The 72,089-nt window shown below is 40.5% G+C and overlaps 1 pseudogene; it reads right to left on the bottom strand.

Annotated features, from left to right (window-relative positions):
* Window positions 1-42,344: 42,344 nt before the first annotated feature.
* On the bottom strand, window positions 42,345-56,193 carry LOC127205498 (heterogeneous nuclear ribonucleoprotein A1-like; annotated as a pseudogene).
* Window positions 56,194-72,089: the final 15,896 nt, after the last annotated feature.

Here is a 72,089-nt window from a genome sequence, read left to right as displayed (position 1 = left end):
CGCTGGCGCCTTCTGGGAGCACTGGCTAGTCCACATGTATATCTAGAGAATTGTTTCTCATTGACATCACTTGTATAGAAGGAGGGCTTTGAGAAGTCTTGGTTTTGCCATTACTCATTTCCATAGCTTTGAACAAATCACACTTAACAAAACAAAACAAAACAAAAAAAGATTGGAAGCTTTATATAATGGCTCCTATAAAATAATTTCCATAAAATAGAAAAGCAAAGCCATGATTTAGCATCCAGTATCAAATAATAAAATTATGCAAGTTTTAAACTAACCTACTACCCAGTATCAGAAAATATAAAAAGATATGTTTGCAGAAAATGTCATCATAATAAAATAGTTATTTATAACCCATCTCATATGGAAAATTGCATTATGTTATTATGTTGTTCAGTTAAAATTATAATCTCCAAGAGTTGGTAATCATACTTTAAAATCCTGGGAAAGAGAAAAGGCAAGTTATAAAATATAATTGCAACTACATAAAATTATATATATTTCTTCAAAAAGGTAGAAAATATGTATAAATCTACTGTGTTCTAGAGTCAGACAATTGGATACAGGTGACTGTTTCAGTGATAAGTTGTTTATTTCTCTCAAGTAAAGTTAATATTATGGAAAGAGAACAAAGATTACCAGTGATCATCATGAGACTCGAAAGGGTAGTGTAAGTCACGGTCTGGCTCTGAAGTCCATAGAATAGATGGACAACTGCTGACCCTGCACTCAGTGCTAAGGCCTTCACAGCATTGCTCACTAGATTCTCTGAGGTCAGTAATCTCCTCCCATTTACAGATGAGGAAACTAGAGCCTCCAGCATTCATCCTTCCTGACATAATTTGCATCTTCTTGGTTTCTTATCTTGGTTCCTTAGGCCAAATATTGAGTTTCACATCTATATGGTTCTTCATACAGTTTACAAAGGAAGACAGAATCCATCCAGAGGAGTGGGGACAGGGGTCCTCTCCACTTCCTTATCAAAATAGGGAAATAAATGGGTCCCCAAAAGTGACAGTTCTTCCAGACTGGCACCCCACAAGGCTGCTTACCTTTTAGAAGAGCACATGTGTGGCATCTTCAAGCGCTGTTGAGGCAATCTCATTTTGGGTGCATACACAGCAAGCAACAAAATTTTTTTTTGTATTTTAAACTGTGATAGCTCCGCAGGCAATGCATGGCCAGGTATCAAGAGACAGGGGACAGGGACTACTGTCATCCCTCAGTTTTCAACTACCTTATACACAGTGAGGGGGGTGGTGGTGGGTTTTGCTTTAGTAAGTTAAATTTCAAGAAAAAGTTTTCTGGAAGAAATTAAACACAGATGAAACCTTACTGGAAAGTGGCTTTTTAAAAATCTAGGACTTAGATTAGCCATAGTTTAGACTTGTTTGTTCTCAGATTCTCCATCTCTGTAATGAAGGGTATAAGGAAGCACATATCCCCCCACCACCATCCGCTGACCTCCAAGACAATGAGGATGAGAATGAGGTAGTCTATAGAGATGAGAGGTGATGCAGTGCCGCTTGTGTGCAGCCTTTGTGTCAGTGTCCATAGGTAAGGCCCTGACACGCCCAGATGTGCCACCCTCTCCACCACAGTCTTCTTTCTCTGGACCCCTCTGCTTCTGCTTGCTCACAATAATTGTCAAGCAGAGTCATGCAAGTCACGTAGTCCACGTGCCCTCTCTCCGCAGGGCGTTTGCCTTTAAGTCTTTCCCCTTCATGTGGTGGAAGTTGGATCATGACTCCTGCCCCCCCCCAAAAAAAAACAGAGTTGCAGGAGTTAGCATGCCATGGGAGGTGATGCTCACAGAACGAGGGCTCTCCTGGCCAGGAGCAGCAGCTTCCTGTGCAGTAGGACAAACAAGTGAGAAAAGCTGCAACTCAGATGCTACCTGCTCACATGTCTTCCAGCAGCCCTTGTGGGCAAGCACACAACTAAAGTCTTGTAAAAATTGATACACCAAATAGTTAGCAAGTATTTAAATTTCAAATGTCATTATGAATAATAAAATTAGAGTTTTGATGTGTAATTTACTAAAAAAAAAAAAAAAAAGCATGTGCACTTTCAAGTATTTATATGTAAGGATTTTGTCAGACACCACATTCAGAAAAGCATGAAACAGGTTTGAGTTAACACAACTGTATTAATTTAAAAATTCTTCAATCTTCTTGACAAATAGATTAACCATTGATTATTATTTACTTTCATATAGTACATTACATGGTACAGGTAATAAATCTATCACAGCATACAGTATCATAAATATGCTTTCAGCATTTGGGACAATTGTCAAATTGGTGAAAATATCTATTACTATTTCAAAAATAAATAAGAATTAAAAATTGGCATAAGTCTACAAAAAACATCTATTTCTGAATCTCTATTATTTTATAATTCTGCATTTATAGAGATGTTCTCTAATGTTCTGAATTATTTGTACTAAAATGTACTACATTTAAGAATGTTTAAAATCAAGAATTATTTATTACAGATGCAAAAGCCTGTAATACAATCAGGTAAAATTGCACTGCAACCAACAGGCACACTTGTGACACCTTTAGGGGAAAGAAATGTCCTTTTTATCTCCTCTAGTGTCTACGCTGTCACCACACAGGAGTGGCATGAACAATACCACACTTGACTTAATTGAGTTTATGATGATTAAGCCTGTTGCATTTTTAGAATTGACTTTGCTAGTGAGAAAGAAAATACGCTTCCAATTAAGATTTCTTCTATGAATCATTTAACTCATCAGACTCTTCTCCATCTTTTGAAAAGAAGCTCTGTTTGTGTGCATGTTAAGAAATACCTTTGCAAATCACTCCTTTTCAGCTGCAGACTATTTGCACACAATAATATGCAATTTTATTACTCAGCGATATTAGGTAGATTGTGACTTACTTAACCTTAACCTACCCTTCTGCCTATATATCATTAAGAAAAACTAACCAATTCAGTTCACTCAAATTTATGAGATTTCCAGAGTGGATTTTTTTTTTTTTTTTACCTCAACATGCATGTGACAGAGCTCACGAGTTTCACTGTAGTTAGTGACTCTGTTCGTTCGGTGCTCTTGTTAGCATCTTACGGTAAAGGCGTGGACAAGGAGGAGGAATAAAGCATTGACAGATGGTACTCAGCGTTTGACTCCTGCTGAGCTCAGCAGGGCCTGTGGTTTCCAAGGTTAGGGCTGTCAACATGGCTGTCTATCAATTGAATAACCAAGTATAGACGGCCTGTCTGTTTCCTATACAAAACTTAGACCTCATGTGCCATTATTGTCCCTCTTTCTGCTGATCTAGTAACCTCCCAGCAGGAGGAGTGAGAGCTCTGACGAGGTCTCGCTACTTAAGGAACTACTTGGGAAGGGGCTGAAAGAAGTAGGCTGTGGTTGTCTTTCTCTCTTCACTTTCTCCCGAAGGCTTCATGACTTGAAAAGAATGCAAAAGCCACCACAGGTTTATTTTTAGTGCGCAGCTGCTTGTAGAGCTGCTGAGAGTTCACTTAATAATCTCTACTTCTCAAAGTGGTAGGCCAGTTTGGTTAAGAACCCTCAGGGTGGTGGATGCTGACTCCTCTAGGAAGACTGAAAGTGAAAAGGGGGAAGCTCTGTTCAGCGCACTGGTGTGCTTAGATGCGTTGGCAGAGACTGTTACGTACCTTTCCTAACTCTAAGCAGTAACGCACACGCCCTTTTTCTTTCACGTGTGTCTAAAACCCTCAAACGCTCACTGGAAAAAAAAGACCCGGAAAACTGGACACCGTCACGAAAATGTTCCTCTCGTTGTACACGCTTAGCAACTGTATTCTTGGTAAGTTCCTGCTTTTATCTGTTCTTTATGATTTCAAGATTGTTGTTGTTCTTCAGAGATTATATTTTAAAAGACTGCTGATGGATTTATAAGCCCAGGCTTTTTAATGCAGAATTTAAAGGTGACGTAGCAATCTTGCGTAAATTGATTATTACATTTCAATGTTTGTCTTATGTTTATGCTAGTAGCAATTAAAGCCAAGCACATGACTACTATTTCAAAAGGGAAAAGGAAATTTTAAAAACATATTGAAGTAGAATTTTAAAAATGACCAAGCATCATTCCATGCCACACCACTGGGAAGCTTTTCGGTTGCTTCTTTTGGTAGCTAGCAGAGGGCGGTGCTGCCCACCCTTTGGATGCTGCCTGAGCAGCTCCACCTGCTGCTACTCTAAATGCTCCCAGGCAGCATGTCTGTCTGTAGAGCCAGCATTTCCTCAACAAATACTTAGCCCGTGATTTCAAAGGTGTTATTTAGGGGAAATGATTAGATATTATGACTCTCTTGGTGTACTTAATTACCTTGAGCACAAAATAGAAACATTTTTTTTATTTTTTAAATACTTATCTTTTTCAAATATATTTTTAAAAGTGAATTCTTGAAATGTTTAATTGAAAAAACAAAGGAAAAACTTTTAAAAAGCCAAATCCAGTGTTTCCCTATATAGTATGTGGTCATCACCGGATGGCAGATACTCAGTAAGTGTTATTTTACTGAAATAAAGGAGATATTGGATATTAAGTAAAGATAAAATTACTTCTGGAATTGAAGTAAGTCTGCTTTTAGCTGGGTCTATTTACAATAAATTATCAGATTTGTAATTTAGGATGAGCTATTCTCTAGCTGTTCATAACCTTTGACCTGCTCATGTAAAATGTCTTTGAAGACTGCAGTTGACAGAAGCTATAATTAAGCAGAAATTGGAATGAAAAAAAAAAAAAAAAACCCACTACACTCCCCACAGTTTTCTTCTCTGCTTCCTTAGTTGCTTTGTTCAATGGAGCCTTTGCTAAGCTTTGTTGTCTCCACCTCCTCCCCTGTCTCCAGCACCTCCACCTCCTCTACCTCCTCCCTGCCTCCACTCCAATCCCAGCACCACCCCCATTCCCAGCACCACCCCCATTCCCAGCACCACCCCCAATCCCAGCACCACCCCCATTCCCAGCACCACTCCCAAGGAGGTGAACCAAACTTTGCTTTTCGTGTACCTGTGCTTTTTGAGGAGTGCCTTTTTAGAGGGTTTCTTAATTGTGGCTATGAAAATGTTCTTCTGAAATCCCATCAAAGTCCATAAACTATCAGGCCCCGAGAATGAAGCCCATGGCCGGCAGGAAAGCAGCAATCTGAAGGGAAGAACAAATACCACACTTGAGCAGTACAAGTGTGTAGTTAGCATACAGCAGGACATTCTTGCTTCTCACCCAGAACTCTGGAACTTGTGAGCCAAAATGCCCAAGGCCAATTGATATAACAAATATGCTGTAAATTCACCAGGCCTTTTAGTTTTGGAGGTTGCTGTAACTTGAACAGCACACGCGTAGAACTCATCCTTACCATCACAGTTGTGCCCCCCTCCCATTGTGCATCCAACCTTGGAAGTCTCTTCAGCTTGCGTAACTGAAACTATATACCTATTGAACAGTCCCTCCCTTCCTAGAGCCTCCCAAACCCTGGAAGGCAGTGTTCTTTCTGTCTCTGTGCATTTGGCTATTCTAGGGAGGCCTAGAAATGGACCATTGGGTAGATCAGAGTAGGGGTTTGATGTTTACTACTTGTGTTGTCCTTGCTTAGTGCAATAGTTTGAGCAGACCCCCTGGGCCCTGCTCCATCCGTCAAGATGCTCTTCTTGTAGGTTTCTAGGACCATCTGGGTCCTTCTATTTCCCCATCTCCTATATTTCTCTTACCTAGAGTCTCAGTCAGATGTCCTCACATCTATCCCAATTTCCTGGTAAGTGAAGACTTTTGTGGGACATGTCTTTGGGGCTAGTGCCCAACAAGTCAGGTTAGAGAGAGGACAAACTGTGGGGTCCTTTGGATGCGCTGCAGATCACATGACAACAGATATCTGATGTGAGTCCAGCTGCTTCAAACAGAGCCCAGACAGGTGACTGATCGGGCCTGCACATTTTCACGTATGTGTGCAGGTAAAATTCAATATTAAAATGATGTTTTGTTTTATTTGCCACCATTTACATCAGGATAGGTGATTTTATTTTAACCTAGATTATTACATGGTTGCATCCTTGCTTCCTCGATGCTCCAATTTACAGATTTGCTCTTCTGCAAAAAAAAAAAAAGCAACTCTATTCAGCTTCCGCCTAGAAAATTTAGTGACAAACTGTGCATCTGCCTACTGGGCTTTCAAAAAACCAAATTCTGCAAACCTAACAGAAGAGGGAGCTATCCATCTGGAAATTAAGCAGCCCTTCAAGAAAAACCAAAGAAACATTGGAGGAAATTCTTGTAATTGAGTTTTATTTAGTCATTTTGTTTATAGCAACATTGTAAATTTTCTAGAACATTCTAAATGAGTGCAGAAACTAGCAGTAAAGAAATCACAGGTCAATGAAGAGGCAAATTATACATCCTTTTATATGTCCTAGTAAAAATTATACTGATGTCTTATGGGTTTTCTCACATGTCATGGCAAAGTAATACTCAGAACTGCCCCCCCCCCCGCCAAAAAAAGTAATATCCCCAGATCATAACAGGCGACTAATATTACCTTCCTATAGGTCGTGATCTTAAAATGAAACTCTGGCTTAAAAATTGATAACATCTGGAAAATAATGGGGAAAAAACCCTTTTGGGCTGCATTCGTCTTGAAAATGCTATGTAATAAAATTTACTTACTATATTTGAAAAGGAAAAAAATGTTTTGTTCCCCAATTTGTTGCAACATCTGAAAGTTCATGAGGTTATGACCCTGTTTTAAGAAAGCATCTCCCACCACCTGCAAATACCCTAGGAAAAGCAGTTGGAAACAATAAAACACGTGCTAGTTAACGGTTACCAGGGAAACGGTTCTGGTTCACCAATCAGAAAGCCTACTCTTCCCAGTGGCTTTGTCCTAGGGAGACATGCGCCAGCTGTTAGTGAATAACCATTGTTATAGGTCATCAGGAAATCGCAGTCAGCAGGCGACCCAGCCCCACTGGAAGTTTATTTCTCATATTTGTTCATCACCAGGGCAATTCTCCACCTTTAAAACATCCCCTTAGGCAGGGTTAGCGAAATACACCCACCCTGCCTGTGCAGAATCATTTAAAGGAGACAAGTTGGAAAATGGTCCTTTTTGCTCAGCAAACAGGTTTCTTCCTGATTTCGGTTGCATAATCCTCCTACCCAGTGTCAGCTGCAAGGCAAATATCTAAAGCCCCTGCCAGACTGAGAGCTTTTCTTCCTTCCTGTGATTGGCCTCTAAGAGATCTTCTCACTCTTCAGACACCAAGAGGTTTTTCATACTACCCCGAAAAAGATATTAAAATCACTGATGATTCCCAGTGTAGGAAAGACCAGTGTGGCTGACAAATGAAAGGCGCTACAGACCCAGGTTGGGGCCACCAATAAGGAGAGGAATTGAGCAGAAATGTCCTGGGTCATGTACTGTTTTTACCTACACAGCTGGCTTGTAAAACCCAGATTCCAGTGGCCATGGCACCAGAGCGAGCAAATGTGAGAGTTCAAAACTCCAGAGACACCCAAGTCACAGTGGGGTCCCACACCTTACCTACAGAACAGCGAAAGTAACAAGAGACAGAAGCCATCCGCCTAGAATTGTCCTACAGAACTAAGCTTTCCAACGTGAAGGAGAACTAAAGGCTTTCTCAAAAACTGAATTTCTTACCTGGCAAGAAAGAAACAGAGTTATTCAGAGAGGAAGAATGTGATGTGATGCGGGCTAGAAACTCATATCTGTTCAAAAATAGAAAGAGCAATTAATATGTGATTTAAATTTTTTAATTTTTCTATTAAGTTTGTTCAAAATATTAGCAACAATGTATTCAATATGCGCATATAAGTGTTTCACGTACATAAACATACATTTGTGTGTAAATTTAGCTATGTGAAATGAATAAAGCAATAATATAAATGGTACAATAGAGGAAATTAGGAATCTTTTGCTATCATAGAGTTTTACATAACCTAGGAATCAGTATATTATGAAGTGAACTTGGATCAGTTATAATTGTATATATGTACAATGCAAGTCTAGGCAATTACCAAACATAGCATTTAAAAAGAAGGAAAGTTGACATGCTAAGAAAGAAGAGAATACTGAGCCAAATAAAATGACCAACTTAAAATATAAAAGAAAAATAACAGTGAATCGCTGGTACCACAGGAAAGAAATGTGATAGCTCGAGTTCAGCTGTAAGGATTACTGTAACCGCCAGTGATCGGTGCACAATCATATGGCAACAATTGTCGAGGGTGGATAGAGATGGCCCTACTATTTGTTAGGGTGGATAGAGATGGCCCTACTATTTCTTTTTTTTTTTTTTTTTTTTTTTTTTTTTTGTCTATAATTACCTTCTTTACATATCAAGATTACAGATAAAAAGTGAAGTTATGGCAAGAGACGTGCCATGCTTACACCAATCAAGGAAAACACAAATGGTTACAAAAAGCGCGGCCTTCCGGGGCAGGGCGGGGGGGGGGGGGGGGGGGGGGGGGGCAGTACGGGGAGAACTGTATCAGAAGGCGTGTTATGTAAGGACCCGCAGTATGTATCCAACAACGAGGACCATTACACAAGGTCTAAGCTGATAAGCCTGCACGGGGAAGTAGATTAATCAACTCTTACAGAAATGAGCCAGCATGCAGAAAAGCATAAGGCAGAGTTGAATTTAATTATATCATCAATAGTGGACATGAGTAGAAACCTCACTCAAAAACAACAGACTGAACATATTTCTCAGCCTCACATATAGCATTTCTCAATATAACACTTTCTGGGCAATAAAGCACATCTTGAAATTTGCAGATGTATAGATTGCATATTTTGCTATAGAGAATCTAACTAAAACTCACTCACTAACAGCTATTTTCATTAAGCTTTGATATTATCACAATTTTAATTAACCCATGGCTCATTAAATAAATGTCACAAGAAGTTTAAAAGGTTTGAAATAAAACTGAAATAAATAAAAATAAAATATAAACATATAAATAAAAAGATGACCTGTGAAGTTTATCAGGATAAATTAAAGTAGTAGATAGGAAATTCGCCTGAAAAAAAAAGAAAACTACAAATAGAAAAACTAGATCTAAGGTGAGAATAAAATAATTTTAAAAATAGGGCAGAGATCAATTAAATTGAAAAATGAAAATCAGCATGGAAATTTGATAAAAACCAAAAGCTGGTTCTTTGAAAGGATCAATAAATTTGATCAATCTCTCACACTAAGAAGTGAAAGTATAAGATATAAAAGATGAAACATCAGTACAAATAGCATAGACATTAAAGGGTGGTAAACGGATATGGATCACTATATTCCCACAAATTTCATAATCTAGATCAGCTCTCAAACTGTGGGTCATGACTCCTCTGGTAGACTTCTATCTCCAAAGGCATTTACATTAAAATTCAAAACAATAGCAAAATTACAGTTATAAGGCAGCAACAAAAAATACTTGTTTTGTTTTGCTTGCTTGCTTGGTTGGCTGGCTGGTTTTTTTTTTTTTTTTTTTTTTTTTTTTTTTTTCCAAGACAGGGTTTCTCTGTGTAGCCTTGGCTGTCCTGGACTCACTTTTTAGACCAGGCTGGCCTCGAACTCACAGAGATCCACTTGCCTTTGCTTCGCCAAGTGCTGGGATTATAGGCATGCACCACCGCATGTGGCTTAACAAAAATAATTTTATGCTTGAGGTTCACCACAACATGAGCAAACTGTATTAAAGGGTTGTAGCGTAAGGAAGGGTGAGAACCTCTGATCTAGATGAAACAGGACAAGTCCTTGAAAGATAAAAACTGCCAAAGCTCACACGGATGAAGCAGACTATCAAAATATCTTAAGCCAATCAATGAAATTGAAGTGATAACTAAAATGCCTAACAAACAGACAGCCCAAATGGCAGATAGATTTGCTGGCAACTTCTACTGTGCACTTTTCATAATATTTTTATTAATTTATTCTCTCATATATTATATCCTACCATCAGCTTCCCGTCCTCCCTCTGCCCTTCACCCCCTCCATCCCAGTTTCCCATCCTGCCCCGTCTATTCCCAGAAAAGGGCAGCCCCTTGACCCCCACAGAGATAGCAAACAAACATGCCATACCAACTTGCAATAAGACTAGGCACCTCCCCTTGTATCAAGGCTGGACTAGGCAACCCAGTAGAAGGACAAGGGACTCAAAAGTAAGCAAAATAGTCAGACAGCCCCTATTCCCTCTGTGAGGAGTCCCACAAAGCTACACAACTCTAACATATGTGCAGAGGGCTAGGTTAGATTTATGCATGCTCCCTGATTGTTGTCTACCAAACATTTAAGAAAGAAATTGTATCTATTCTCTGTAATATCTTGCAGAAAATAAAGACAGAGGGAATATTCTCTCACTCCACAAAGCTAACAGTATCCTAAAACCAAAACTAGATAAAGGGTTGCCAAAAAGAAAACTAATGGAGCAGTACTGCAGATGAGTAGATGCACAAAAAAATTGTCAACAAAATTTTATTATACTATATTAATCATCTATGCAAAGAACTGCACTTTATGGTCAACTGCAATTTGTCACAGGTATGTGTGGCTCATTCAACATTTGAAAGATCATTAGTGTGACAAATTGATGAGGAAAAAAAATCATGATTATATCAGGAGATACAAAAAAATCATTTAACACTAGCCAGGTAAACTGTCTGGACTAGAAAGAGCAGGATTTTCTTAACTTTATAAGGAACATCTACAAGATACTTAAAATTAGCATCATCACTAGTGAGGAAAGGCTGAAGCATGACTACTTCAAAAAATAAGACAAGAATGTCCCATCGGTGCGGCTTTCCAACATTGTATTTAAAAACATAGCAATGTAATAAAGCAAGAAAGGGAGAAAAAAGGTATACACATTTTCAAGAAAGAAGTAAAATTGCTAACTTTGTGGGTAACAAGAACATCCAGTAGATAGTCTGAAAGAGCCAAAGAAAGTTCTATTGGTAATAAGCAACTACTGAAAAGTCGCAGAGAATAAGGTTAATCATCAATTGAGAACGGAATTTGTCATTAAGAACACATTACCATTTACGTAAGGACTCTTCCAATGAAATGTTTAGCTATACATTCAACAAAAGGTTGCAAGATCTGTATGAAAAAAATATATAAATTGTGATAAAAATAACAACCAATAAAATTAAGGGAGGCTTTGTGTTCATGAAAATATGATTTCATATTTTCAATGTGTCAGCTCTTCCTTATTTGGCCTATATAGTCAAAACTTTTTGAGTGATGACAAGTTAATCCTTAAGTATTTACAAGAGACAAACTAGCCAAAATAACACTTCAGTGCTAAAGGAGAACCAAGCCTAATGGCTGACACCAGGCAACTTAAAGGCAGTTACACTAAGCAAGACAAAGCTCCGTTGGTGAGCGAACAGACAGATCAATAACATAGAACAGAAATGCATGTAAACATAGCAAATCCAACTTTGACAAATCAGTAAATGTTATACACTGTAGAAATGATTATCTTTTCAAAAATGGTGCTGAAAAAATTGGACATCTATGTTTAAAAGTAAGACCCTGGATATAGATCTTTCGATCTTCATGAGAATTAAGAATTAACTCAAAATACCTTATAGACCTAGTATATAATGCAAAACTGTAAAAAATTTTTAAAGGATAACATAAACCTAGATGACATTTTTAGATCTAATGCCAAAAGCATGACCCCTGAAAGAAGTGATAAACAGGACTTCATTAAAACACTCTGCTCTTCAAAATGTAATGGCAAGAGACTAAGAAGGCAAGACCCAGACCAGAAGAAAAAAAATTAAAGATACATATGATAGAACACTATTACCCCAAATACACAAAGAACTCTTAAAATTCAGTAGGACAATAACCTTTTATATATAAGCTATTACCACATATGTAAAAAAAGAAGAAAATCATGAATCGGTATGTTATTAAAGAAGATGTGTAAGCAGGTAGTGGGAATGTATGCCTTTCATCCCAGTATTCTGTAGCAGAGTAGAGGCAGGCAGATCTCTTGAATTCAAGGCAAGTCTGTCTATGGAGTGAGTTCCAGGACAGCCAGGACTACATAGAAAATCTCTGTCTCAAAAAACCCAAAAAGGAAGGAAAGAAGGAAGGAAGGAAGGAAGGATGTGTGAAGCAACATATGAAAAATATGCACCATCATATGTCCTCATTAAGTAAAACAATGGAACACCACTGTACTTCTACTGGAATAGCCAAAATTCAAAACACTGACCACACAAAATGCTGGCAAGGACTTGGAACAATGGGATATCCCATTCATTGCTGGTAGAAAAGCAAAATTACAACACCACTTATAAGAGAATATACCAAGGTCTTTGGATGTTACACATATGGAAAGTATCTAACTTATACATCAGACTCCAATGCTTACCCTGAAGAGGTAGCAATATGTCCGCACAAAGACTCAAACTCAAATGTTCACCGTACCTCTATAATCACAAAACTGGCAATCAGTCAAGATGACTTCCAGGAAATGAATGAATAAAGTCTGGCACATCCATACAAAAGAATGATCTTTGGTGAGGTATCAACCCATACAGACATGGAAGAAACTAAGTATATAATTTTATTAAGAAAGGCAGCCCATCTGAAAAGACTATATGCTACTATATGATTCCAACAATAAGAACCAGGAAAGGCAAGAACTCTGGAGATAGTAAAAAGATCAGTGGGGGCCAGGGGAAGGAGTGGGCAGAACACACATGACCTTTAGAGCAGTGGGAGAATTCTGTATATTCTGTATGGTACTACACTATTAGACATGTGCCATAATATAAGACCCCTCCACAAAGCACGAAGGATGACCTCTAGTGAAAACTATGGCTTTGAAGTAACAACCACATGTCCATATAGGCTCATTTATTGTAAGGAATGCACCACATGGATGGGGGATGTCAAAGTGGAGCATGCTGTGTGTAGGGGGAGGAAGCACACAGGAACTCTTTGTACTTTCTGCTCAGTTTTGCTCCTGACTTAAAACTGTTGTAATAGATAATTTTTAAGAGAATTCTCAAACCCACAGCTTAGAAATTTGGGTTCAGGATATCATGGTTGGAGCTTTGAAATCTGTTTCATAATCCAACACATTTCTGATTCTTGGCCAAGCTTGAGAATTACTGGGTGGGTCTTGCTGTGAGTTTTCAAAATGCACATTAAATTATTCCCCTTCTCAGACTCTCAATCTGTGCTTGTAACAGTCTTGTGATTGCATCTGTACTGATACATTAATGGCAGATAATGCTTATATAAGCAAACACATGCATTTAGAGAGGGGCATTTCTAAGAGGTACAGGAATATAGGCTCTGCTCATCCATGCCTTCACATGAACTCACAAAACCAGATGGCTGCAAAAAAACCAAAGCTGGGCAGAAGATAACAGGCAAGATAGCAACAAGCAGAAATATGACAACTATGATTCCAAATTCAGTTTTCCTTCAAGATTACAAGTATGTCTAAAACCATGCCCCACAAGCGCATATAAGACAAAACTGCAAGCTTTGAGAGCACAAATTCCTGCAGAAGAAGCATCATCTTTCTTCCATAACAGGTTTCCTGGGCCTCGTCATTAAAGATTAAAGAAACAAACTTTGTTTTTGGTAATTTTTGTCTTACTGTTTATTTAAAAAGAGAGAGGACATGAAGTTGGGTGGAGAGGGAAAGATTCTGGGAGGAAATGAGGGAGAGTAATGTGATAAAAATATATTGTATGAAAATAAATGTTTTTAGATTTTAAAAAATTATTAATTATAATCTTTTTCAAAAAAAAAAAAAAGAAAGAAAGAAACTTTTCACAGCATTTGAAGCAGAAGCTCCTCTGCCACACTTCCCTACACAGCCCAAAAGGATGTAACACTTACACATGCTCTCTGTGTCTCTCTCCATTTGTCCCCCTCCATCTCTGTCTCTGTCTTGTGTCTCTCTGTCTCTGTCTTCTGTGTGTCTCTGTGTCTCTCAGTATGTCTCTCCCTCCCTTCTGTGTGTCTGTCTCTATCTTTCTCTGTCTCTCTGCCTCCCTCCCTCCCCCTCCCTCTCTGATAGAATGGTTTTCCCTTAAAGCCCAGATGTTTTCTATCTTTCCAGGCTGCAATTATTTCAACACATGATTTCAGCTGCACTCACATCAGATCAGGGCCACCTGTTACATCCTCTGTACACTTCTGGGAGATTTGATCTTAAGTCTGTATTTATGGTTTATTTGGAAAAGCCAGAATACAATTAAGGGAATGCTCTTAAAATCGCCCTGAGGTCCAAGGATGTGTACAGAGTAGGTTGGTAGATAATGAAGAATACTGTGTTGTGTAAACACAATCAAATCCAATTTTGTGAATCATTATTACATAAATTTGGATATAACCCAGAAGCTAAAAAAAATCTAAAATACAATTATATGCTTGGAAGGCATAATATCCCTGGACCTTTAAAAGATTATTAATTTTGCCTCTAAACCAAATATTACCCAAATTCTCCATTATAAAATATCTTAATATATGACTAAATATGTAAAACATGTATTTTTGTATACTTCAACTTTCTCTTATTTTATCGTGTCTGAAATTAAATATGTTCACTCCTATATCAATAAAATGTAACATATATATATAGATATATATATCTCCATAAATATGTCCCTCTTAAATAGCAAACATTTGAAATAAAGTCCTCCAGTGATTCAATGAACACTTGGTAGTAAATGCTTATTTAATACTTTATATAAGCCTGGAATTATTCTATATGCAAGGATACATCAGGGAACAAAATATTCCAAATTTCTCTTCTAATAAAATAATGAAATAGTGGTATAGTTAACAGTTAAAAATTGTTCTATACTTCTCTCACCTAGAGTCCCTGTTCATGAGAGAAGTATGGGAGAATGGGGAAATAGAAGGATCCAGAGGGTTCTAGAAACCTACAAGAAGAACATCATGATGGTCAGATCTGGACCCAGGGGGGGTCTGCTCAAGCTACTGCACCAACCAAAGACAATACATGCAGTAAATATTGAACCCCTACTCAGCTCTAGCCAAGGGTCAGGACATTCCCCACAGTCATGTGGAAAGCGAGGACTGACTCTGACATGAACCCTGGTGCCCCATATTTGACCACCTCCCCTTGGTGGGGAAGCCTAGTGGTACTCAGAGAAAGAGTAGGAAGGCTACCAAGATGAGACTTGATAGGCTGTGAACATATGGTGGGGGGAGGAGGTCCCCTTCTGTCACAGACCTAGGGAAGGGGAACAGGGTGAAAGGAGGGTGGGAGAGAGGAACAGGAAGAGACAAGCAAGGGGATAAAAATTTAGATGTAATCTGAATAAATTAATTTTAAAAATTGTCCCATGAGCAAAAACTGTCAGCATTGCAGAGTTAATACTGTGAAATTCACAAATTGGGCTGTACTCTTAGAGCGGATACTGCACATTGCACAATGTTTCAAGATGTTAAAATCACAGGTAATGTGACTTATGAGGCAATAACTAAGTAAAAGAGAGACCAGGAAAGTAAAGGTGACTAACACATCTCCTACAGCACTCTCTCCTGTGGATTCTTATGTATATCTATAAATTTGAAAAGACATGAAGCTTCACAAGAAGCCCAACAGAGGCAACTAGTCAGGACCCTGAGGAACTTGCTGAGACCAAAGCACCAACCAAGGACTGCATGGACTGGACCTAGGCTCACTACATGGATGATGGGCAGCTCAGGCTTCATGTGGGTCCTCTAGTAAGGGGAGCAGGGCCTGTCTTTGACACGAACTCTGTTGTCAGCTTTTTTTTTTTTACCACTTCCCCCTGTTGGGACTGTCTTGCCAGGGCACAGGGGAAGAGAACATGCTCAGTCCTGATGCAACGTGATGAGCTGGGATGGATGGGAATGGGACCTCCCCTTTTCTGAGAAATAGGGGAGGGGGAGGGGAGAAAAAGAAAGGAGGGGGGACTGGGAGGTGAAGAGGCTACAACCAGGGGGTAAAGTGAATAGATAGATAGATGATAGATAAATGATAGATAGAGATAGATAGATAGATAGATACATAGATAGATACATAGATAGATAGATAGATAGATAGATAGATACATACATACATACATAGATAGATACATAGATAGATAGATTGATTGATAGACTGATGATAGATAGATAGATATGAAAAAGTCCAAATGCAAGTTCTAACATACAGGTTGCCTGACATTTAAGAAACTCAAGGGCTCTGAGGTTTGCAGTGCAGCTGAGCATCAATGCAGGTGAGACTGCATTTTAGCCTTCTCTGCGCAGGTCCGAGGCAGAGGCAGGCAATGCCTTCTCTCTTGCAAGCCATCCACAGCCCTTACATCCTATTTAATGTTACTCGTTCGTATATAATTTTAGAGTCTAGCAGGACTAGACAGACCATTGTAGAATGAATAATGGTCTTACACCTTAGATGTAATTGCACAGTGGCAGACTGGGAAATCTCTGCAGGCAAATGTGATGTCACTGAGGAAATCACACACTTACCCGTAGAGATTCCTCAGTCTGACAACATCAAGCATCAAGCTGCATTACCAATGCGTGGTTTTTCTATATACACTGCTTTGACTTGGTTTAAGCCTACTGAACTAGTGGATGAAGCTTTCATTAAACTTTGGCTTCACCTGAGAGCACTGCTTGCACCTCATGACGGCTCAGTCAGCATATTAAACTGTAAGGTTAGTTTGTAACACAGCTTTGAGCAGCACTAATCAAGGTGTGATCACCTGGGAACAAGTCAGAAATGCAAGTTCTCACACTCGTGCCAAGAACTCGCTCCTCAATCAGGACCTCCAAACAAGCCCAGCCAAGTCCACACGGGCAACGCCGGCTGATGTTCCTACCTAATAACCACCGGCTAAAATAAAATGAAAGCTCATAGCCAGAAAACTGGACTCAGAAAGTCATCTCACACTAACATGCAAATTCCTAATTAGGTTTCTGTTGCTGTAATAAAGCACTGACGAAACCAGATTGGGAAAGGAGACGGTTGATTTGTCTTACAGGTCCTGCTCACAGTCCACCACTGAGGGAACTCAAGCAGCAGTGGAGGCAGGACCCATAGAGGAAGCTGATCTGTGGCTTGTTCTGAAGCACACAATTGGCCACCTTTCTTATACTACCTATGACTGCTTCCCTGCAGGAGAGACTGAGCACAGAGCACTGGGTCCTCCCACATCAAACATCAATCAAGAAAATGCCCAAGACATGCCTATAATATGCCAGTGAAGTGAGGGTGACTCCTCAATGGTGACTCCCTCTCCCTAGATATGTCTAGGTTTGTGTCAAGGACAGAACACACACACACACACACACACACAGAGAGAGAGAGAGAGAGAGAGAGAGAGAGAGAGAGAGAGAGAGAGAGAGAGAGAGAGAGAGAGAGAGAGAGAGAGAGAGAGAGAGAGAGAGAGAGAGAGAATAATATGCATTCCTAAAATACTGCCTAGAATCCATAGCCTTTAAAAATGATTGTCTTAATAATGTACATGAGCATTAATAAAGGAACGTTTTCTCTTCCTTAACTCTTTCTTTGCCAATGAGATTTCAAACTCCTCCTTATTTCCTTTGAAGAGTTAAGAAATCTATTTAAAAGGAGAAGAAAACGTTTTAGTCTGGGAGGATTAAAAGGATACTGACATCATTCAAGTTGCGAGCCATAATTCTTATTAGATTGAGTTGCCACATTCTTCACACAGCTTTGGAAAGTTATTCCTTAGGTCACAAAATATGCACTTAGACTGCACACAGAAAAGAAAAATACTTTTACAATGAAATTATTTCAGCCTGGCCCAATGATACTTGAAAGACTAATTCTCTATGTAACATATCTTGGCAAAACAAAGGATGACTTTATATGGCTGCCTTTTTTCAACATTCTCTGTAGTTTTGCCCCATGAACAGTTAAATTTGGCAATAAGTGATATACTAAGAAAACTTTGCATATTAAGAAATTTTCCTTTGTTTTTTGATAATATAAAATTGCATGGCTGAAGGGTAAATTATAATTGAACTTGACCTCTGACAATGAGTAAATTACATAATTTGTATATTACACATCAGAATGTAGCATCTAAAAGATTGGTATGCCTGTTAACCAGTAACCCCTGGTAGTTTGTTAGTAATTCATCTTCCATTTCATTCTTAACCAATTTATTTTGATTATTTGTGGACCACACCAATTTCCCATGATGTGATGGAAAGAATGTAACAACCAAAAATTGAATTAGATCACACACAAAGCATCATCTTACTCAGATCACAATAACGAGGTTTGGCTCATTCACTAAAAAGTGAGAGTTCAGCTATTCCCGGGGACCACAAACAGTGCTAGGTGGCAAGATGTTTTAGACAACACTGAGTCACCTCAGGGAGAACCTTCCCTTTGAGGAAAATAGAGTGGCTAGATCCCAGACCTTCTCGATTCAAATGCCAGACACTGGAATCAAACCAACTCAACTTTCCTGCACTTGCTGCAGTTGCAGCTGGTATTTGATAATGCTGTTTTAAAAGATTAACCAATGTATGCAATTGATATGCACAACTTTCAAAACATGGGATTCTACTGGGAAAAGCAACAATAGAGCAATACTGGGAGTCTACTAGTGTTGCAACTACTGACAGGAACATCCAATACATACTACTGCATGGAACATGCCATCCACGTACTCTGCCTCCATTTTCTCACAAACACATTAAAAGTACTACTAAGAGCTTTACTTTAGGGGTTGGAGAGGTTAAGAACGCACTGGCTGCTCTTCTGGATGACCCAAGTTCGATTCCTAGCACAGGTGTGGTGGTTCACAACCATCAGTAGCTCCAGGCCCAGGCTTTACAACACTCTTTTCTCGTATCCATGGACACCAGACACGCATGTGGTGCACAGACAAAACAACCTGGAAACAAATGAAATCGTTTCCAAAAGAGCTCTGTTTGATGAAGAAAATGGGGATCAGAAAGGTTCTCAATGGAAAGGAAGAAATCATGTAAGTTATAGATCTCAGCATTTGTACACAACACAGTATAGAACAAGCATGGAATTATGGCTCAGAAAATCTGATTTAAGTATCAGATACCCCTGTTTAATTCCCTTGCTTCTAAATGTCTTCATCTTTAAAATCTTTTAAATGTTTGCATCCTATTTCTGGAGAAAACTCTTGTCAAAAATGTAGAATGTTGTTTTTGACTTTGAGGTGAACTGCACAGGCTTTGGGGATTGCCTAGACTCTAGCTAGTCCCAGGCACTCCAGTGACTGCACAAGAAAGGATGCCTGCGGGAGGGTGAGCTAGTCCCCTCAGCGCCTCCTAACCACGCTTTTCTCTTTCCTCACCACCTTTCCCAGGTCTTGCTTCTCATCTCAGCCCTGGTGATCCCAAGAACACCTTGGGACACACAGCTTCTCTTGAAGAACTGTGCCAGGTAAGTCCATCAGGGCTTTCCGCCTCTTCTTCCAAGGGGACCCAGGAGCTTTTAATAAACGTGTAACTGAAGAATGTCTCAGAACCATACCATTCAGATGTGTAAAGGACTAGAATGGCTACTTTCCTCTGTGAAGTTATTCATAGGGAAGTGATTATGCTGTGTTTTATGTTCACAGCCCTTTGGTCCTTGCAATAACCTTATTTGAAGTTCAACTACTAAAGGTTTCATTTTGCAAATGAGAAAACTGAAGTTTCTAGAGGTTAAATGAATCCCCCCATATCTTCATTGTGATTTGACTGTAAAGCTCAAAGGTAACATAACCCCAGGTTTTCTTTGTGCCATTAGACATGTTCCTATAAGTACTTGAACTGCCGATATTTGTTCTAAAAGTGCAACAAATATTCAACTTGTCATAGCTAAATAGTTCATTCAAAAGCAAAGCTATTAAGTTATAATCCACTGACTGATGTGGACAACTAGAAGGTCTAATAAATTCTAGATCTATGTATATTTAACCCTAATACTAAAATTGTAAAATTGGCTTTCTCCTAAGAACATAGCAAAACATAAAAATAATACATTTTTATGAAAGAAATCCTCCTCCCTTCCTAATGTTGCTGACAAATTAAAATCAAGTTTAAACAAATCATTAATATATTCAAAACATTCTGGGGATCATTTGGAGTGTTCATAAAACAAGATTGCTTTAACATTCATAAACAGAAATGTGTCAGATCACTATTTATCATCAAGCTTACATATCACATGTACTCTGTCTTCTGTAAAGCTTCAAAGGAAGTATCCATCACCCTTCTCATTTGGCAAATGGCTGGCATTCCTGTGTTAGTGGCCACCCACCACTGCCATAGAGAAGCTCACAAATTCAGCTGACCAAAATATAATTACACAGACGATGAAATCTACTCTGTTAATTGTGTGGCTAAATCACTAGGCTGGGTTTTCAGTAGTGACGTCCCCAGCAAAAGAAGGCATGGCTCTTTTCCACTTTCACAGAAGGCACGGCCCTTTTTTATGTTCTTTAGCTCAATATTTGTTTCTCCTCTTACTTCTGTTTTTCATAATTTTCCTCTTACTCCTCCCTTCTTCTACATCTGTGAAACCCTGGGCTGTGTGGTTGGGCACGATGAGGGAAAGAGCAAAATAACTTCAGGGATGCATAAAGTGTTATCACTAACTCCCATCAAATGTTCTCTCAGGAGGCTCCAGCCAGGAACTTCAGAAGAATTGGAAGATGTGTTTCTTGTACAAGTTATTGCTTTAGAAAGATCATGATGAATAATATTAAAAGACTACGTATCACTGTTATCATTATTGACAAATACTTGCTGAGGACACGATGTACTTAGGACAGTGCCAAGAGCAGCATATATGCTTAAAAGGCTTAAGAAACATGTTCCTCTGTAAAACTGGGAACTCCTCTTTGGAGCTTACTATTCTATTCTGATGGATTTGAGAAGTGTATAAAATTATCTCTTGTTTTGTATGTTAATTATGCATTATATAGACTTTATAGAATTTTATGGGTTTGAAGTGTTTACTCTGACTCGTTTTTTTCAAATATACCCTCTTCTCACTTTATGTATAAACTATCTTAACTGGAAATTCTATGTTTAAATGTGTGTATGGAAAGGACATAAATTCATTTAGGAAACTCCGCCTATGAGAACTATGGATAGTAAATAAGGTAGTAATGTCCTCTCCCTTGACCTGGGTGGTGGTTAAAAGGGTGTGTTCATTTTGGGATAATTCATCAAACTGTGTACTAACAATTTTTTTGTGTTTTCAGTTATCTTTACCTCAACAAGATAATTTTAAAATATGTATTTCTGAAAAATCTTGGAATCCCTTCCTCTAAACACACACAATCCAAAAAAAAAAAAAAAAAGCCTGGGAGTTTATTATGTTTCCTAAGGCCTTTTATGCATTTTCTACTGCCTTTAACTTTTCAAGTCCCAGCCTAAGAGACTGTTTTCAAGGAACAACTTCTGGGCTCCAGATCTCCTTATATCAGTAACCATAGGACAATGCTTCCCTCCTGTCTCCCTCACAGCACCATGACCAAATCCTTCCTACTGCCCACAAAGGCCCCAGTGTTCTTTGACAGTGCTGGGCTGGGTGCATTTCTCAGGATCTTCTTCACAAAGATCTTTATAATAACAAAAGCGGCTATGCCACCTAACCCTTATTCATAGTCGCCTCGGAACACACGTGCGCTTCAATAAAACAAGTCCCATGTGCTTTTGTAACTCCGTAGAAGTATACTACTATCAAAAAAGGTCCCCCACTTGCATTTTATTTCTTCAATATTGAGTTGTGAAAAATCAAATAAGATCATCCACATAGAATTTAGTGAAAAGTTAAGTCCACAGTCCTCACTGAAGCATTTTTGAGTGCAACAGTTGTTTAGTTCAATACCAGACATTGTTAGATACTTCATATAAATAGTCTTTTTTTTAAGTAATTCAATTTATTTTCATACCAAGATGTGGATTTTTGCCCTGGATATACTCAGTGATAGATAATGGGTACAATTTCTTTCTTTTTCCATTCTTTACACTCAATGCAATTTTTAAAAAATTTTTATTAATTTATTCTTGTTACATCTCAATGGTTATCCCATCCCTTATATCCTCCCATTCTTTCCTCCCTCCCATTTTCCCCTTATTCCCTCCCCTATGACTGTTCCTTAGGGGGACCTCCTCCCCCTGTATATGCTCATAGGGTATCAAGTCTCTTCTTGGTAACCTGCTATCCTTCCTCTGAGTGCCACCAGGTCTCCCCCTCCAGGGGACATGGTTAAATATGAGGCACCAGAGTTCATGTGAAAGTCATACCCCACTCTCCACTCAACTGTGGAGAATGTTCTGACCATTGGCTAGATCTGGGTAGGGGTTTAAAGTTTACAGCCTGTATTGTCCTTGGCTGGTGCCTTAGTTTGAGTGGGACCCCTGGGCCCAAATCTGCCTATCATAATGTTCTTCTTGTAGGTTTCTAGGACCCTCTGGGTCTTTCTACCTTGCTGTTCTCCCATGCTTCTCTCATCTAGAGTCCCAATAGGATGTCCTCCCCCCTGTCCCAGTTTCCTAGTAAGTGAAGGCTTTCATGGGACATGCCCCAAATCTCTAGCAACTCTATGATACAGATTTTGTTATTTACTTACTTACTTACTTACTTACTTACTTACTTACTTACTTACTTATTCACTTTACATCCTAAGTAGCCTCCTCCCTCCTTGCTTCCTGGTCCTTCCCTCTTTCCCCTACTTGCTCCTATACCCCTCAGAAAAGGACCCTCACACCAACCTACCCCAACATGTCAGGACTGAGTATGTCCTCTTCCAGGGTGGCTTGGTGAGGAAGCCCCCCCAGTGGGGAATGATCAAAAACCATACAACAGCGTCCCTCTCAGACACAGCCCCTGCTCCCCTTCCTCATCAGTGCATGTTCCTTAGTTGGTGCTTCAGTCTTCACAAGCTCTTCCCCTCAGGGCACAGGTTAGTTGGCTCTGTTGGTCTTATCATAGAGTTCCTGTTCCCTGCCGGTCTTTCTATTCTCCCCTTCCCACTTCTGCAAAGCTCCCTGCACTCTGTTCAATGTTTGGATGTGAGTCTCAGCATCTGTTTCCATCCTCTGCTCAGCGGAGCCTCTCAGAGAACAGCTATGCTAGGTTCTGGTCTGTAAGCATAGCAGAGTGAATATTGTTAATAGTGTTAGGGTTTGGCTCTGACCCATGGGGTAGGTCTCAGGTTGAGTCAGGCATTGGTTGGACATTCCCTCAATCTCTGCTCTATCTTTATCCCTGCACATCTTGTAGGTAGGGTAAATTTTGGATCGAAGTTTTTATGGGTGGGTTGAAGTTTTCTCCTCTCCACTAGGAGTCCTGTCTAGTTAAAGTATGGCCTCTTCAGTCTCCTGACCCTTACTACTAGGGGTCTCAACTAAAGTCACCTCCATATCCTCCCAGGAGGCTATCATGTTGTAGGTCTCCAGCTTATCTCAGAGATGCCCCTGCCCATGGTTTCTCATCTTTCTGCAAGCCCTCTGCCCTCCTGCACCCAACTGTCCTCACATCTGATCCTCACCCTTGAAATCCTGTCTTAAAATGAGAGAGCTGAGAATTTGTGGTAGCCACACCTTTTTTTCTGGGATACTAACCAGTTAAATTGATTCAGGAAAGCATTTGCTTCTAAATAAACACCTTCCTGCAGGATCCGAATCTTTCTCAGACTGTACACTGACACTCATCCCCTCAATGAGGAGGCATTGAGCCTCAGTTGGATACTTTGAGAATTCCAAAGAAAACTCAAACCTGGCCTTTGCTCCAAGGGGCTGACAAGGGGCCAGTCATCTTTTTTGAACCACGCCCAACATGGTGCTATTTGCAGCTTTCAAGTACCTAACCACCTTCCACTCTTTATATTTGTTGATTTAGACTCTCTTTTATCCTCCCGAACTATGTATCCTCTTAGAAAATTGAGACTGCAGTTCCTTTTTTATTGAAACAATCACCAGAAGGCTGAATTCTAAACACTCTATTCTAAAAATTTCCAGGGTTAACTTCCTTTTGGTGTGTGTTACTGTGGGTAAAGTCTACCAAAGAAAGTAGGTCTAAGCTGATTCAACCACTCAGGAATTACAAACTCTTGAGACAGCAGAACAGTTCATGTCACTGCAGTTGCCTGTCGCTATGCCTCTGGTCTCTAAAAACCTTCAAAATATTCTAAGAAAGAGATGCCAAGGATCCAAGATGGTGGTGCCTAACACTCACCTTGGTTCATCAGCAGGACAGCAATGAGTATTCAGCAACCTAAGGAAGGATCTGAGAGCTACAAAACACCAACACTGGTGACCCACAGATGAGATGGGTCTAAATTGTGTGGAGCATGGTTGGGTCTGGCTTCTGGCTGCCCAGCAAAACCACAAAATCCCCAGTCTCCCACAGAAACGGGTCCCCACAGAAACAGGCATGCAGCCTCTGAAGGCTAGTGCTACATGCCTGGTTGGCGGGCAGCTCTTAAGCTCCCTGGGGCATAGAGCTAGCAGGGGACTGCAAAATCACCAGTCTGTGTGTTCTAGCGCCAAGCAGACACCACAGTCATCGGGATCACAAGTGGATTTGACCTCAGGTCATCCAGAAAAGCCATAGAGGGCTCCTGGGTTTCTGAGCAGTCACTATGTGCTTACACGACTGCCACATGCCCAGCTGACAGCCAGCTCTTGGACTCCCTTAGATACAGAGCTGGGGTGGGGGGAACTGCGAAAGCACCAGCCTCTGTGAGTTTTAGCACCTAGAAGACACCACAGTTGGAAACACTAGTGGATCTGAACTCAGGTCACTCAGCAAATCCACAGAAAGTTCCGAGATCCAAGCACATACTGGGTGTAAATTCCAACCAGAGACATCACAATGGGAAGAGATCAGCATAAGAACATAAGCAACAATTCCCAGGACCATCTGATACCACTAGAAACCAGCAGTCCCCTTACCACAACAAGCCCTGGAGATACTATCACAGCCAACACACAAGAGAAGGATTTTAAATCAGAGGTTATGAAAATAATAAAAACCTTACATGGGGGGAAAATAAGTCCCTTAAACTAGAACAGGAATACACAAAGAAAGAGATGAAAGAACTGAGCAAATCACTTAAAGAAACTACAATCAAACAAGAGAAGGAAATGAATAAAGGGCTTCAGGACCTAAACATGGAGATAGATGCTTTGAAGAAAACACAATCTGAGGTAATCCTGGAAGTGGAAACCTGAGAGAAGAGGAAAGGATCTACAGACACAAGCATGACCAAGAAAGAGATGTCAAGTGGTAAGAGCTTTAGACCAGCTTACATAGGCAATGTGTAATAACTGTTCTAATAATTTCTCTCTCTTCAATCACACATGCCATTTTCATTATAGAGCTTGCTAATTGCTGTTCTTAAAATGGTTATGTATTCAACTGCTTAGCTTCTAGTTGAGAGAATGCAAACAATCCCTTCAACTAGAGATGACCATTTTAGAGCTTTGTAGAAGCTTACACTAGATAAAGATAAAGCTCATTAAAGGGAACCATCCTTTATATCAGCAACACTTCTCTGTTGTTAATTATGACCTACTGTAGAATGTCTTCACCATGCAGGATGTGGAAAACATGCCAAAAGGAAGCTCAGCTCAATAGCAGTTCCCGCTTTGGCCTTGGGCTGGACACCCAGTTATGCACACTATGACTCAACTCCCTTCTCGTAATGCCTTATCTCTAACCACCATGCTCCATGAGTCCTTCCTCTAGGCACACTCACTGTAACCCTTATGCTCCCCTGTCTGACCTTCCCTTCCACAAAAATCCAGAAACTATGCACTTGATAAACAAACTCATTGATGAAGACAGATGTATTTAAGACAGCATTACCAAAATTCAGCTTCAAGCTTCTATCTCACAAAACTCCAGCCAAAATGCTCATTTGTAGCTCTAGCTAAATATTTTATTCAATTCAGTTGGAAGCCAAACATTTTCTGAATGCCTACAAGGTTACAAAAACAATAAATAATATGTGGATTTCTCTCAAACCTTGAGGAATCTAGAGTTTGAATCACGGGGGGGGGGGGAGCATGGGGGGGAGGACAAGGTAAGAAGGAGGCGGGCCTGGAAATGACTGGCTGCTGCTTACACACTCAATCCCTGCAGGAGGGCATAAGGGAGAGACTGCGGGGTCACAGCAGTTTCCAGGAATGTAGGATAGCACCCACAGGGACGCTGGCCACCTGCTGGGGCCGCTTAGTCACCTGCACTGTTTTTGCATTGCTTTTTCTATATTTTCTACTTTATTTTAATTTCCAGAGGAGTTATGCAACAGGCAACTAAAAATGCCAAAGCAAGCAGGACCCTAGCATTCGCATGTGCTCACATATCCGAGGGCCTGTGATATTTCAGAACTCACACCTGCAACCTAAGAACAGACTAGATTTCTAAACATGTCTCAGAAGATAAGTGCGCAAATCCAAAAAGTAGTAAAAAAGGAATTGTAAATACAGCTTGGAGCAGCCTCGTACTTGTGATAAACCATGAGAATCAAGCAAAGCCAGAGTCTCAAAATCTGAAGACAGAAAACACCTTGTTCTGTATGGTCATTTACCTTGATGCCTCAGAAATAGCCTAAGAACTCCAGCAAAATACAGAAGCTGGTCTGAAAGCTTTCTACAAGAAGGAAAGTAATATAAGAGACAGACACCTACAGATGCACGTGGAATGAATATATATTATTTTTTCTTAAATCTGGATGTTAAAAAAGTGAAGACACAAGAGAAAAAATAACTGAGTTACCCAATGCATAGTAGCAAAATTAAAACCAAGTAAATTTAATGTTTACTGAGGGTAAATGTATGATAGCCCCTTCCAGTTAAACTTTTTTTCACAAGATCACATTGGTTCTTTCTTTTTTTTTTTTTTTAAGATTTATTTATTTATTATGTATACAATGTTATACCTGCATTTGTGTCTGCCCACCAGAAGAGGGCACCAGACCTCATTATAGATGGTTGTGAACCACTATGCGGGTGCTGGGAATTGAACTCAGGACCTCTGGAAGAGCAGCCAGTGCTCTTAACCACTGAGCCATCTCTCCAGCCCCCACATTTGTTCTTTCACAGCCTCATACAGAAGTATTAACACAGAACCTGAGGTATCAATAAATCAAATAATTTCCCTTAAAGCTATAGTTAATAAGTGGCAAAACTAGAAATCACAACCATGGTCCACCTTAGACCAAAGCCCATGTGTTTTACAACACATGACCTTGAGGTCTCCATTCCTTAGGCAAATAGCTAGGGGAATTCATTCTAACTTTGAAAAGAAATGGCAGCATCTTCATGAAAATTATTACATCTGACAGACCCAGTAACTGAATGGAAATGTCTTTTTTATCCTAAAACACAAGTCTATAGAAACTCTACTAGAACTAAGATTGTAAATGCTCATCTTGCAGTGACCCTAAGACATGTATAACAGCATCTTTCTATAATTTGGTACCTTTTCAAAATACTTTATCCTCTACTCTATTTCTATTAGTTGTCATTCATCTGGTCTAGGTCTATCTGTCCACATTAGTATAGCTTTGTTAGCAAAGCTTTGCATCATTAGAACCCATAAAAATATCCCAGTGTGGTGGGCAGGGCAGCACAGCCTTGTGCCTACGCTTCACTCTGGAAGCTTTCCCTCAGCACGAGCCTGATGTAGGCTTGGATGGATTCCCAGCCATCTCACCTCCCTCACCAGCACACAACGCAATATTTTCATCTGTCATTTTTCTTGTACGGTCCCCAGTAGAAGAAGGCACATCTTAATTTGTACAACCTCCTCACAGTCATTCTTCAATGTCCCTAATCACTCCAGTGTCTATAAAAGAAGCCGGCATCTAATCTAAGGGTAAGAGAAAGTCTGAGCCATAATTCATGTTGCTTTGAACTTGTTTCTGATTCATTTTACTTCTCTTTAGAGAAGAAAGCATGAAAAATGACAGGTTTTGTGGGGACCAGGAACCAGGGGGACAGGGAGATGAGTGACTAAGGAGCTCACACAGAAGCCTGGGAATCAGACTCCAGAAACCAGACTCAGCAGTGCAGATCTAATTTTATTGTGCAGAACATAAGCCCTTAAAAGGCTGAAGGGCCAATAGCAATCAATCAGGTTGGTGTAGCTGTAAGGAAATGTGAAGGTGGGGGCCAAGGTCACCTCAGGAGACTTCCATGAAAGGGGAAGCACTTCAGATCCATCTTGAGACTAGGAGTCCCTCCTACATCAATCATGATCTCTCTCAGAGTCTTAGGAGTCACTGATGCTTCATGTTCCAAAAGACTTGATACTTCCCACATTGTTTTTTTTTATTAAGTGGAGCAGAATCTGCTTATTTTTGAGCCTACTAATTTGATCAGTAAAAATAAACTTAAAGTTACATTTTATTTATGAACTTAAAATTGTTTTTAAGGTTAAAAAAAAAAAGCAAAACTATGTTTTAATCCTTCACAATGGTCTCTGTGTGCTATTTTGCGCGAGTTCACATGAAACACATGTGTGTATGTGTGTATACACACACACACACATATATATAGATATATAGATATAGATATAGATACAGACACAGATACATATATAGATATATGCCCACAGAGGCCAGAAAATGCCCTGGAGCTGGAATTTCATGTGACTGTGAGTCTCCAAATATGGACTCTGGGAACTAAAGCATGGCCATCTGCAAGAGCAACTACTGAGTCATCTCCCCTGCCTGTTTATTTTTTAAGACAAGGTTTCTCTCTGGACTTGAATGCCGCTAACTGACTAGACTAGCTGCTGATAAGCCTCAAAGATCCTCCTGCACCTTCCTCCTCAGAACCAGAGCACATGACTTTCATATGGGTGTTGAAGATAAATTTCAGGCCCTCATGCTTGTGTGCAAGAACTTTACCAGTCCAACTGCCTTCCTAACCTCCCACGAAGGACTTTGTAGATTATATCCACTGGTCATTTCTCAATTGTCTGTTATACTTACCTGACCATTTTTCTACTCAAAGTCATTTTTTCTAACTCAGCAACTTATCCTACTTGTATCAATTTTCAGTTATTCAATGACAAATTATAAACTGGAATTTTACAGGATTTTACAGAATCAGTAATGCTTTGGTTCAACAGATTATTTATTTACTTCATCAATTTTTTATTTAATGTTCATTAAAGTCAGGTATATTAATGCTGAGAATTTGAACATATAAAAAGGAATGTGCATAGCTTCCCTATTAGAAGTTCTCAGCCCAATAAAAGAGATAATTTATAAATTAAAAATATCACTGTGTATAACAAATGCAGAAACTGAGATCAGGAATTCAAAGGGATTGCAAGCAAAAGAGACCAGAGAGAAATCAGTGTCTGGTATTTTTCACTGTATGCCCTTCCCACAAGTGTACAACAAGTGTAGGCTAAAGCAAGGAGAGAGGCTGAGGAAAACATTCCAAGTATGGGGTATGGGCAGAATACACACCATCAGATTCTTGGCACTTTGAGGAGTTTGTTTTGGCTGGAGTCACCGCGTAGGAGGGGGAAACCACCTCGTTTGAAAGAACGCTAGTGAGAAAGGCAGGCGGAATTCCCACCAAAGTGAAAATCTTAGCCCCCGGCCAGAAGCACTGAGTCAAAACCTCCAAGTGGGTCTCATTTGTACTGTTCTTCTCTTGTGCTACCTGGAACAGACTGTGGAGAGTCTGTGACGCTGATCACCTTCCTTCCTTTTTTGATCATTATTTCTACCACTGACCAGCCTCATCCACTGAGCTGAAGGAATGGTGGCTCATGGCCCAATCTCAATGAGACATAATAAGATAGCTTAGTCCAACATGGAGACACAGAAACCACCACCCACAAAGCAGATGTCCCTTGTCATACCTGCCCATCTGTGTGGTCATCCTTTGTTTTCACTTTTGTAGTTGCTAGTTCTCTTGTCTGAGGGAGCATTCTAGAGTTTTTGCTTTTGGCGTTTCCAAATTCTTTTTTTTTCTTTTTTTTTAATTTTATTTTATTAATTTATTCGTATTACATCTCAATGGTTATCCCATCCCTTGTAGCCTCCCATTCCTTCCTCCCCCCGCCCCCATTTTCCCCCTTACTCCCCTCCCCTATGACTGTTACTGAGGGAGACTTTCTTGCCCTGTATATGCTCATAGGGATCAAATCTCTTCTTGGTAGCCTGCTATCCTTCCTCTAAGTGCCACCAGGTCTCCCCATCCAGGGGGCGTGGTCAAATACGAGGCACCAGAGTTCGTGTGAAAGTCAGTCCCCACTCTCCACTCAACTGTGGAGAATGTCCTGTCCATTGGCTAGATCTAGGTAGGGGTTTGAAGTTTACGGCCTGTATTGTCCTTGGCTGGTGCCATAGTTTGAGCAGGACCCCTGGGCCTAAATCTGCCTATCATAATGTTCTTCTTGTAGGTTTCTAGGACCCTCTGGATCCTTCTACTTTGCCGTTCTTAATAGAGCTTGTTTTAACATGTCTGCCGGGTGAGCTGCCATCAGCATCTACTCATGCCTGGTAGTGTTTGGATATGGATTAAATCATGGAGATCATTTCTTAACACAAAGATGCTTTATGATATAAGATGCAAGAATAACTACACCAGAGATCTGTGAAAATAAAGTTTAGGTCAGCAGTAGTTTGTTCACCTTCACCGAGAACAGTGGAGCAGTCATGCACCTCTGCTCCCAAGATTTTTCTTGCAGATCCAACCTGGATGGCTATGCATTGGCTTAATCTCAGCTGGCAACTGTGAGCTGTCCCTAATCATCCCTCACGGTGGCCTCTGGGATTCTGCTAAACACAGCAATTTCCTTGACCTCCTGGACCCAAAGACGATCGTGGCAACTGAGTCAGAACTTCAAACCTGAATTTCATGCAGACTTCCGATATTTACTGTCTGTGCTCAACTTCTTCCAAATCTTCGAAGCCTTTCTAAACTGCTTCAGTGACTGGAAGAGAAACTAGCTGGGATTCACTTCTATTATGTTGCACTTTTGATGTTATTTGCTGTCTTGTACTTTTGATTTGAATTCAGCAGCAGGGTTGGGGTTTCAGAAGCTGAACCCAAAGTATTTTCTCTGTGAAAGCTGCTTTTTTTTCTTCTTCTTCTTCTTCTTCTTCTCCTTCTTCTTCTTCTTTTCTTCTTCTTCTTCTTTTTTCTTCTTTCTTCTTCTTCTTTTTCTTCTTCTTCTTCTTCTTCTTCTTCTTCTTCTTCTTTCTTCTTTCTTCTTCTTCTTCTTCTTCTTCTTCTTCTTCTTCTTCTTCTTCTTCTTTTGTGGATATTTGTCCATCAAATTGCATGCAATCAACCTAAGCATTCCACAAATCCCTCCTCAGACCTCAGCTGCCCAGAATACCACATTTAATCACTCTTCCTTGTTCCTCTGTATGTGCCTTATATTCAACTACCTTAATGAATACTAATTTGGGACTGCAGAGCAAGCTGAGGTTGTCATGACATGCTTGAGCCTCTATCAAACTCTAATCCTTGTTGGGCCTCAAAACATATATTAAACCCCCTTCCCTGAGACTAGTGAGACTAGGGCGATTACTCAGGCAGGTGGAGACAAAAGCAGTAGGCCTCACTTGGCCAGCCAGCTTAGCTGAATTCGTGAGCTTCAGTTCAATGACTGAGCCTATCTCAAAAAAAAAAAAAAAAAGTGAATGAGAAAGACACTTAACTTTGACTTCTACACACAAAATTACATGTGCATGAATAACTGCATATTCATGCTCAAACACAAACATACATATACATAGACAACTATGTAAATGAATACACTTTAATAAAAAAGAAGTGAAAAAACTGATTTCTCAAGGGTGAGACTCAAGGCCAGCTTTCTTACTTATTCATACATTGACATCAAACCAATCAGATGAAACAAATTTATACTTGTTTGATGAACTTTTGCTGCAAAAGTTATTAAGGGTGGTATTTCAATGTTTGAATGGCATGTGTTTTTCTTGGATTCCTCCCCCCTCCAAAAAAAAAAAAACAGATCTGTGTGTCTAAGTCTGATTAAGTCATGTTTATGTATTAATATGGCCTATTGATTTTTGCTACATATTAAGTTAAATATAAGGTAGTCAGTAGAACCATTTATTTCCAGGCTAATAGAGTGAACTCTGAATTCTATGTGATAATGTAACTTGCCTGTGCTATAAAGAGTCTTCATATTAATAATCTGCAGGGATATTAGACTTCTGTAAGGTGCCTAAAATTTCCAAATAATATGTAATCATACTAGTTAAAATAACCTTTCCCCCACCAAAAAAAAAAATTTAACAATTTCCAATTACTGTTCATGGAGACAATTTTCACAAAGAAAAGAAAGTAAGTGCAGTTCAATGGGATAATAACTTTTCAAAATGGTTGACACAGGTTGTGTGTAAACATCAACATTTCTTTTTTTCTTTTTAAGATTTATTTATTTATTATTATGTATACAGTGTTCTGCCTCATGCACACCCACAGGCCAGAAGAGGGCATCACATCATGTTACGTTACAGATGGTTGTGAACCACCATGTGGTGGCTGGAAATTGAACTCAGGACCTTTGGAAGAGCAGGCGGTGCTCTTAGCCACTGAGCCATCTCTCCAGCCCCAGCATTAACATTTCTACTGCGTGTCTACAACAGGGGTGCATCACAGTCTGCACACAGAGATCTACTACATATACCTTTGACCAGAGTGTCAGGAGCTAGGGTCTACATTCCACTATTTAAGGGCAACCCAAGGGATTCAAATGTGCAGTTTGAAATAAGAATCACTGTGTCTGAGAGCAACAAAGTTAGGATCTAGTGAGCTGAATTGAAAAAAAAAAAAAAAGAAGTCAAGAAACGAAACTTAAGGAGACAGGTGGAAGTGTAAGTAACAAGGACTTTGGGTCTTGCAGTGAGTGACTTGAAAAGCATTCAGAAGCTGTCATTTAAAGAGTAGCATATTTGTAATATAATTTAATTAAAGAGGCTTTTCTTGGCATCAGTCATTTGTAAACTCTAAAGAAACACATTTATGGTGAATTTCATTGACTTCCTTGCAATTTAACTTTATGAATATAGAGCAAAAAGGAAACAGACTCAAGAATCAAGAGCCCTGACTTGTTTAGATTGACTAATCAGAGACTCCTCGTTCAAAAAACCAAAACAAAACAAAACACAAAAAGAAAAAACAAGTAACAATGATTCCAAACTTTTTTAAGTTTTATAATTCTGGAACTGCATTCTGGAAGTAATTAACATCAAAGCAAGTGAGAGATTTGGCGTTTTTCTCGGTAAAGCTCCCAAAACATTTTAAGGTTTGGTTCATTCAAGCTAGTCCTCAGCTCAGTTGAAGGACAATGGGTCCCGGGAATGAGGGTCTGTATTGCTCACTGCCTGAGAACTTGTTAGGGCCCCTGAGAATAATCCCTCAGCCATTCTAGCTCATCATTCACCAACGGCATAGCATGAGTCTCTCCCTCTCCATCCACAATGTGGACATCACACCAGACAAGGTGGAAATAGCTATCTCTTAATCAGGGCACAGAGGAGAAAGTACTAACACTCTGCAGGCCAGGGCCTTACATGCTGAATACTATCTGTGATCTTGACTTGTTGGAATAAACCTACTTTCTCTTTCTACCCAGAATAGCCTGTTGTATCCTACTCATTCTTCAGCCTCCTGGTTCCTGCCTAACCATGGCCTCTATCCCACTGAGGCCCTTACAGTCCACAGTAGTCATGTGCTTCTCGCCACCCTTGCCTATTTGGTGTTCTGTACAAAGGCTATCCAAGACAATTCCTTTAGATGCTGCCTGTGCACTGACTTGTGTCCAGCACAGAAGCCCGTATCTTGCTCTTATTGGTCTCTAAATATTCCTATCTTCCTCTGTAGTTAGACATGTACACCACAGTGACAGTAATGGTTTCTCCCTGCTCCCTGGCTTCTGCAACTGAGCTGTGGTCACATACTGATCTCATTTCCCCTGGATCCCTTGAATGTACCTACATGAGGCTAGAATCAAAAGGAAAATTAAATCTATATAAACAGGAAAGGCTTCTTTGGTCTCTACCTCAACAATGAATCACTCTAACTTGTTAAAATGGGACCTTGTAATGATCACTGAGAACAAAAATACAGTATTTCATCCTTGGCCTAAGAATGCCAATAAGGCTTCCAAGAACACTTGACATCAGTGCTTAGCTCAGATGGCTCAGGCAGTGGCCTAAGGAGCCCTGCACTATAAGTAAGCTCTAGACTGACAGTAATTTTTAGTCCATTCTTGAAGAAAAGCTAGCTGATCCCTGCTTCCTGCCTTCAAAGGATGTAATTTTCCTTCTGCTTCAGAACAGGTGTGTTGAAGAATATAGGTAGCCTTAAGTTGGACCAATCAGAGTTCAGTGTGTCATGGCCTGAGTGAAAGCAGCCAGAGGCATCCTAGCAACACCCCTCATGAAGGCTGCACAGTAGCCAGAGGCGAGCCATGTCTGTTTTCTGTGGAAATACAGATTGGAGATGTGGCCCTCTCTCACACTACACCACTGGAGAGTGAGCAGCTCCTGGATGCACGGCAAACATCGTCCTTATCTTGCTTTGGCAATGTTTTCACCAATAAATCGATAGTTATGTCTTCAGTGGTCATCACAGGACTGCACTTTAAGCCAGCTGGAGCTGTTTGTCAGTGAGGTAATGAGAGATAGAGAACACTTTCCTGCTTATAGACTCGATCCTGTATAATTTAGATCTCACTTGAGTCACTCTACCAGGTATCCAACCAACATGGGCTAATCCAGTCTATGCTTCCAAGTTTATTTCTTGAATTCCAGACCTCTAGGTAGCTGTGGTCTCCTTTGGGGATTAATGGCATTATTTAATGCTTGTTCTCAAAACTTATTATACTCACATCTCATACTCCACCAAAACTGAATAAAATGACCTGGAGAAGGTGGAAAGCTCAGCCCACATGTGTTTCCAAAAGAAACCTCACCTTCAACTTGCGCCTCCTAAAATTTAACAGCTTTTCACTTTTCATTGAGCAAATGCTGAATACCAGCGAAGTCCCAGGCTCTGTATGAGGAAGGGAAGGGTGGCTATGAACTACCATCCCTGCCCTTGGTACACTGGTACGTTAAACCACGTAACAACTGCCATTGTAATTATGAATGGTGAGCTGCTGTGAGCCAAGGATGAGACAAGGTCATCTAGACAGTGAAATTGACATTTAAAGAGTCTGGGAGGAAAGCAGGGCGACTCTGAAGTCTGAGAATGAAAAGGCTACAGTTACATGACATGTCTGTTTTGTAGCATTGGACACATCAAGAGGATCTTTCTAGAGAAACTCAAGGAACAATCTAGAAAAAAAGTCTTCCTCTTCTTTTTCAGTTATATCTTCGTGAAGCACCTCAGGGTGGTGTAGAGCCCTCCAGTCTTTACAAAGGTGTCTAGGGCCTGGATTTTAGGATCTTGGTTTCCTATGGGTAGTCTCTTTGTTGTGTACCTCTGCTATGTTTTCAAGCTCAATATTTACAATGAGTTCACCCAAACCAGCGGACTTTCTTTTGTGCTTTTGTGGGGTGAAGTAGAACTAAGGGGAAGAAGGTATACTTCCATGAGCTCCATAATAGCACAAAGTCCAACGTGCAATGTCCTGAGCTATGCTAGTTAGTAAGACTTGAACTCCTCTAGGTGAGGAATCCTCATACCATTCCCTCTAGGTCATCACATCCAATCATCAACAGTTATATTTACAATCACTTGGCCCCACAAGTCACATTGACTCTGATTAGGTTAAGGTAGTGGTTTTAAAATATGGTTCCTGGACCATAGAACCTGGAAACTTTTTTTATAATGTCCTTATGCCCACTCTGTGTCTTCCAACTCAAAAGTTCGAGAGCAGATCATAATGATCTTCATCTTAAAAGGCCCTCTAGATAATTCTTGTGTGATTCAACTTTATTTATATGCCCATCCTCCTGAGCCCCAGTTTTTTTTTCACCTTAATCTCCTCATGTAATTAACAGTGACATATCCACGCCCTTCCACCCCAGGCACCAGTGCAGTGTTCACAGCTTTTAAAAAGTGCTGTATCTTGTACTGGGCATTCCAGTAGCTGAGAATTGTGTCACAAGAAGTCATGTTCCTGTCTCATTATTTTTGATGAGACACCTCCCAGGGAAAAATCACACAGCATATTCACACCACCCAAACCCAGAGGGACTCTGCTCTCCACACATCTTTATTTACTAATCACATTCACCTCAGAGCACAAAGGGCACAATGACAACTGATACCCAGCTACTGTTAGACTGTTGAGTAATTCCCTAGCCTCTGATCCAAAGTGTTACCGAGGGGTCAGGGAGCATCATTAAAAGTTGGCTTTTAGTCCTTGTTCTGAGATTCCTTCTCCAGCAAGGAGATCTGTAGCATCCCTAAGATGTCTCTGTTTGCAATCCTTTTGGCTTCACTTAATGACTGCCTATGAAGGATACAAAAGCTGAACCCCAGAAAAGTGTCCGTCAATCAGTTGAATATATCTGATTGTGGGGTGGGAGGAGAGACAGAAGAGAGAGGGGGAAAGAAAGAGAATTATTTAGAAAACTTTACTGATATTCAACTTGTTTACATTTTTATTATTTGTAAAATTTTAAAAATGCTGTTTAAAAAATAAACTAAAATCTTAACTCTGAGGCTTACTGGTCACCTAGAGTCCAGGCAGAAAGTAGTAAGTAGACTTCAAGTTCACAGCTTTATGACATCCACCTCTCAGCGCCACCTCAAGCCTCTTTGCAAGTCTCCTAACCAGGATTATTATCTCTCTTGTGTAGATAAAAAGTCCCATCGAGCCAAATGGTGGACTTGCTAAGTAACGTTAAGGTCTTTCATTATGTATTTGGTAAAATGCTAGAGTACTGATTTAGATTTTCTGATGAGATATATCAAAACTAATTTAAAATATCACTATTAAAACAGTAAATGAGCCATGTCTTGTGCCTGTGAGACTGCTGTTCTTCCTGACACACTCCAGCTACATCTTCTAAGTGAGACAGAATCCAGGATGGCATGACAGAGACACTTGAAGATGATGGTGATGTGTATCACTTTGACTTAGTCTATTGTAACAGAGTGCATAAATGTGTCCAAACACATCACTTGTATACATTATTTACTAGTTCTATATACAAATTGTCCTCGATAAACATGGGGGAAAGAAACACCATAAATATATATTAAAATGCATTTTATTCTAGTAAATACTTAGAGCTGTCTTGTTCAAATCCACTTTAAGATTTTGGCGTTTTTTAAACTGTCATGGCAATACAGGAATCAGTGTCCTGAGAAAACTGTTTTTTTAATATCCTTGCTAAGAATTATTTCTCTACCTATTTTGTCATTAAATAAATGTGTTAAGTAATTTTTATGTTCCTCTTGATAAGTTGGGGGATTTTCTCATGAGTATGACTTTGGATTGTTTTATTATATGCCTTTATTATGACTTTCCTAACCACCAGTGGAAGAATAAAAGAGAATGAGTTGCTGTGTCAGAAAATAAGCAGTATTCAACATAGTCATTACAGCTTTTGATGTCGCAGATACTGCATCAAGAACTGATTGGATAAGACTCAGTCACCATCAGTTCCTGATGCATTGCCTTCAGCATCGAAACCACCGCCAGCAAACACTTCAGGTTAGACGCGCTGCGATGTGCTAAGGTTACCTGACAGGAGATCTTAACACTAAGGAAAAAAAGGTCTCTTTAAGAGAAGTAGTGCAAGGATGCTAAAACACCTAGCACTAGCCTATCTCTCTGTTACTGCAAGTGGAGACATTAATCTAGTGTCATGTGTATCCCTATAATGTACTGTACCTTCCTGGAAGAATTTAGTACTAAATAAAACAATTTAAAAGTTACTCATCACTTTTATTTCTTAAAAGAAAAGTGAGTCCATTTCTTTCTTTGCTTGGTATAAACTTCTAGATTTATAGAGTTTTAAATATGCATAGGAATTGTTTGGATATAGATTCATTTCTATGAGTGCCACTAAAAGAAATGCTATTATTAGAAAAAATGCTAAAAAAGTAGTTACTATAATTAAACTCTACTTGAACTTGTCTAAATTCACTTTTATTTCCAGCATTTTTCAATTGAAAGGTCAAGGGGGTTTGACCAAATCCTTTCTCTCCATTTAATAACTAATTTATAAAGTTTTACTGAATGATAATTAGCTCTAAGTACTATTTCAGAATGTTCTAATGAAGTAGTGAGCAGAAAAGTCACTTCCAAATGGAACTTGTGTAGGAGACAAACAAAAATCCTTATATTCTCTGTTGAATGAATAATTTTCAAAGGAGAAACCATCTTGAAAGTAGTATGTTTTTAATGTGAGTCAAAGGCTATCATATGCAAGTAAGTATGCAGCTTTGTAGACACTTGTCCCATAACTACACCTATGCTGCACACATGCTAGACACATTGCAGCATATGTTAGTAGACAGATCTTGGAGGGTGACAGCAGGGTATAAACATGACCATATAATAATTGTAATTGAAACTGCTGTACCACATATGGTTTCAATTCCTGAGCAAATTAAAGCATTTCTTGATGCCATGTAATATAATATATATATATATATATATATATATATATATATATATATATATATTATATGTATATATATGTATATAATAATATATATGTGTGTGTGTGTGTGTGTGTGTACATATCTATATATATATATATCTATATTATATATATTATATATATATATTTACTGCTCTTCCAAATTATTTTCTCCAGATACTTGCTGGTAGAGTCTGCCAGGAGCAGTTGCTCTGATGTGGCCAGGTTGTCACTCTGCCTTCACCATCATATCTCAGAGGTGTATCAACCCTTTCGTTATAATCTTGTAGGGAAAGATTGTGCTCCCATATCCCTTCCATGGATAGCATACTCAACCATTATGTTGATAATATGATGATCATTGGACCTAGGGAATGATGAGCAGCAACCATTGTATGCTCTTTGCTAAGACATGTATAGTTCAGCAAGTAGAAAGCTAATGCAATGAAAATTCCCAAGGTTCCACTCAGGGAAATTTCTAGGAACTCAATGTCATTGGAGTGTTTGAAGACATCCTTTCTAAGATGGAATTTATGCTAAAAACATCTGGTCCATGCTATATTCAAGAAAGAGACACAATGCCTAGTGAGCCTCTTTGGGCTTAGGGGAGGGGCATATACCCCTCACTTAGGAGTGCTACTCCTGCTCATGTACTCAAGTGCCCATTGTGGGACACTCTTGAGGGGAAATGATGAAAGGCAATCTCCCCCATGGGCAGATCTTTAAGCAGTGCACTCACTTGCTATGCACTTTGCTTGGATGGAGAAATGAGAAGATGCATAATTGTGTGCCAGTTATTGGCTGTGACTAACTAATGGTTGCCTGAATATACAGGACTGAGAAATTATTGAAGCCTGGAGAAATAACTCAGAGGTTAAAAGAATTGTCAGCTCTTCCACAGGACCCCAGTTCAGTCCTCAGCACCCAGTGGACTGACTCACGATCGTCTATAAACTTCAGCTCCAGAGCATACAATATCTTCCTCTGGTCTCCAAAGGCACCCTCACACATGTGCGTGCACGCACATACACACACACATGGGCACGCACACACACACACACACACCTGCACACACACACACACACCTACACCACAAATCAAAGTAAAACATAAATAATTTGGAAAAGAACTATGAGGAGTGGATGGTGCAATGTCTCAAAAGATAAAAATATTTGACACAACAAACATGATCACCTAAATTTAATTCCCGGATCCCATGGTGGAAGGAGAGACTCCCATAATTAGTCCTCTGGCCTCTATTGTTGTGCAGTGGCATGCATTCTCTCTCTCTCTCTCTCTCTCTCTCTCTCTCTCTCTCTCTCTCTCTCTCTCTCTCTCTCTCTCTCTCTCTCTCTCTCTCTCTCTCTCTCTCTCTCTCTCTCTCTCTCTCTCTCTCTCTCTCAGAGCTGAGGACCAAACCAAGGGGTTTGAGCTAAATCCCCAGTCCCTTTAAATGAATTTAAAGAGAAACATGAGGATATACTTCTTCAGGCAAAACAAAAAAGTGGTGAAAACATGTGTTCCTATGAGAATATACACAAAAGAATGAACTGACAGGTGACTGAATAAGCAAGTAGATAATACTGGCTGTTTCTAAGTACCATCAGTCTTGTCCCCCGGCCACCCCTCTCTCATTGTCTGATGGGTTCATATACAAAGAGCCACTGGTGGTGGAATGGAGGTTATTCTTGCCATAACATGGTCTTACACTCAACAAGGCTGACCTACTTGTCAGCACTGCTGGGTTTCCAGTCAGCCAACAGCAGAGAGCTACACTGAGTCCTCAGAGCCATGCCACTTCTTCAGTGCTCAGCCGTCCAGTTGGTGGCTGGCTGACTACATGGGAACTCTTTCAACATGAAAGGAGCTGTAGTTTTGCTGTTGTTTTGTTTTGTTTGTATTGGTTTTTTGTTTTGTTTTGGTTTCAGGGATACTTTTGTTTTTGGTTTTTGTTTTGGGGGGTTCGTGTTTTGAGACAGAGTTTCTCTGTGTAGCCTTAGCTGTCCTAAACTCTCTTTGTAGACCAAGCTGACCTCGAACTCACAGCGATCCACCTGCCTCTGCCTCCTCAGTGTTGCGATTAAAGGCATGTGCTTCTATGCCCAGCTTGAAGCTATGGGTTTTTAACTACAACATATACTCTGGATATAAATCTTCCTGTCCGGAATGCCCTCCTTCTGTCAAAACTATCACCCATGGACTTAGAGAATTCTTTAGCCATCATTAATTATAGTCGCCCATGCAGCATTGCCTGAGGCCAAGGAAGTAACTTCATAGCAGAAGAAGTAGTGTGGTTAGGCACATGCGCATGGTGCCATTGGCCTTACATTTTCCATCATCAAGTGGATGATAAGGTGTGGGATGGCCTTTTCAATACAACCACAGTGCAACATGGTGGCAAGACCTAACAGGATCAGACAAGCGCAACAGAAACCTATCTAAGCTCCAAAATGAATGTCATTGGGAAGCGGCTTGATTTTATTTCTCAGTTTTTCTCATCTGAAAATGGAAATAATAGACTCATAAGATGGCAATGAAGAGTATCAAATATGCATGTATAAAGGTGTCCAAAACAGTATCTTGAATAGAATAAATATTCAAATAAGTATAATATTTATTCTCTTTGTTTTTGTGTTCCTCAAATCTGTATTCTCTCTAGGGAACCATAATAATCTTTTTAAAAGAAGACTTGGAGGTTATGATATTTTCCTGGTGTACATCCTAAACTTCCCTATAACTTTTAGTAGAATAGAGTCTGTTTACCATCTAGATCAGCAGACTTGTTAAAGACTATCTACCCTGATCAATTTATACCATACTGATTCCTCCCTGTACTAGTCAAGATTCCAAAAAGAACCTGATGACACACACTAAAATATAATCAAAGAGACATTGTAGAAATGAAGGCAGGGTTAAGGAACACAGGAAAGTGAAAGGAACCAGATCTTCTAACTAAGCAGCAACACCTAGTCCCAGGGTAAAAAAAGAGCTAACGGGGTGGTAACCTCAAGGAAAACCAGGAAGCCTTTCAGTCAAGGGAAGAAGCCGCAGCGGAAGCTCAGCTCGCAGGATTTGCAGACAAGAAGACCACTGTAGCCCTCTCCCCTCTGGCCTTCTGGATTCCAGCCAGTGCCAGAAACAAGAGCAAAGCTACAGCCCCATCACAGAACAATGACATCGTCAGTAGAAGCAGCTCTGTCTTTAGGGATGCCAGACTTGTCTTTTCCAAGGTTTTAAGGACAGAAACAGTGAGAAAGACCATTCCTATTTCTATCCTTCAAAGTGGGAGGAGCTAGTAATGCCTAGTGGGTAAACTGCTATGGGTCTCTTCCCTCAGGATTTGTGAATCTGGTTTCCCACCTGTAGCTCAGCTAAAGTCACCTTCTTCAACAGTAAAAAAAATAGGATACATTTATTCCTTGTCTGATCAAACTATTAATTATATTTAGCAATCAACACCATGGGTGAAAAAGGTCTACAGTAAAACCCTTTGTTGGAATGCTTTACACTTTCCATAGAACAGACACTAAAATAACATGTTATACGATTGGTCACATATACAGTCCTGGAATTTTTATGCCTATACATATGAGGATTGTCTAAATGGATGTCTTCTTTGTAGCAGCTAGGCCCTGCCACCACTGTGCTTGGCTGAGTTCATAAATCTACTTCTCTTTTACTTCTCTGGCTCCTCTCTCCTGCTAAGCTTTGTTTCCTGGCATTAAGTAGAACCTCCTGCCACTGCCATAGCTCCTGCTGCTGATGGAGCCACCATAGCTACCTTGGTTCTGTGGTTTAGCAAAGTCCTGGCCTCTGCCACCATCAGGGCCAGAGCTCCTGCCTACAAAGTTTCCTCCCTTTATGCATCCAAACTTTGTAGACTGATTATTGTTTTGTTTGTTTGTTTGTTTGTTTGTTTGTTTTTGTTTTTGTTTTTTTTTTTTCAAATCAGCTGTGATTTTATTCTCCAGTAATTACTAACTGGGATTCTCTTTTTATAATATTCACGGAAGCATGGAGTTATATACCTCAGTGAAAAAGCCTGCTTATCATGTACAAGGCTCTGGGGTCATTCATCTCTTGCAGTACAAAAATAAATGAAAGTAAAAATAAAAATAATTAGAAGCTGGAGAAATAGTTCAGTCCACTAGACTGATTATTGTAACGGTCAAAATAATGTAGCTTCTACCACCTCCAAAATCACTTCCATCACTACCAAATCCATTACAACCATCCCTACTGCTACCATAGCCACAACCACCATGGCTGCCATCAAAGCCACCACATCCAAATTTGTCATTGCCACCAAAACCACCTCACAACCATCACCAAAGTTTACTGAACCACTTTGACCTCTCTGGCTGGACTAAGCACTAGCCATCTCTTGCTTTGACAGGGCTTTTCTTATTTCACAGTTGTGGCCATTCACAGTATGACATTTTTGAATAAAAGAATACTCTTATCCAGAGTCACAGTCATCAGAGGTGACAAAGCAAAGCCCCACTGATACCTACCACCTCTGTAAATCATGATTTCGATCACTTCAATTTTCCCATACTGCTCAAAATAATCTCGTAGGTGATGTTCTTCAGTGTTTTCTTTAATACCATCAACAAAAATCTCCTTCACAGTTAAGTGGGCACCTGGTCTCTGAGAATCTTCTCTTGATATAGTTCTCTTGGGTCCCACAACTCTTCCATTCACCTTGTGCACTCTTGCTTTCATGTGGCATCCACTTCCTCCACAGTGGCGTATGACACTGGATCTCTTGGTGTTTGGATCTTTCATTACCACACTGTCGGTAAGTGTCCCCCTCATGGCTCAAAATGACTCCTCAGACTCTCCTTGGTTGTTTTGAAGCTCAGCCCTCAGGTGAAGTGCTTCAGCAGCTGTTCCAGCTCTGTGGGAGACTCTGACTTAGACAAGATGGCAGGGTGATAGAAGCCTTCAGCGATGCTTCCTTAGTCACATCAATGGACAGAAAGGAGTAAGCTAAAAAATGTGTCCCTCAACATTCCTTTTTTTTTTTTTTTTTTTTTTTTGTATTTTTTAAATTTAAATAATTTATTCAGATTACATCTCAATTGTTGTTCCCTCACTTGTATCTTCCCTTTCCCCCTCCCTTCCTATTTCACCCTTTCCCATCCCCTAGGCCTATACCAGAATGGGACCTCTTCCCCCACCATATGATCACAGCCTATCAGATATCATCTGGGTGCTCTGCTTCCCCTTCCTTTGAGTGTCACCAGGCCTCCCCACCTAGGGGAAGTGGTCAAACAGGGGAAACCAGAGTTCATGTCAGAGTCAGTCCCCACTCTCCAAACAACTGTGGAGAATGCACTGTCCATTGGCTAGATCTGAATAGGGGGTCTGGGTTTACTGCATACGTTGTCCTTGGTTGATACAGCAGTTTGTGTATTCCCCTGGGTCAAGATGCCATGGCCTTGATGGTCTTATTGTAGGGTTTCAGGACCCACTGGATCCTCCTATTTCCCCATTCTCCCATATCTCTTTCACCTGGAATCCCAATAGCAAGTCTCAGCATCTGTCCCAATCCACCATTGAATGACGACTCTCAGAAGACATCCATGATGGGCTAGTATCCAATTATAAGTGAGGATAAACCATGTGTATCTTTCTGGGTCTTGGTTAACTCACTCAGGATGATTGTTTCTAGTTCTATCCATTTGCCTGCAAATTTCAAGATTTCCTTGTTTTTAATAGCTGAGTAGTATTCCACAGTGTAAATGTACAACAGTTTCTTTATCCATTCTTACCTGGGGGAAGATCTAGATTGTTTCCAGATTCTGGCTATTACAAATAAGCCTGCTTTGAACACAGTTGGGCAAATGTCCTTGTTGTGTGGTGGAGCATCTTTCAGGTATATTCCAAGAAGTGGAATAGCTGGGTCTTGAGGTAGCCCTATTCCCAGTTTTCTGAGAAAACACCAGATTGATTTCCAAAGTGGTTGAACAAGTTTGCACTCCCACCAGCAATGAAGGAATGTTCCCCTTTCTCCACATCCACACCAGCATGTGTTATCACTTGAGTTTTTTTTATCTTAGCCATTCTGATGGGTGTAAAATGGAAGAGTCGTTTGATTTGCATTTCTTCATAACTAAGGGCATAGAGTATTTCTTTAAGTGTTTTTTGGCCATTCAATATTCCACTGATGAGAATTCCCTGTTTAGCTTACAGATTCAATGCAATCCCTGTCAAAATACCTATACAATTTTTTAAAGACCTGGAAAGAACAATTCTCAACTTCATATGGAAAAGCAGAAAAAAAAAAACAGAATAGCTAAAACAATCCTGTACAATAAAAAATCCTCTGGAGGAGTCTCCATCCCTGATCTAAAGCTATACTATAGAGCAACAGTAATTAAAACAGCATGGTACAGACATAGAAATAGGCTGGTTGATCAATGGAATTGAAGACCCAGAAATAAATCCACACACATATGGACACTTGATTTTTGACAAAGAAGCCAAATCTATTCAATGGAAAAATGATAGCATCTTCAACAAATGGTGCTGGTCTAACTGGATGTCTACATATAGAAAAATGCAAATAGATCTATATTCATCACCATGCACAAAACTCAAGTCCAAGTCGTTTAAAAACCTCAATATAAAACCAGAGACACTAAATTTGTTAGAAGAAAAAATAAGGAAGAGCCTGGAAAACATTGGCACAGGAGACAACTTACTGAACAGAACACCAACAGCCCAGGCTCTAAGGTCAACAATTAATAAATGGGACCTCATGAAGCTGAGAAGCTTCCGTAAGGCAGAAGACACTGTCAACAGTACAAAGCGACAACCTACAGACTGGGAAAAGATCTTCACCAACCCGACATCTGACAAATGGCTAATATCCAAAATATATAAAGAACTCAAGAAATTAAGCACCACCAAGCCAAATAATCCAATTAAAAAGTGGGGTTCAGAGCTAAACAGGGAACCTTCAACATTCTTTTAATCCTTAACTGCTATCTAAAGTAATGCATTCTCCTCATTCCCATATCACTGTTATTGCATGTTGCATTTTCTTCCCAACATAACACATGTTCTGAAATATTTATTTTATTTTATTTTTGTTCTCTTCCCTGCCCCCTATCCAAACTCCACAAATCCTGTGATTTTTTTCCTTACTTTTTCATGCCTAGAACAGTGCTCAGAACCTAGAAAATGCTCTGAAATGTTTGTGAATAACATGGAGACTGATGGACACCAAGAATGAAAAGAAAGCCTTTTCGTTACTGGAAGAAACACAGCTATAATTCTAGAACTGACCAGCATTCTAAGATGTTCTATAATGGTTTATTCTGTCTAACTTAAAGTGATCATGGTGCTCTAAACTTTCAACAGAAAAATATCTGAGTCTACTACTTTGATATAACTATGAAGACAAAGTGAAAATATGGAGTTTCACACATGTACACACACACACAGACACACACACACACACCAAAACAAACTAGAAATGACCTGGGATATCTCTCTTATTCCCTCTCTAGAATAAATTTGGAATATGTAGCTTGAGGACAGTCTTAAAGACTCCAAGGAAGTTTTTGAAGTCGCTGAAGGGGGTGTCCTATGCCTTTATGTCATCCATCACCTTATGAGGCTCCAGGCAGCAGGTGTAAGGTAGACAGTCTTGAGGAACTGTGTAAAATGCTTCATCTATCCACATCACAGAACTGCAGTTGAGCCACTCTCTGTAATAACTGTCATTGTGGAAAGCATGCCATATGAGGTACTGTTCATTTCTGGGCAAGTGATGAACACAATGTTGTAACTGGTCACACATCTGACCAAACAATCCCTAATCCTACTATGCTTGTTTGAGCCAAGGACGCAGAGTGGGCATGTCTGTTCCCCATTACTAAGTCATTGATCTGGCCTTAAGAGCAACTTGGGAATGGGGGCTGTGGACCATGTCACAGCTGTCACAGATAACAAACCATCACATGAATATCCTAATTCATAAATAATAGCCCTTCTGAGAATCCACACGACACCCCACGTGCTGGATGGCATCTGACAGTGCTGAGAGTTGAAATCACATGCAGCCAGCAAGTCCCTGCTGAATTCACATCTAAGGAGCTTTGCATGTACTGTTTATTCCAGTAACTTTATGGAATAAATTACGTACAACAAATTGGTTTCAGATGGTAGGCCCAGAAGAGCTGATGTGCAGTACAAGGAAGGTGAACTCCCACTTTGACCTAACCACTTCCCCTCTCAGGCATCTCAGGCTCACAATCCAGATGCGGCTTAACTTTGAAATGTAGCAGCAATTAGAAAGTTAATAAGTAGTAAGAATTAGAGGCCCCCAAAAATATATGGGTATTGATTGTTAACTCTTGTGATTCTAAACTTATTCTTCCACCTCCACGTTATGCACAGTGACCAAAGTCAAATGCCTTCCTGATATTGTCTGCCTATCCAGGCATTCGGATCAATGCATCACTGTTCTCCACCACACAGGGCCAACATTTGGTATGGCACCACACACCTGAAGTCCCAAGAACTTTGGAGGTAAGGCAGGAGGGTCAAGAGTTCAAGGCCTGCATAGGCTAGACAAGAGAGGGGGAGAAAGAGGAGGAAGAGGAGGAGGAGGAAGAAGAGGAGAAAGAGGAAGAGGAGGAGGAGGCAGAGGAGGAAGAGGAGGAGGAGGAGGCACTACAATCCTGAGCCATGTGTTTTCCTATCTCCTCTGAAGCTAGTCTTTTTGAAGGATTGAGTGTATATTAACAGTAAAGTGTACTACTTGGTATCCAGCTCTATGACTCTTACTAAGTGCCTACGTGCAGGGAAACACTGCTACAGTCAGATCAGTCAGATCGGCTCACATGCCAACTGCTTTAGCTTCTCAGTCTTCCTGCCTTTTAGGCCCTGGCAAAACTTAGATCTGTTCTGTCCCCTTGGCTTCTGCTTCTAAGAAGGTCTTAGAGCCTTTGTCAGGTAACTTTTCCCTCATCAAAATGCCTTTGGGATTCACTGACTTGTTGCATGTGTCAGCTCCCTCCCACTGCAATCTGTCCATTGTTTATACAAACCGTTTGTCTTTTTCCCCACTGAAAAACTCCAGATTTCTATTATTGTTAGTTATGAATAAATGTGCTGCAAACACATGTGTACCTGTTTTACTGTATCTGTCAGTCTTTGTTCTCCAGAATAAATAACTAGGAGTGAGATTGCTAAACCATGCTTAACATGCTTAACATGCTTAACTAACATACATGCTTAACAGTATAAGCACCTGCCAGGCTTTTCTCTCCATAGTCACTGTATATGGTATCTTTTCATAAGAAAAGTGCCTATGAGAGAGAGAGAATTTACTTGCCTATGTGATTCTAAAATGCTATTTACCATGATAAAATATTTCTCATAACAAAACCAGAGGCACTTAACTTCATCTTTCCTTTCTACTTGCAAATTTTCAGTTAATATTCACATTTTTAAGCTGATTTTTTTTTAATGAAATTAGATGCTTGGCAGTTAGAGATCCATACAGTCTTGGGTAATCTACTTACAAACACGGAAGTTTTAGTGAGAAAGCAAATCTAGGAGGAGTTTTTCACTACAGCCAGCTTAAGCAACTTAACCCAGCGTTACATGTCCAGTTCAATTTTCAATTTATAAATGAGTCTCTCCCTCTTTCTCCCTAGTAACATTCACCCCAGGCTAATTACAGAAGAAAATGGAACCTGAGCACTTTTTAGTTACCACACTAATGGGAAACACATGTGGGAGATACTGCCCAAAGCCCACGGACCAGGGCGCTCTGAAAACAAACAACACGGAACATGAGCTACTAAAGACAGCTTACTCTCTTGGATAACTGAGCGGAGGGAAGTGTTTGACCCCTTTTGTTCCTTTTTTTTTTTTTTTTTTTTTTTTTTTTTTTTTAAGCTCACTGCTTAGCCACGTAGCTATCTCTCAAGCTCACCATTTTCATCATTATATAAATATGTAAAGGCACAGCTTCTAAGGTTACAATGACAATCAACACACAATTCAAACTTCACTCTGAGGAGTGGGTTTATTGGCCTCTCTTTCAGAAAATTGGTGAGGGGTTACTTACAGGGCTGTGGGTCCTCCTCCTCAACAGGCTGCACCTGAAAAGCCTTTACTCAGCAGGGATAAGTGCTGTAGCTTCATCTATGATGTGCATCTCCCCTAATCCCCCTCTGCCTGTATACTCTAGCACCTCCCTCAATCAATTAAGGCAGAGTTTCACATAACATGTGGTAGGGGGCAGTAGGATACCCAGGTGAGGGTCCTGGGAGCCTCCAGTCTCACTATGAGGGGATGCAAATAGTCAATAATCCTAGATGGGATAATTCTTTTGCAACGGAATATAACTAAACTCTGCGAGATGACAGTTGGTTGGCTTGGAAGGCAGTCACTCATAACAAAGACACAGAAATTAATCAATAACAACAAAGCTGAAAAGCAATGGCTTACTAACCTTACTTCTTACCTCTTATACATGTCCAACAAGTAGACATCCATTAGATCTGGAGAGTCCCTAACGCCAACATGAGGGGGGTTTCTACAGAGGAGTTGAAAGGACAGAGTGGTTGCTCTTTTTAGGTAGTACTCTAATTCTCCTTAGCACCTACTTTTCTGAGCATTGTTCACAGAGCATCTAATTAACCCCATAATAAACAGGTCAGAAAATATCCCCAGCACATTCGTCTTCTAGGGCGCCCTACCATACACTGTATGGCTTAAACAGCAAAAGGAAAACACCACCAGGGAAAAATAATACCAAATCCTGAAGCTCCATGCATATCATCTGGGGTTCTTTATGGAATCACCCAGACTCCAATGGGCTTGAGTAGCCCTATCTCTCCAGCACACACACACACACATACACACACACACACACACACACGCACGCACGCACGCACGCACGCACGCACGCACGTATACAGGAACACGCACATACATCCCTTGTGTAACACACATAGCCTCTCTCCACACGAGCAACTCCATGCTTGATACTTTTCTGGATGGAAATCCTGTGGTCCTGACTTCTGGGTCTCCATTGCTGTGGCTTCAGCCTCATAACTTCACACAATGACCTTTTCAGGCAACTTTTCTGACATTGCCTAACCTAGGCAACTTTCAGGAACCTTGGTGAAAGCCTTCACGAAATAACACTACCAAGTTCTGCTTTTGAGATGTAGCCTGGTCACATTGGAGCAAAGACGGAGGAACATCTCTAATTTCACTCTGAGGAAACACTCCCCTTGATGGTGGTCGTTAGGTATGGAATCCTTTTGGTGGCCTCTTCAGTTCAGGCTTATCCCTTTTAAGCGAATTCACATTGAACAAGAAGGAGCCTTCAGTAAGTGTGGTTTTACCTTCAGGGTACCTTTCCTATTGTTTTAGTACACAGCCCTAGGATCAGTAGTTCGAATTTCTAACAATTACAACTGATTTCACATCTGCCTTGCTTGAAATTCACTCTTTCTTTCCTTACCACACTTGACGTTTTTATCTTTTGCTCCATTTATTGCTCTCTCTCTTCTATTTCTCTCTCTCTCTCTCTCTGTCTCTCTCTGTGTCTGTCTGTCTGTCTGTCTCTCTCTCTCTCTCTCTCTCTCTGTGTGTCTGTCTCTGTCTCTCTCTCTGTCTCTCTCTCTGTCTCTCTCTCTGTCTCTCTGTCTCTCTCTCTGTCTCTCTCTCTCTCTCTCTCTCTCTCTCTCTCTCTCTCTCTCTCTCTTGCTGACCTAGATCAGAGCAGCAGCAAGAACCATGACACAGCCTAAGTACAATCCAACCTTGAAATTTACCCCACAAATCAGCTTATTACTGTCAAATTCAGCTATATTGAATCTCTAAGGACATAGCCAAAATGCAGTCGGCTTCTTTTGCCAGGAAGCAAACATGAGTGGCCTCTAGCCCAACTGCCAGAAGAGTCCATGCTCACCCCTGAAACCTCATAAGCTGGATCTCCACACTCCACAGTTTTGCCAGTATTTTAGCCTTCTAAGCCACCATCAGAAAGGCCTGTTAAGCTCTGCTTATAGAAATGTTAGAATTTTTGTAGCCAAAATTTTTAAATATTTCCATTTTCTTCCTGCAAGCTTGTTTCTAAACCCTAAATTTGGGTTTATCATAGTACAGTCCTACTCCAGAACCAACTTTCGGTGCGCATCACTTTTCTCCTTACTATCGTCAAATACCTGACAAGAAGTACCTGAAGGGAGGAGGCTTTATCTTGGCCTACAGTTAAGAATGCAATCTGTCAGATAGGGAGAGACAGTGCCCAAAGCTATTGGTGGTGGCCTGCCAGACCCATGGCTCAGCCCAGTGCTTTACTCTCTAAAGCAATACCCCACCTCCTAAAGGTTCTACACCTTCCATAACAGTGGCACCATCTGGGGACCAACATTTTAAATATACAAGCCTATAGGTGTCATATCACATTTAAACCACAAGACGTAAATATCTCTCAAAAGTCTCATCTCTAATCATAATCACGCAGCTTGAATTGGGGGATAGTGGCTGGGACACATATCTCAGTCTTAGAAAAAAGATTTCAAACATGTGTATATTGTACAGTAAACACATTTCCTCACACCTGTCCACTCTCCCCTTTCTGCTATATTTCTCCCTTGTTTTTCTAGAAAGTTTTGCTTCTGCTTTCATGGGATATATACATATATGATTTCATGCATCTATATAAAATCAAGGAACCCTAAATGAGATAAAACATTTGTCTTTCTGAACCTAACTCAATTCACCTAATGATTGTTCCCAGTTGTGTCTATTTTCCTGTAAATGATATAATTTTCTTCTTTGTGGTTGAAAAATTCCACTGTGCTCATATACCAGAATTTCCTTATCTATTCCTCAGCTGTGAGTAGTTCTGCAGTAAGCAGTATACAAGAATTTGAGATATGCTGACTTGGCGTCCTTTGGATAAATTCTCAGAAGTGGTATGACTTGGTTGTTGGTTTTTTAAATTTTCTTTCTTTCTTTCCTTCCTTCCTTCCTTCCTTGCTTTCCTTCTTGTAGAAAATCTCTACACTGACTTCCTTAATGGCTTGACCAGTCCACAGTCACATTGGCAGTATAGAAAGGTCCTCTTTTGTCTGCATCCTCACCAGTAGCTGTTGCTATTTATTTTCTTAATGGTTACCATTCAGACTGGGTGTCATGGAATTTCAATGTATTTTTACTTTATATTTCTCAGATGGCTGCTGAGATTTTTGGACATTTTTTTCTGTTGACAAATTGTGATTCATCTTTTGAGAATTAACTGTTCATTTGATAATTTATTTTTTGTTTAGTTGTGTTTATTTCTTGTTTATTTCCTGAATTCTCTGCATATGCTAGATATTAATACTCTATCAGATTTGTAGCTAGCAAAGCTCTTTATTCCATTCAATAAGCTGTTTCTTCACTGCACTGTTTCCTATGCTGTACAGACTTTATTTTCATGAGGTCTCATGGATTAATTGCTGGTTTTCTTTGCTGAGTTTCTGGCATTCTATTCAGGAGGTTCTTACCCATACCTACTTCATGAAGCTCGTGTTATGGTTTCAGAGCTTCATGACTTAAGCTAGGATCTTTGATTCATTTTGAGCTAAAGACACACCATAGCAACTGCAACTCTTTTAAAGGAAAACACTTAATTAGGGCTGGCTTATGGGTTCAAAGGTTTAGTCCATTATCATCATGGCGGGAAGCATGGCAGCACGCAGGCAGACATGGTGCTGGAGAAGGAGCTGAGAGTTCTACATCCAGGTCAGGAGTCAACAGGAAGAGAAAGCGATATTGGGCCTGGCTTGGGCATCTGCAACCTCAAAGCCTATCCCCTTTGACTCACTTCCAGCAAGGCCACACCTGCCGGTACTCACTCCCCATAAACCTATGTGGGCCGGTTTCACTCAAACCACCACAATGCAAGATAAAAGTCCAGTTTCATTATTCCTCATATGGATGTCTAGTTTTCCCAGCACAATTTATTGAAGAGATGATCATTTCCACAAGATATATTTTTGGCATCTTTGTAAAAAAAAAAAAACATCAGGTGACCAGCTGTCTGGTTAATATTTGGGTTCTGAATTTTACTTCATGAATGACTTACATGTCAGCATCACTCTGGTTTTGTTATTATAACTCTGCAGTATAACTTGAAATCAGGTATAGTGATACCTCAAGCATTAGTCAATCACTATTTAAAATATTATTTCCAATGCAAGCATGGCTATCTGCTCTTTTTTGCAATAATGAATAAGTTTAATATAAGAATAAACTATATAAATGTTTAGAAAGTGGTAGCAGTATTTACATGAGATTCAGAGACAAAGAAACTGAAAAGAAATTAAAAATCTTCCTTCATAAAAAAACAGAATATCTGGCAATCAAGAAGCATCAATAATAAAGCAAAAGGCATAATACAATCAGAGATCTGAAATTGCAACTAAAAAATAAGACAAAGATGATTTGAAATGCATCTAAAATAGTTTAGAATAAAAGCACACATCAAAGTAACAACGTGAAACACATCCCAAATGTGGGAGAAGTAACCAACACATTTGATTCTTCAGACAGAACGGTGAAACCATCATACTTTCACAAACCCAATGCTATTTTTGTTGTTTTTATTATTGAAAATGGTTTTTAAATTTAATAGTATTTTGATCATATTCTTTCCCTCCCCAAAGTCCATCCAGATCCTCTGCTCCTCCCTACCCACCCAGTGTTAAGTTCTTTTTCAGAAAACAAACAAGATTTTAATACAATAGCAAAACCAAAAAAATAAAATAAAACCGAGGAAAACAAAATAAAGTTATGCCCCCACCAAAGAGAAACAAACACCAAACTGTAACCAAATAAAAGCACACATATAGCAAAGCTCATTGAGCCATCACCCCGAGATGCGGTAAGTGTCAAGATCCTTCCCTTTCCACAGACAGGAAAACAGAACCAGCGAGTAACCGGCTCTAGCTCCTTCAGTCTGTGCTGAGTGCTGGATGAAGTCAACTAAAACACGCTGTTCTGTGTTCATCAGGATGCTCAGCCATGGCTCCCAAGGAAGAAGGTCAGTAGTTTTTGCATCTTGTCTAGTCCCCTGTAGTCACCCTGAGCTGATACAGGTCCCAAAACTCCCTTTTGAAACAGGAGAGGAACACAATGTGGTTTGAATAGGAATGGCCCGTAGCCTCATGTGTTTGAATTCTAGGCCCATAGGGAGTGGCATTATTAGGAGGTGTGGCCTTGTTGGAGGAAGTGCATCACTGAAAGGGGCGGGCTTTGAGGTCGGCTATGCTCCTCCTGCTGCCTGCAGATCCAGACGTAGAATTCTTGGTTTCCTCTCCAGCACCACATCTGCCTGAATGCTGCCTTGCGTTCTGCCATGACGATAATGGACTAAATCTCTGAACTGTATGGCAGCCCCAATTAAAGGTTTTCCTTTATAAGACTTGCTCTGCTCATGGTATCTCTGCACAGCAATAAAACTCTAACTAAGACCCATGAAGTTGGGGAACAGAGATGGAGGTGTGTCTTAGAGAAAATGAGAGAAGGGGTGTGAATATGCTGAAGGGACATAGTATCAAATTCTCAACGTATTTAAAAATAAATTGTAAAAAAAAAAAAAAAAAAAAAACCCTACTGTTGTGTGTGGTGGTATACTTTATAATCCTAGTGCAGGGAGAGTAGGAGAAAGGCAGACAGATCCCCGAGCTCATTGCTCAGTTTAGTATACCTGGTGAGCTTCAGACCAAAGAGAAGCCAGACTGTGTCTAAACAAACAAACACAAGAGAACATGGCAAATTGTGTTTTAGGACCAATACCTGAGTCTGTCCACTGGCCTCCATACACACATACATACAACATGAGGACACACACACACACACCTTATTTGATGTAAACTTTCCATTCCGCAACCCAAAGTGAAAGCTGTTTTCGGGAAAACCTAATGAATGGCGGGCCAGTCCAAAGGAACTGTTGCACACAGGAACTGTCCCGTGGGTGTGTTGCTCTTGGTTTGGTTTTTTTCGGTCCTTCTTTGGGATGTTCCTCTTTGCCAAAGGTGAACTTTGTGAATGTGACTAAGAGCTTTCCCCTAGCCATTGCCTTTCCTGCTCCCTCCTCTGTTGATTTCTGCAGACCTATGTGCCATCACCATTCTTGCCCTCCTCCCATCTGCTTACCCCCATGCTCATCCTACCCACTCGGACTGCATTCCTTGGGCCACTTTCAGAAATAAAGGAAGGTTTTAACACCTTGGGAGCAGGAAGAGTGCTAATCAAAGCAGATGTAAACCTATCATCACACGTCCTGTCCAGAGCTTCCCTTCCTCTCTGCTCATCCCACTGAAAGCACCTGAGCTGGTAAATTATGTGTAAGAAGAGCTTTGGATACAGGCAAGATCCCCTTTGGAGCCTGAGTGAGTTCTCCCTCGTGACTTGGACCTAAGTGGATTAACTTAGAAGCCAACTTCCAACAAAAGACCTGTGGAAGAGTTCCCAGCAGATATCAAGTTTTAAAGAAGAAGAAGAAAACTACAAAATAGCTCTTCCCAGTTTCAAGAAAGGCTGGCTTTCTAACAAAAGAATGAATCTGGAATACGATCTGTTTAAATGTAAGTCCCAACTCTACCATGAACAAATTCCTATAGGTCTGTTCTCCTGTGTAATGTGTACAGCAACTGTCCTGGGGAGTCTGCATGAGGATTAAATGAGCAAATGGTACCTGGGGTTCTGGACATGTGGTCAGTACTTGATAAAGCAAGGAGGCGTCCCCTTTTCTTCCTTCTCTCTTCCCAGACCTCACAGGAAGAGGGGTGTGGTCCCTTGGTAAGAGAACATGAGGAGATTGTGATGGAATTAAACATTTCAGCTGCGCCTACTGCATCCAGGCCTTATTCTAAGTGCTTTAACTCATTTGGTTATTCTTCAAACTCCTGTAGCTGCTCCATAAGCTCCACTTTATAGGTAAGCAGCTAAGCTCTTGCCAGGGTCCCTCTACGAGTGAGTGAAACGGATGTGATTGGACCCCAGATTATCTAATGCTTGACTATAAAATGCCAGGCTACAGAAGAGAGAGGCGTTGCATGAGTGATCATCCTCAGATACTGAGCTCCATTTGGTTTGAGGGACTGGGAGGGAGACACTTGTCTCGAAAGCGTGAGGATATGAGTATGGTTCTCACAACCCACATAGCTATCAAGGGGCAACAGTATGTGCTTCCAACTCCAACAATAAGGAGGCAGGTCCAGGCAGACCCCTGGGACCAGCTGGCCTAGCCTAGTGGGTGAATCCTAGTCCAGTGAGAAGCCATATCTCCCGAAAGATAGATGACACCTGAGGAGCAAAATGGAGTTGTCCCCTGGCCAACAAATGCATAAACATGAATATAACACACATGGAGAGACCAGAAGAGGGGTTGTGTTTAAATCTCTATTTCTGACACAAAACCTGGGAAGTTCTAATAGGGGGCAGCAAATGTTAATTAGCATCTCTTCTCTGAACTAAGGTCTCTGACTCACCAACATCTGCCATACTCATGGTCATGTTTGGTATGGCCTGCTTCATGTGTAATCTGCTCACTTGGGCTTATGTTCTAGAAATAGACAATGCAGCAAACTCTGTCTTAGCCACGAAGATACAAGAACTATGATTGGAATATTTCAACAACACTGAGGACCAAAGAAACATAGGAAAAAAAGGTCTGCAATCAACATGCTCAACAACCCCACGCAAGTCACAATTAGTGAGAAGATGCTTGAATGTGGCTTCTAGCCAGATGTGCAGGAGTTATATAACTACACATCCTAGCCCCCAGATAATAATGCTATAATGAGATTTTTGGTGTAGGCAATAGGGCAGAGGCTCAATTGTTAGTGTAACTAGAATAAGGAGTCTGACTTTTTACATACTTCTTAACTTGAACAATAACATCCAAACAACGTATTTCTTCTTTTAGCTAGTTAGGCTTTGCTGATGGGTATGACTGTGAAGAGTAGCCATGTATATAGTGAAACTCTCCTAGAAACAGTGGCCTAAAGAAGGCCTTCTGCTCAAGCCTATGAAAAAAGAAAAGCCTTGATTTACAAGTAAGGAAACATGCCATGCCCAGTACGATTTCAGAAATGGACCTGACTCAGGTGATGAAGGAATGAAAAAAAACACAGACACAGGTAGAGAGCTGGGGTCAGAGGTCTGGGCTCTTGGCTGGAGGGACCACAGCACCTCAGAAGCTCAGCATGTCTATTATATGGGGCTGACAAGAGAGGTAGAATTATTACATACAGAAAAACAAGGGCACAGGGTTTGTGGTACACAGCAGGATAAAGGAGGCAGGTTTAGCTAATCTGGGTACAAGCAGTCTCTGTGGGGAAGGCCATAAGCATCTGTGGGGGGAGATATGGCGGACACTTTCTGCATACAATGTCAACACTTGCACTCAGTCCCCATGGAAGCCTTTGCCTCTCACCACTGATCCTCGCCCCAGCGAGAGAGGGTTTTGCCATTTCTCCGTGGGACCATGAGGCTCTGGGACCTTTGATGCGGTCTGGCTCAGGTCAACACACATTACTCAAGACTTCACTCAGTAAGGGCTTTCTCCACTCACTACAGAAGCCGATTAAAAAGTTTACCTAAAACCACAGAGCACAGAAGCTACTGCCTGCCGTTCTCTGAGCTTGGGCCTGTGATCTGCCGAGACTTCAGCCTGCCTCCCTCAGATATTTTCTACACAAGCTGTTCAAGAAAGCCATCCGTACTGTCGCCCTTCGCTCAGAAACATCACATACTCTGTATCTAGGTTTTCCTAACAGACATTTCTTTAGCTGGGGAGAGTGTCAGTATCGCTCCTCAATAACCCTGTATATTATAGCGTATATTCTTGCTTCACTCACAGGTTCTCATTTCACTCAGTTTTATTAACTGAGACCAGAAAAAAAATATTACTAGTCTTTATTTTTATCATTTTATTTTATTATAAACCTGCCGTGGTGCTGATAATGTTTATAGATCTCTAAGTGGGGTTTAAAAAACCATTTTCTTCCTCTAATCTCTCCCATCAGATCCTCTCACAAGTACACGGACCATCCTGACCACTCCCCAGTTCCCTTTTGGAATACCCTGAATGATTCTGAAAGACTTTGTCATTCCCCGAACACCACCCTAAAAACAAATCACTGCACTCCAGGCTCCTCTTCTTGCCAAGTCGAAGGGAGTGCAAATGTTCCATCTAACATAAGTCTAATGACAACGAAGCTGTGTATAGTAGATGATGTGTGTGCTGTTCTCAAACATACCAAGGCAGAGAGGGGTGGGGGATTCTGTGTCTTCGGAAAAGGTTCTGCGATCTAAGCTAACACAGATTTTTCTCAGCATCTGTAGCCTGACCACAGAGTTACGTGTCTGGCCATGTAACTGAAAGTCAACTTTCATTTTACTAATGTACAGCCCAAGTTTTCTCACATGCAAAACAATCAATAGTGCCTAGTTTAAGAGTGTTTCTCTACTTTATATATTCAAACAGACATAAAGAACTGAGAAAACAAATCAAGGAAAATGGTGGCCTTATCAAAACTTAATAAACCATTTTGAATGGAATGTTCCACGGTGTTAACAGAGAATTCAGGAAAGATGGAGGACTGACTGAGATTGCCCAGGAAATGGTCATGGAGCCACACATTTCTCAAGGACCACAAACCTATTGACCAGGTGCTTCAGCAATGGACACACGTCCCTTGGCTCCAGATTTTGCCTCCAGACGAAGTTTATTTCCTGGCTCTTCTGCTAAGCCTCAAAATGACCCTTACCTCAAGGACCCTTAAGGACATTTTATGCTAAGTCACGTCCCCATTAATATTTTAAGAACTGTTCAAGCATATAAATTGCTGTACATTTTTTTTCAAATTATATTTTACAGAGTGCTCCTCCACCCCAAACACTGTGCTGCTGGCACCTAGAATAGTGCACAGCGCACAGCATATGCTTAATAAATTCAGTACTTTTATACCACAAATTTTTAAAGTCTCACAATGCCAATGGAGTTATCCTCAAATCTCCTATAGCCTTGCAACTTTCAAAGGTTTCATTGCATGATATCCTCAGTGGGTCTTTAGTTTACTCACTATAGGGCCACGTAGCAAGATAGAAACAAAGTCTCAGAGACCAAAAAGCAGCTTACCCTATCAATCAGCTCCCACCTACAGTTGTGGAGCTAAAGGGGAAAAGAGAAGTTACTTTGAGCTGCTGGTTTGAGGCACTTGAAAACTGAAGTCCAATCTCTCAGGTTACAAAGCTTCCCTTTTGCTGACAGGTGTCAGATTTCCTATTCCTGCTTCTTCAGTGGGGAGCCTCTACTCCCTCCAAACCTACTATTTAATAGACTTCTTCTTTAATCCCCAGCAGCTCCATTGTAATGGTGGCAACTGAAGGAGCTATCATTTGAATGTAACTTACCTACCAAGAGCCAGAGGTTTGCGTAACTGAGAAGTGTGCAATGATGGATAAACACAGTCTTCTATCGAGGGGGAAGTTCTTTCTTTTTTTTTTCCTCTCTCTTTATAATCCTTTCCTTCCTTTATTTATTGATTTAATCACTTTACATCTGATCCCAGGCCACCCCCTCCTCCCAGTCCCACCTTCGTACCCCCTCCCTCCATGGCCCCCTTTCCTAGAGAAGGGTACCCCTTCAAGAGTACCAACCCTTCAAGTCAAAGCAGGACTAAGAGCATTGGTCCTGGGTCTGACAAGGCTGCCCAGCTAGGGAAAAGGGATCCAAAGGCAGGCAAGAGAGAGAAAGGTCTTTTCAACTCACCTGAGAATGTGAAATGTTTTGTTTTTAATTTCACGAATAGCCTCAGTAGAAAAATGCATGGTTTCTTAAACTATACAAAGAAGCAAATCCTTCCATTTGGCCACAAGGGGGCAGCTGGGACATTTCCTCCTAAATCTTAGAGTTCTAAACCACTGTGAAGACAGGCACTGGGGCCTAACAGAACCTTTCAACTAAGTCCTCAACATGTCATAGCATTTTCTCACGGTGTTTCTTGGAGTGTGTAGTGTTTTGTTTTAAAACAAATTATTTTCCAATTTCTTTCCAGATCTAGAGAGTACTCTGGTTTAGAACTTTGAGCCAAGATTACCATCTACAAAGATCTTTGGAGACCAATAAATCGTTAGGCTAATTTGGAAAGCCACAGAAAATGTTTTATTTTAATTATGTTTGACCCCAGATAAAAATAAACAGTAATGATCATCTGATTCTGCCACACTTAATAAAGCTTGCTCTAAGTGCTTGAGATCTGCCAAATATTTGCCTCATCACCTAGGCTCCATTCGGCATTCCCATTTTTGTGATAGCCCAAAAACTTTCAAGCCAAAATTTATTGTGGAATTTTATCACTGAGCTAAACAGTGGGAGGTCTTCAAACAAAAAAACAAGCAGAGATTAGTAATAGCTAAATTCCACATTCTTTTAGTTCTGAAAAACATAGACTCACTTCATCTTTTATGTACATAAATAGTTGGAAGTTAATTTAAAAAACAAATGCTAGGTTTCATATGTATGTGCACTGGAGGGGTGAGTGCACAGTCACTGAGAGGGACAGGGACTTTTAAAGATAGATACAAAAATGGTCTCCAGGGCTTTGTCAGTCCTCCTCTTAACCATCCCATTTAGAATTGTAACTAGGCACACACACACACACACTTAACACACATACACACATTCACATACACATACACACACTCATACATACTCACATGTATGTACACATTCATACACACATACACATACACACACTCATACATACTCACATGTATGTACACATTCAAACACACATACACAATACACACACTCATACATACTCACATGTATGTACACATTCATACACACATACACATACACACACTCATACATACTCACATGTATGTACACATTCAAACACACATACACAATACACACACTCATACATACTCACATGTATGTACACATTCAAACACACATACACAATACACACACTCATACATACTCACATGTATGTACACATTCATACACACATACACATACACACACTCATACATACTCACATGTATGTACACATTCAAACACACATACACATACACACACTCATACATATTCACATGTATGTACACATTCATACACACATACACAATACACACACTCATACATACTTACATGTATGTACACATTCATACACACATACACACACTCATACATACTCACATGTATGTACACATTCATACACAATACACAATACACACACTCATATATACTCACATGTATGTACACATTCATACACACATACACATACACACACTCATACATATTCACATGTATGTACACATTCATACACACATACACAATACACACACTCATACATACTTACATGTATGTACACATTCATACACACATACACACACTCATACATACTCACATGTATGTACACATTCATACACAATACACAATACACACACTCATACATACTCACATGTATGTACACATTCATACACACATACACAATACACACACTCATACATACTCACATGTATGTACAATTCATACACACATACACATACACACACTCATACATACTCACATGTATGTACACATTCATACACACATACACAATACACACACTCATACATACTCACATGTATGTACACATTCATACACAATACACACACTCATACTTACTCACATGTATGTACACATTCATACACAATACACACACTCATACTTACTCACATGTATGTACACATTCATACACAATACACAATACACACACTCATACATACTCACATGTATGTACACATTCATACACACATACACATACACACACTCATACATATTCACATGTATGTACACATTCATACACACATACACAATACACACACTCATACATACTCACATGTATGTACACATTCATACACACATACACACACTCATACATACTCACATGTATGTACACATTCATACACACATACACATACACACACTCATACTCACATGTAGTACACATTCATACACACATACACAATACACACACTCATACATACTCACATGTATGTACAATTCATACACACATACACATACACACACTCATACATACTCACATGTATGTACACATTCATACACACATACACAATACACACACATACACATACTCATATACACACTCACAGACAGATGCATACAGATGCATACACACACACACACACACACACACACACACACACACACACTGCCCTGATTCTCTGATTCAGTGAGCAACGTCTGACATGTTGTACGTGGCTTCTGTTAGCCTCTCACTAACACCCTTTCCCCAACTAGAACAAGATGCCTATGATCAAAACAGAATTTTGCCTGTTTCATTAGGGTTGTATTAACAGTTTATACTCGTGCCTGGCACCCTATGGGAACTCAGTAACTTAGCAAAATGGTGCAATTACCAAAGGAGAAAAATGGAGTCTTCCTTTTATAATTTGAAAATTGCTAATTTATTTCAAATTTTCAGAAGACTCCTTACAATAGATAATAATCTTCTGGATCAGAACTGAAGTATGTTTCTTAAAACAATCCCCTTAAACCATCCTTGTGTTCTCGGGAACTGCTGAGCACATCCTCTGGAATGCACAGACACAGACGGGTCCTGTCTTCCAGTTCATCAGAGGTGGTAAAAGGTGATGCTCTTGACTTGCCATAGCATTATACAAGCAACGCAGTACCATTTTACAAATGTCACTGGCCTGGAGTAAGTGTCTCTGGCACTGGAAATCCAGAAGTTTGGTTATCCATTTAAATTTTATTGTCCTCATCCAAAAAACAAAACAAAACAAACAAAAAACTGTATAAAACTAATCTTGCATGTGCAAAAGACTTTTGGAGTCTCATGGAATTAGAAGTGTTTAGAAGGCACAAAGCATTTTCCAAACATGGGATTTTAAAAATCTACATTTCCAATTCTTTTATACACCTCCACTTTGCATGGCCACCAACCTTTTCTCTTTTCTTTTCTTTTCTTTTCTTTTCTTTTCTTTTCTTTTCTTCTCCTCTTCTTCTTCTTCTTCTTCTTCTTCTTCTTCTTTTTCTCTTCTCTCTCTTCTTCTCTTCTTCTTCTTCTTCTTTCTTCTTCTTCTCTCTCTCTCTCTCTCCTCTCTCTCTCTCTCTCTCTCTCTCTCTCTCTCTCTCTCTCTCTCTCTCTCTCTCTCTCTCTCCCCCTTGGCTGTGTCTCACTATTAACCTGTATGGAACTTCTAGAATTTACTATGTAGACCAGAGTAGTCTTCTAGAGATCTGCCTGTCTCCATCTTCCAAATGGCCATCTATGTTTAATGGCTTAATGGACAGCCCTGAGCTGGATGCAGTTCAGTCAGTCAAGAGATCTGGATTAACCCAACCCCTAGACTTTTCCTTTGCCATGGAAGCTCCCACTGGTCCCATATCCCTAGTAAATATTAACTGAAAGCCAGCATCACATAAAGAAGGAGGAGCCCGCATTCCTGCCACAGCAGCCCTGGTAGTGTGACCAGGAGGAACCTTCTTTGATCCTGCCATAGCAGACCTGGTGGTGTGACCAGGAGGAACCTTCTTTGGTCCTGCCACAGCAGCCCTGTCCATGTGTTCAGTGCCAGAAAATGAGCATCTGCAGCTCCCACTTCGTAGACATCTTCTTTGACAAGATGATAAGGTCACAAGTTTCCCTCCTGGAAGTATTTCACAGTAGATACTCAATAAACACTGGAGGAGAATGAATGAATGATAAGGAGCTTTTTGCCAGTGGTTCCCTGGGTGTGGGGTTCTTCCATACCCATGCCAGTACATGCTTCACACACTCACTGTTCACCTCCCAGGATGTTTTCTCCTTTATTCATTCAGACTACAAAGCCAACTGCTTGTCTCACCTGTGCTTGCTTGCCAATCCCAGGGGTTACTGCACTCCCCTGCCCTTCTGCCCTCTCTTGGTGATTCGATACTTTCAGAAACTGCCTTGCTTTGTTCTGTTTCACCTCGTGGCTTGTCTGGATCACAAGACCCTCACTGTGGCTAACTGAAAGCATGCAGTTCAGTCATGCCTAGAATTGACAAAGCTCTGAGCATGCACACAACCATTCAAAAATAAATGGCATGTTTCAAACGTTTCTCTGTAACATTTTTTTCCTAGCACTTGAGAATACATTTCTCTATGGAAATAACCCATCTAATTCCAAATGTGATTCCTTCAGAAATCTGTGGAGGGCATCTCCCTATTTTGTGCTCTCGGAAGTACAGTAGAAACAAAGACATGCAAGTCAACTTTACTTCTCAAGCTCATAGGGGACGGTGGTGGAGGCAAATAGTTCCGATGTAGTGTACTGTTTGTAGTTTACCGATCAGACTGCCCACAGTACACTGGCAGAAAGGAAGCTGAGATGGGCCCTCCACCTGGGTGGATCTGGAAGGTTCCACAAAGAAACATTCAATCCTGCAGAGGCTGAAGAGTGAGGAAGCAGGCAGCAGGCAGAGGAGGGGAGAAGGGTGTTCCTGGTATGTGGTTGTCAGATTGCCAAACCAACACCCAAGCACAAACTTAACCCTTGCTTTAGCTCTGGCAGTGGAGAGCACCATGTCGAAGGCAGAAATAGAAGAGGACTTTGTAAGCAATCCAAAGTAAGCTTGTGTTGGCGAATCATGCTAAGACCCTCAGCAAGATATACTTGGTCCTGGTCTACTACAACCACCAGGCAGTATCTAGGGCAAAGGAAGAAAGCCATGCCTTCTTTGGGACTGGATGGGCTGCTCTTGTACTTGTATTTTCTTTTAAAGTTTAATGTGAATGTGAGGTCACGAATCAGGCTTATTAGACACTGTACCTACAAGACAGGTCCACACCCTGAGGAGCTTAAAAAACTAGCTGTGTAGGCAAGGCTTGTGCATATAAAATAACTAAGAGCATAAGAAAGTAGCTGCCAAAATAATGACGCATGCTGCAAGCACTATACCCCAAGCCTTCGCTGCCTTCTCCTGAGCATAGCTCAGTTTAGTTCAACAAGTGTTTTACATTAAATGCCTACTACAGGTCTGTTGATGACATAAGGCAGCAGTCAGCAGAGCAAAAGGCAGTGTGCACAAAAGTTTGCAGATGTAAATAACTGTTCTTCCCAGAGATGTCAGATTAAGTCAACTCTGAAAGACTCTAGGGAGTCTAATTAATAGGAATTCTTTTTTACTTATACAAGAAACACATCAACACTAAATAGGTGTGAGAAAGAAATTCCCACAAGTCAGAGCTGTCCCAACTACAGTGAACCTCCTTGGGAGATAGCAAGTTTCCAGTCAAGCTAGAAAATTGCTTGGCAGTGATCTTGTAGGGGTGATGCAAACATTCAATGGCCAGTGGGCTCCCTGCCTGTGATTGCGAGAACTGCTGCACCCTTCCCCCTCATAGCTCAATAGACATATCTGGGAAACTACCCTACAGCAATGCCAAAGCAGGAATGGTTAGCTTCATTAGAAGTCCCAGAGCCCAAACTAAATAAATGGTGGCAAGAAACTAGAAAATGGGGAGATGTGACTTCCACCAAGAGCCTTGAACAGACAGAGTGTGCTCAAAATGTCTGAGAGCCTCAGAATGCCAGGACTAAGTCCTCAAAGGGTTTTATGGTCATTAGACAGAGACTTAGCAAAACACATGACATTTGTTGAAGAAGAGATCAGTAGGCTTCTAGAGGACTTCAAGAGGGTCCTCTAATTCCACCTCTGGAAAGCATAATTCAAGGGCCATCATGGCTGTTACATGATGATTCTTTAGAGCCTTCAGGCAAAGAGGTTGCCAAAAAAATGTCTTCAGAAAGACTTTCTCCAAAAGCGAAACAGTGACGTATAGGATGAACCGGTCACATAGGCCTCCTGAGTAGGGTGCACAGCCTCAGAGATGGACTTGAAAAGAGGAATGTTGCCTAGGAGTCCATCCCAAGGAGCAAGTTGTTTGGAAATCTGGCGTGTCTCAGAACATCAAAACAAATGGCCAAAGATGTAATTTGATGACCCTGAAACAGAGGCACTGCACTGGTGTTGGTGTATCTGTTGTAACTCTTCAAGAAAGAAAGAAAGTCATGGCTTGTTGTTTTTAATTATATGTATTATTAGTATTATCAGTATGCCTGGTGTGCAACCAATTAAGACACTGACACTAGTTATATTTTAAAATAGCCTTAGTTAACCTGGGGCAGGGCAAACATTAATCGTCTAAACTACTTCCCATAGTGGGGCAGGCATGGAATCCCTTCCTCAATCCCATGCCATCTGCTTCCAAAAACTTCTATTAAGCTACCTCCCAGGCATAATACCAAATACTTGCTAATGTTCTTCATCTGGGCCAAATTCTCCATCCACACCAGCCATGTGCTTCTTCTCTATCTAACCCATGGTGGCCTTCTTCCTTCTCCTCCCGGGACCCTCTCCTTGTCTTCCTTCTCCTTTCTTCTTCCTCCCAGGATTCCTCTCTCGCACTAAGCCTGCCCGGGAAATTTAGCCACACCTCTCTCATCTGCCCTGCCCAGGTGGGATGGCTTATTATTAATTAGCGACTAAATACACCAGACCATCCCCTAACAGTGTTTGAATCTTTATCCAAGCAATTCCAAGATCAATCTTTAAACTCTTGCAGATTTCGGAACACAATGTGGCTGAATTAGCCACTTTGTCAAGGTCCCATCCTGCTGTGAGCTCTGCAGTGATAATGTACAGAAGAAGATCCTCTTAGAGGGGAAGTGAAGGCCATCAACAGGTCATCTCACATTGCGCTGGAAGAAACTAAACAAAATAATCTTAATTCCTAAACTTCCATCATGACCTCTTTTTTCCCATCTTTCTCCTCCTACCCCGCTCTTTCACTGAATCTGAGCTCATGAGCTAAGACAAATGAATGAAAATGAAATCAGAACACCACATACTAACAGCATTTTAGGAGAAAGAAAGCAAATACGTGGTGTTTGGTGGTGATAAATGTACTTTTAAGGCAAAGCCCATAATACTAATCAGGTTCTGCCCAGAACCCAGAGAAACCCATCAAGAGACAGCAAATCGTTTATTTTCAAAAAGGCTATCAACTTAACATTGCAAACCATTTGCCGTTCTCAAGGGACTCGCTGAGCATTGCAAAACTTGATAATTACTGGTTCATGACTGATTTAGGAAAACATGGACTTAAGCAATCAGGCCAGAGCAGGGCTGCTGACCGCAAGCTGGCAGGAAGCACGTCTTGCTTTCATTATTCCTTTCACGTGTGCTTAACATTTTACAAATTTGGGCTCTTAGTGGTTTGAATTTTCATGTCCAGAAACAGCAGTTCAGGTTCCCCAGCCACCTGCATCTTCTCTTTCATTCTGACCTGAAACCCAGAAAGCTGGAGAATGTCACTCCAGAAATCAGGATGCATTGTTTTCTGTAAAGTGTCAGCTCTCAGGCTCTGCACAGCCTCTGCAAACATGTAAACATCTCCTCTACACATGGGCAGCACTTCTGTGGAAGTTAGGAGGAGGAATTCAATTACAGCTGGAAGCCAAGCCTGTGCAGCACAGGAGTACACGCCTACCTTTGCAAAATCCACACTCCTCTCACACACTGCCACAGCGCCTCATTTGGCCAACTGACAGCAAGCCCGTGGGAGTTGCTATTCATCTGCCCTTGCCCCTGGGGGAAAGTTGTGGGCTCTTTTTGTTTGTTGTTGGTTTGTTTCTTTGTTTAAAGGGTGTGTAAATCTCCATCTGCAGAGAAGGAAACTGTTCCTCTCAGCTGGAATTATTTTCTTATTGAACATTAAGAAATTAAGAGTATTTTCTTATTTTGCTAAGGAATTATAGAGACAGACACACCAAAATAGTGTCACAAGATCAAACATTTTCTTCTCAAATCGTTACTTTTCCACTTTCTGCTTCCAAATAAATATGCTTTTGTTAGCAAAAAGCAGATCCTTTTCATCAACTTGGTTTCTACTAACAATTCTTAATATACACGTATATTGTAAAATACATACATTATAGATCTGCCTACACGCCATCAATATTCTTGCAGGAATAAAAAGCAAGTACTTAAGGATTGAATTTTTAAATAAGCATTTTAGCAGGAGAATGATAAAGCCAAGGTGCACAGATCCCAAATGTGCTTATTAGTAGACCCCTTCTACCACTCGACTATATAATATATATTTATTGTGTACATGTAACTTATGTATATTAAATATTTATGCCTTAGAGCCAAATACCTACTTTGAGGAACTTATCACTTAAATAATAAAAAACTGAATTCTGAAAATTTCTTGTATATAAAGATATTTACTGTAGTACTATTTATGATAGATTAAAAAAAACAACATTGTAGAAAGAACACTATGCAGCTATGAAAAAAACAATGAGCATTGGTGATAACATGAAAATGTTTATATAGTATTAACTTATAAGATAATAAACATGTATCACTTATATGTCTAAAACATTTGCTTATAATTATGGTTATAAAACTAAAATTTCTCAACATTACAAAATGCTAAAAATAAAATTCTGGTAACCTTTTTTTCTCCTTTTCCCTCACACTTTTTGAATTTTCTTTAATGTGCTCCCAAAAGAAAGATTTCCCATTTAATGGGCCAGTGAGATAGCCAAGCAGATAAAGGTACTTGTCTCCAAACCCAAGGACCTGAGTGTTTCCCCAGAACAGGAGGGAACAGAGTCCCAGGCCAGGGGATGCACATACACACACACACAAACACATACCACATAAATAGATAAATAGACAGAAGGACAGATAAGTATTAAAAACTAACGTAAAATAAGGAATTCTAAACAGATACATATTAAGATTAAGGTTCAATATTTCATACCAAAATTAGATAAGGACCACAGGGATTTACATGTAAAAATATTTTAATGAAATTGGATGTATTGGACTTGCTATGATTCATTCATTCCATTACTCCATAAACCTTGTGAACGAGACTGGACGTTATAGGTGAAGCAAGACAGTCACCTATTCCATAATACACCATGCAGGATAAACGAATCTTGGGGAGAATGAGGGGTCACTAAAGGAATAGAATAATATACCATCAGAGAACTCAGAGGAGGAGGACCTAACAAGGCAGAGAAGATCAGGACGAATGTGGCAGAGACTGGATCAGGTCACAGGAAGCTGAAGGGACAAACAGGAAATAAAAAGACAAATCTGACCTCGGGAGATGGGTGTAGAAATGTGGAGGCAGTGGGCACACACCAAGAAAATATGAGGCTGCAGAAGATGCACAGACCCAACTTGTCCCATTTGAAATCGGAGAGAGAGTTGGCACAGCACTTCAGATGTTGACTGGCACCCAGGAAGCTTTATTTCTAGCCTGATGTCAACTTGTGGCGTCTCTTCTAGGTCAACCAAATCTACACAATCCATGCCTGCATCACCTCATCCTTCCCTCTGGGTTGTTTTCCCCTGGCCTCTTCTTTGATCCTCTCCTGTGCTCCTCCTAACTGTCAGATTCCGGTGTTTCTGGAGACTGCTACAAACACATGACTGACAACTGTAGCTACGCATCTCCTCAGTATCCTGAAGCTAGCTGTCTTAAGTCAGTGGTGTTGGCAGTAGCGCTCTACAGGAAGCCTGCAGAATGTTGCTTTGCCCTTTTCTGTCTCCTGCTAGTTACAGGAAGTCCTGAATTCCTTAGTTGATACACACATTCCACGGCCTGCTGCTGTGTTCTCACCGTGTGTGTGTGTGTGTGTGTGTGTGTGTGTGTGTGTGTGTATGGTTCATGGATGTTATGACAGCAGTCACTGGATTGAGACCCACTCGAGGCCAGTAGCATTTTATTTTAACTTAACTAATTATAACTGCAAATCTCTTCTCCCAGATAAGGTACTATTCTTGGGTTCCAAATATTTATGAAATGAGGGCAGAGGGTCAGTGTTCACCTCGGTACTTGCCCCCTCCATCCTCCTCAGAGTAGCTGTTCTTGTGTGTTCTCATTTTTTTCTTTACCCCATCACCTCTGTCCAGGACTCTGAACCTGCATTTCCAGCCTTAATCTCAGCCCCCTTCTCCAGGTCCATATTTCTGCCAACCCCTGAATATGGTTGACATAGGTACGTTAAGCAAACCAGAGACTTCCAAAAGTCTGCCCAAATCCCACAGCTGTACTTTATGTTTTAATTTAAGTAAGTGCATGTGGACTCTCCAGTTCAAAGCATAGCTTTCACATCGGCTTTCCCTTTGTCCTAATGATGACCCATAGCATCCATCAGACACAGGGCTCTGTGGAATCCACCTCACAGTGTGACCTCTTCCTTCTTTCCATCTCCACTACTAAAGCCATAGTTTGAGCTCTTGCCCTGTCCGTAGACTATTTGGGAAATAAAAGCTTAAATTTGGTAAACTACTATGGAGCAGCTATTATGTGCCTACCTGTAGGCATACTAAGCAGAATTCCACTCAAGTTTGCCCTTGTAGTATCCAGTTCTTTACCTCTCCTCCCTGACACCAGACTGAAACACATTTTCTCATCAGAAAACAAACTTGAAATGGTCATACTGTTGCTGAGATTATTTTTATAAAACCATGTTTGTTTCTCTTAGATTATTTAACTGGACTATCACATAGATAATTGAGACTCTTCTATAATGCAAGGCTTCACAACACAATCTGAGCAGTTTAAGTCTGTTCTTAACCCTTTGACCTATTTAGTCTTACTCCCAGCAAACATCCCAGTGATGTTTGCACTTTGTAGCTGTCCTTGACTCCAGCTCCTTCCTCCTGCTCTTCCTCAGACCTCTCCCCATGACTGAATCCCTTACTTCCTCTCCTAATGCCACTTCCCCTGGCTGTCAGAAAGTCTAGCCCTATTCTCTACCCCTAGTCAACGATTCGCTGTAAGCTGCTTTATTGACATACCAAGAGGACAATTGGGGAAGAGTTTATACATTTAAACAGGGAATTTTCAGAACGAGGCTTGCAACCAGATATGAGGAATACAGAAATCAGCATTTGAATTAAACAATAACCGTATGCCAACATGCCATTGCTTCTTTTGACTTCTCTTTCATTGAAAAGTAAAAATAAGGGCAAAGGTGAGTTAGGTGCAGGTCACAATCCATATTAGCTGCCATCCTGAAAAGGACTAAAGGCCAATTTTGGATCTCTCTCTTCACCCACTGCTTACCAGTGTGGCCCACATGGGACACAGAGAGCAAACAACCAGTGCTGAGTTGGGCACAGACTACAACCCACATTAGCTGCCATCCTGAAAAGGCCTGGAACAGCTTTGGGTTTGTATCTCTTTCTGCACCTTGCTTACCAGCCTGGCCCATCTGGGACACAGAGAGCAAACAAGTAAAGGTGAGTTGGGTGCAAGCCACAACCCACATTAGCTGCCATGCTGAGAAGGACTGTGGGACCCTGAGCAGCTTTGGGCTTGGAATTCTCACCAACCATGGCTTACAAGCCTGGACCACCTGAGACATGGAAAGCAAGCAAACAGAACTGAGTTGGGTACAGCAAACAACCCACATTAGCAGCCATCCCAAATAGGGCTGTATGACACCCAATCAGAATAACACCTCACTTCTCAACAGAGAAGGGCCTAAACAGATGTCATGGAGAAAGTAAGAGACAACAGATGCCAACCCAGACTACTATACACAGCAAAACTTTCAATCACCACACATAGAGAAAACAAGATATTCCAAGGCAAAACCAAGTTTAAACAGTACCTGTCCAGAAATCCAGCTCTGCCGAAGATACTTAAAGGAAAACTCCAAATCAAAGAGGCTAACTACACACAGGAAATAAATAATAGCCCCACATCTGTAAAACCAAAAGAAAGGAAACATAACACATACACACACACACACTCTCTCTCTCTCTCTCTCTCTCTCTCTCTCTCTCTCTCTCTCTCTTTCTCTCTCTCTCTCTCTCTCTCTACCAACAACATCAAAAATAACAGGAATTAGCAATCACTGGTCATTAATATCTCTCAACATCAATGACCTCAATCCCCCAATAAAAATACACTGGCTAACAGAATGGATGTGAAAACAGGACTCATCATTCTGCAGCATACAAGAAACTCACTTTAGCAATAAAAATAGACATTACCTCAGAGTAAAGGGCTGGAAAAAGGTATCCCAAGAAAATGGACCCAAGAAGCAAGCTGGAGTACCCATTTTAGTATCTAATAAAATAGACTGTCAACCAAAACTAATCAAAAGAGATAGGGAAGGTCACTTCATACTCATCAAAGGAAAACAGCACCAAGATGACTTCTAAATCCTGACCATCTATGCTGCAAACACAGGAGCACCTACATTCATTAAAGAATCATTACTAAAGCTTAACTCACACACCGAACCCCACACATTAATAGTAGGAAACTTCAACACCCCATTCCTGCCAATAGATATATCATCAA

This window comes from Acomys russatus, chromosome 22, assembly GCF_903995435.1.
Source record: "Acomys russatus chromosome 22, mAcoRus1.1, whole genome shotgun sequence".
In the NCBI taxonomy this organism is placed as follows: Eukaryota; Metazoa; Chordata; class Mammalia; order Rodentia; family Muridae; genus Acomys; species Acomys russatus.
This window is presented reverse-complemented; position numbering and strand designations above follow the sequence as displayed.